This window comes from Eleutherodactylus coqui, chromosome 10 (genome assembly GCF_035609145.1).
Source record: "Eleutherodactylus coqui strain aEleCoq1 chromosome 10, aEleCoq1.hap1, whole genome shotgun sequence".
NCBI classification, from domain to species: domain Eukaryota; kingdom Metazoa; phylum Chordata; class Amphibia; order Anura; family Eleutherodactylidae; genus Eleutherodactylus; species Eleutherodactylus coqui.
Window position 1 is genome coordinate 133563004 of NC_089846.1, and position 67870 is coordinate 133630873.

Sequence of the window (67870 nt, forward strand, 5' to 3'; positions counted from 1 at the left end):
CCCACTGGTTTGTGTGCTAATACCCTCCGTAGCGGCGAACGTATTTGCATATGCACCAGTCTGTTTTATACAGTGTGTGAAGAACCTAAATAAAACAGGTAAATATTGCATTTAGAGCTTAAACAAACGAACATATGCGCAAATACACTCACCGCAACGGAGCATTATTGCGCAGGAACAAGCTATGAGTCTTCATATTTTTTACTGTTCACACCCAGCGCTCTTAAGCGTACAGGACCTATTTTTTCTCACACATAGATTTTGTGCATTTTTGTGTTAAAGACGCCTCGCATTACTTCAGGAAAGTAGCAATCCTCCATCCCAGCTATGAGTCTCGCATGTAGAAGGACTTACGGCGCGAGAATACCACAAGTGAAAACGAAACCATTGGAATCAAAGCTTTCATCTTCAGCCATGATTTTCACAGACTCAAAAGGGGACAAAATTCCGCCCATATTTTTCCGCCCTTACACACTATGGTGCTACATTATTATGCAAAGATATATTCTATAACAGATTATAAGTCATAGGACTCCTGAGAAAGATGTTCCACTCACTGCAAACAGTATAATAAACCGCACTCAGCAGCCTTCCTTTATAGTTCGCTTTTATATGCTACCTCTGCTCATGACCTGCGAGAGATGTCCCTTTTAGAAATAATGGCGTTCCTACATAGATTTATATAACAGGCCTCTTACACTGAATCCCTATGAGTGTGCACACCCGCTATCTCTATGGAGGTTAACCTCACTCACGGTTCATAGAATATAAGATGAAGAAACTATTTTCCAAATATTTCGTACTCAATCTTCGTTTACTCAATCCGCTTTCACAGGGCATGTTTGTTCCTGCATTTGTATCCCCTGTGGGAGAGCAGTATTAGAATGGCCTGTAGAGGGTGTTAATAAGGCATTCTGGCTGCATGTGACAGGAAACAATACAAAAGTCAGTTCCTGCCAAACTCAGGTGGGTAAAGTGATAGATCAGTGGAGCTGAAGGGCTGCTAGCCTGAGGTCCTGTGTGGACCAGTAAGAGGCAGTATGAGGGAGCCGCTTCAGAAACGCAGAGCCTGAGGTCCGGTGTGGACCAGTGTGGGATCTGTCACCTGGTCTGAAAGAGAAGGACACCCTCCAGACGGCCCATATGAGGCTAGTGATGGGGACCCTGTGGGTAGTGCACCCTGAATTGTTGTATGCTGTAAACACGATTGTGGTGCTATGAAATAAATACTAGCAGATGCCAGTTTTAAAAAAATACAAGTCTCCTGGAGCTTGTTTACATGCGTGGTGCCCATTCCAGTCCAAGAGATCGGCAATCCGGAAGCGAGAGATCCCCAGCAAGAAACGCCCTTGCCACACCCTGTTTACAGGCTGTGCCACCTTCAATGCTCCGTGACACCAGTAAGCTCCACACAGCACCCAAAGTTCCTATTTCACAAATGCTGGCTTGCTTAATCATCTAGGACTATGTCCGAAGCATTCTGCTTTGCTACAAAAATCAAGCCAAGCACAGAAATAACATTCCTTCTCAAACTCTGTATCAGCACCCCATACAGCAGTTCAAACTTTTTGGTATCTTCCTGTGATGCAGTTGTCAAGTCTCTTATGTCTTGCAGAGCTGCTAGAAACAGGGGGGTAGACAGTGTACATAGCGACCTGGGACCAAGAAATGAAAAGGGGGGTCGAGAAGGGGGTGGGGTCAATACAGCTTGAACTGACAGAGCAGCCAATAGTACCATCAGTAGCAAAATGAATATAAAGAACAACAACCACCGTATAAATTGTATGGCTACGAATGCAAGAAGTCTAATCGGTAAAGTGGGTGAGCTTGAAGCGAGAATGTCTGATAAAAATTAAGATATAGTAGGAATAACGGAAACATGGCTTGATGATAAGTGCGATTGGGTGGTGAATTTATAGGGTTACAATCTCTTCAGAAGAGACTGTGGAAACCAGAAAGGTGAAGGAGTATGTCTGTATGGTAAATCGTACTTAATTCTGAAGCTACGAGAAGACATAGGTGTAGGTGATGAACCTGTGGAATCTCTGTGGGTAGAAATACAGCAAGAAAAAAAATAACAAAATCCTGATAGGAGTTTTCTTTAAGGCACCAAAGGCAACAGAAAAAAAAACTGAAATCTTATTATTAAGGCAAATAGAATTGGTGTTAAACAGCAATGAAGTAATTATTATGGGGGACTTTAATTATCCAGATATAATATGGGAAGATGAAACCTGCAAATCTCACAAGGGTGATAAGTTCTTGAGAACAATCAAAGATAACTACTTTACCCAACTTGTGCGGGAGCCAAATAGAGGGAGGGCCACTCTGGACTTACTATTAACTAACAAACTGGACAGAATCATGAGGGTGCAGGTGCAGGGACACTTAGGAAATAGTGACCACAATATAACTAACTTCCAGCTGTCATTCAATAAGAAGCCTTATCAGGGAGCGACAAAAAAACTAAACTTTAGTAAAGCAAAATTTGATCAGCTCAGAACTACTATCGGTAACATTAATTGGGACAACATCCTCAAAAATATCAGTACAGAGGACAAGTGGGAAAAGTTTAAAAACATCCTAATGACCTCATTTGAGCTGTTCATACCCTTTAAAAAGAAAAGAACTACAAGTAGAAGAAAACCAATGTGGCTCGACAAGACTGTAAGGGGGACAATAAACGAAAAAGAAAGCGCTTAAACTACTAAACCAAGAAGGCAGCGAAGAAGCGCTAAAAACATACAGGGAAAACAACAAATCATGTAAAGAAAAGATCAAAACTGCTAAGGAGGAGGAAGAGAGACTGACTGCCAAAGAAAGCAAAAATAATCCTAAACTATGTTTTAATTATGTAAACAGTAAAAAGATTTGCACTGAAGGCACTGGCCCGCTAACAATGAATGCAGGAGAAACCATAGAAGACGATGGAGGGGAAAGCAAATCTATTAAATAGTTTTTTATCGAGTGTATTCACAAATGAAAAGGAAATGCCACACGAGATGCAGAGGAATAAAACAACCCCCTGCTAAATATCACATGCCTAACACAGGAGGAAGTGCAGAAGCGGTTAAAGAGGATCAAAATCGATAAATCGCTGGGCCCGGATGAAATACATCCAAGGATTCTAAAGGAACTAAGTGACGTGATATTTAGACCACATTGTCAATGTGGTTCCAATATACAAAAAGGGGCCTAAAAGTGAGCCTGGTAACTAGAGGCCGGTAAGTCTCACTTCAATAATTGGAAAAATATTCGAGGGTTTTCTGAGAAACGTCATCCTAGAATATTTCAAGGAAAACAACAGAATAACTCCTCACCTGCATGGGTTCATGAGGGGGAGATCATGTCAGACAAATCTGATCAGCTTCTACGATGAAGTAAGCTCTAGGCTGGACCTGGGAGAGTCTATTGATCTTGTATAGTTGGATTCCTCTAAAGCATTTGACACTGTGCCGCATAATAGGCTGATATATAAAATGAGAAGCTCAGACTGGGCAACAACGTGTGTAACTGGGTAAAGAATTGGCTCAATGATAGAAAGCAGAGGGTCGTAATAAACGGTTCATACTCTGATTGGGGCACCGTTGCTAGTGGGGGGCCACAGGGTTCAGTATTAGGCCCCAATCTATTCAATATATTTATCAACGGCCTCATAGAGGGGCTGCAGAGTAAAATATCAATATTTGCAGATGATACAAAATTATATAAGACAATTAATACAACGGAGGACAATGTGCGGCTACAAACGGACCGAGATAAGCTGGGGGCTTGGGGGGGGGAATGGCAAATGAAGCTCAATGTTGATTAATGTAAGGTTCTACACATGGGCAGGAGAAACGGATGTCACCAATATACATTAACTGGGGTACTGCTAGGGAAAAGTGATATGGAAAAAGACCTGGAGGTACTAGTGGACTGCAGACTAAACTGGAGTAACCAATGCCAGTCAGCTGCTGCAAAAGCTAATAAAGTCTTGGGATGCATTATAAGAGGTATAGGGGCGAAGGACGAGAACATTATCCTCCCACTATATAAGGCCTCACGTGGGTTTGTTGAACTGAAATGTTGATCGTCAGTAATATGTTGCTATTCTGCATGGTGCAGAATGGTCTGATACTTTCTATCTGCTCTGTGTATGAGTATACACCAAGCAGCCACCCCCTCTATATTAAGAGGCTGTGTGAGGCTGTCTCATCGGTGTCCTCCACAGGTGTAACTGGCTCCCTCATTTGGCAGTTTTAGATGCCCGCATGTTGAGGTGGGGCACATGTTTGCCCTTCTGTATTAGTAAGTATATGGCCGTTTCCAGTGAATGTTTGCTTTTAATTTCCCCCTTCTGTGATACAAATGTTGATCAGCGATTACTCTGACTGCCATATGAAGTCAGGAAGGACATTTTTCCTCCATAGGAGCTAATTGGTTTGCAGGTTGTTTTTTTTTTTTTGCCTTCCTCTGCACCAATAAGAGGGAGGTTAAACCAAGTTGAACTAGATGGGCATTGTCTTCATTTAGCCTAACATACTATGTTACTATGAAGATACCTGTGGAGGGGGTGGGCTTACTCTGGGCTGGTGACATCATAGATGCTGTGTTAACCCCTTGTGGCTAGCCCATTACAACAGCATGTGTGTAAGTATAGGTTTTTATTGCTGTTTTTTTAGACTCAGAAATACCTGTGGCAGGGTACTGAAGTCACCTCTGCACGGGGCCCACTAAAGTGTTAAATTGGCCCAGTGGTCACCACTCTATTCTGCATCTTTACCAGAAGAATCACTATCTCCTAAACTAGCCTTTAAAAAAACCTTTGATGTAATACATGTAGAAAGTTAGAAAAGTGGGAATAACGAAGGATAGCTCATTTTTTGTATCTGCCATAGGCATCAACTAACTCCCATTGAAAGACTAGCAGAACATTATCAGTTGGCCCACACAGTATTAATACTATAGTCGGGTACTGAGAGGGATAGTGGGGGTGGTTGCAGTATGGGGAGAGTATACAGAGACAATTCATAGATGGAGGAAGTCTTCATGGCAGTCCAGGCCCAAATAGTGAAGACAAACATGAGTTCATTCAGAGAAGACATTAACTGTGATCACTGGAAGTAACTGCACTGTAATCACTATCTCTGGGCAGAAATATTTAACTATTATTTGGGGACAGCATTATTTAGAGTTATACTACTATACGTAGAGTAGAGTTTAGCTGCTGTACCTAAGGGCTCACTCACATGGGTGTATGGGGAATCATAAAGCCCATTGATTTACATTGGGCCATTCAGACACATGGTTTTTTTACGTACATAAAAAAAACCCATCACGTCTTAATATGGTGCAAATTAAGCATGTGATGTACCTATTGTAGGCTAGAGGCGGCTAAAACACTCAGTAAATACACATGTTGCATATGTAATTAACTGTGTACTGCGTATTACGTTCTTGAAGAATACGTGTATAATACGCAACCCCCATATGCCTGTGGGAGTGGGCCCTTAGTTTGCAATGTTACTAAAGTTGTCTTAGCCTGGCTTCACACGGGCGTATTGCTCCTGCGCAAATTTATTGTGGGAATCACCCCACCTTGATTTAACCCTTTGCAATCCAATTTTGGATTCAGGGTTTCCTAGGGGGGATTTCTCTTTCTGCCATTATACAATGGCGCCATCTGCTGGCTAGAGCCAGTACTGCAGTATGTGACATGCCGGAGAGGCCCCCGAAAACAGAGCAGCCAGTAATATACAGTAAGAATACCCTGCCGGACGTCATCCAACATCGGAGCTGTACAGCCTTCAATCAGAATGTCTTCAGACATCAGACAGTGGATTGGAAAGGGTTAAATGGCTATTAAGCCAAATGGCCTGCGTGGGTATGCACAGCGTTTAGCGCACATATATGTGTTTTCACACATCTCCCATAGACATGTATGGTGCTCTTTGGTGTGCAAAACTGTGAGCGCAAAAAAAAAAAGAAGTGAGAATGAACTAATTGAAATCAATGGGTTGTATTCTATGCGAGTTTTCCACACGTAAAAACGTGCTAAAATACGGTCGTCTGGAGAAGCCCTCATAGGTATGCTTCCTCCAATGTAATTAATATATAAGAAAAATGGGGGAGGGGTTGTGGGAAGGGAGTGTTGCTGGGGGACTCCTTCAGTTCTCTGTACGCCTCTGGTGGGCACTGTAGGAATAAATATAGACACCTAAATAAATGTGTTGTGATTTAGTCCTATTGCACAATAATAGTCTGAATTCTTTTAATGTTTAACCACCATGCGGGACACAACCTGTTCTCCAACTATGAAACTGAGGAAAGACCAGGCATTGCTCATGTTAGATTAATGTAGTACGAGAATTGCCACCTAATTGTTTCCTCCTGGAGAGACATCGGGAATTCACCTGTTACACAGAAAGGAGTGTCTAATGGGCGCAGTACACTTAATAAAAGCAATGTACGACAAACACAAAGATGTACTCGGCAGAAGAAGAGGAAAGCATACAACAGTAAAGAAAGCAAAGGGACATCACAATGGGAAACTGGATTGTCAATCACTGGTTCTCAGTTGTAGTTCTGGTAAGGAATTGTATCTACTTGCTGCTTATGTATATCTGTCTGAGATGTCTTCTGTTCCTGTAAATACAATTGTTTGTAGTAGTAGATGTAATATAACCCAAAATGGATACAAAAATGCAACATTGATACATTGTAACTACAACTTTCCTTACATTTTCTTTTTACAATGTAAAGGAGTTGTGAACCTTTAATCATCTGATACTAATCTAAGCTACAAGCTGAGGAGCTGCACTGCTGATACAGTAATGTGTCCATGGCTACATTTTGAGGTCCATATTATGTCTCCAATACCATTAACCCCACAGTTATTCATATTACAGCTTCAACATCCAGACTTTCTGTCAATTCATACTCGGTTCAGTAGAACAATGGCGGTGTTGGCCATAATAGTGTATGAGTACTAAATGATAGATGTTTGTATTTGATGCTCCAACACTCATCCAGCCATCTTTTTGTTCCAGCTGCTTCAATTCAAGAAGCATAGCAGAATCCTGGGCAACCCAAGCTATAGTTTAGGTAAATAAGCAAATCTTCTATTCTCAGCGCCCTTTTCTAACATAAGATCTATTGGAAAGCTAGAACGCTATAAGCACTGGCGTAACTATAGGGGATGCAGGGGATGCGGTTGCACCCGGGCCCAGGAGCCTTAGGGGGCCTATAAGGCTTCTCCTCTCCATATAAGGAGCCCAGTACTATGAATAAAGCATTATAGTTGGGGGGTCTGTTACAGGTTTTGCATTGGGGCCCAGGAGCTTCAAGTTTCGCCTCTGGCTATGAGATATGTTTATAAGAACTTCAGACAGGATTTTGGATTGAATATGGGTACAGACTGGTACCCCTACTGCAGGTGCTCTACATTTATAATGTATCTGCTGTGATTGTTGAGCTACAATGACAGTGAGTCTTCCTTCACTAATAGCTTTCTTTTGGTGATTTTTCTAGTTTGCTAAAAACCCAATGAATTAATGGCTTTTTACCAGCCTTTAGGTCGTTTTTTTTATACTGCATTTTCTCTATGTGCGAACCCCCCTTCTAGAGAAAGCAGATTTAATATTTATTTTAACTTAACGAACACTTCAAGACTACTTCTACTTAGGAGGACCTTTTGATGATCCGTTATACGGAAAGATTATCATTAAAGAAAGAAATTGCTGGATCATTCAAATTTGAATGATAATCATCATTCAATGTCAGCCCAGCCAACGATCCTACGAGGCAGGATACATGGATGCTTAGCATTCATTTCATGCAGGCATAAAAGTCATTGTTGGCTCATTTGCTAATCGTTCAGTGATTGTTCAGTGATTCTCATTCACTGGTATGATTGGCTGAATCAGCGTAATAGGCTAACACTTTCTGTAGAGAAAACTTTTCTGCTGTCATATGTAATCACAGCCCACCTCCTCCCCATCTCTGCACAATAACCTCTGCACAGCTCACAGAACATGCCTGGAACTGTTTTACATAGAAGTCAATTGGTCATCTCATGTCCATCATGTGAATGGGCCATGAATTCTGATATAAAACATATTTCTAAAGGCTGGTAACTGCAGCTCAAACAAGATGGCAGACCCCATAGTCATGTACAGAAAATGGAATTAAAAAACCTACAATCAGAAAATAAATGAAAGAGTTACAAAAAGGGAGATGTAGTACTTCAAAACCAAGAGGATCATCGATGAAGATTAAAAGGGAGACTCATCCGGTGTATACATGGGGGCGAAGAGAACCCCCCTGCCACACCAAACAACCAAACAAGGCTGAAAGATAAAAAACACCACTTTGCCTCCAAATGTACATCCCTCATGGAAGAATGCTCATTGTCAGTTCAGGAACCAATGGGGACAAAGTATAATAAGCAGAAAAGCCAACAAAAAAGAGTAGCGCTCAGGGTAATGGACCGATGATTACAGGCACATACATGTACAGCCCAAAGGAAAACTTACTTCAAAGGAGGAATCTGATTACCGTCCCTCACCTCCCATATCCAGATCTGTAACAACACTTATGTCGTCAGGTTAGGAATTTCCACCAGATCAAGGAAGTAGCTCCATGATATTTATTCATAGCTCTACATAGTCAGACAGCCAGAAATGTATAATAAAGCTGCCAGGCAACATACTTCAGAGTCTTAATGACTCCTTCCTCAGTCCAGATACACAAGAAAACTGCAATCATGGTGTCTATAAAATCCAATAATTAAAACGCCAAGTAAAGAACCACCAGGGTGACTTCACTAGACATTAAAGGGGTGGTCTGAGTTGTAGCCCCTCTTTAAATTCTGTTTTCCATGCACTAACATAACAAATAGTCATATACTCACCTCTCCCCACACTCTCTGTGTCTCATGACAATGCTCAGTCCTCTGCTCCTTGTTTCTTTATAGGATAGGAGATAACTTCATAATGGATGGGGGTCTCATCCTAAAAAATCGGCCAATCCCGAGAATGAGGTTCCCATGTCTTCTCTTCTGTCACTTTGGGCTTGCTGTCCCCACTCACAATGATGTCGATTGAATGGATCAATGACCGAGCATGCGCAGCCACCACTTCATTCATTTCAATGGACTGATGGAAACAGCAGAGTACAAGAACTTGGTTATCTCTAGCAGTCCAATTGAAATTGCGTGTGGTGCCACCATGACTGTTGCTCTATTTAACCTACTCCGCACTGCAGGGGGTGCAATGACTCCAAGGGAGGGCAAGGCAGGGACACAGGATCCTTGTTCTCAGGATCGGTAGAGGTCTTAGCGATGAGACCTCTACTGATCATGAAGTTATCTCTTATCCTATAGATATGGGATAAGTTTAGATATTGGGATAACCCCTTTAATGACATCAGAAGGAACACCCATTTTAGAATAATGTAAAGAGCAACATTTGCCTTTTAATTGCTACTAACTTTTCAAACAATTTGTGCTAGGAGAGGATAACTTTCAATACTTTAAGATAGACCCTTTAAGAATGATTTGCCTTCTCCAGCCCTGCAATATCTATTTCCCGTTATCGGGGTCTTCTGGCTGTCTGGCCCATGCAGAAAAAAAAATTGTTAGGTGGAATAGGCAAGAGAACCTTCATCACACTGTTATAAAGAACCGATATTGAGATGTGACCAAGACTGGCGCTTAGTATTTTATCTACATTATTTTGGGTCACCTTATTAACTACATTTGTCAAGCACAACATAAGAAAAGTTTGACTTGGTCATGTTGTATGGTCTGAAGAGATTGTAATCCCAAGTGATTGTAATTGGCCAACATTTTGATTAGTTTATCCTTAGATAAGCATCAATATCAGGGGTGTAGCTATAGGGGGTGCAGCGTTAGCAGTCACTACGGGGCCATGGAGCCTTATGGGGCCCAAAGGTTCCTCCATCACATAAGAAGAAACCAGTATTATAAATAGCACATGATTGGTAAGGGGCCCGGATACGGATTTTCCATCAGGGCCCACGAGCTTCTGGAGAGCTTTATGCAGTTACTGGTAGACAGTGAGAATGCCCTTTATCCGCCATTCTTGAAAGAGCTTGCTCCTTTTGCTGCGCGGGAATTCCAGTTTTTTCATAGCGGTAAATATTTAGATACATGAGAGGGTCATATAATTTTTGATGTACCTCCTTCCATGCCTTAATGGTATCTCTGAGCACCAGCAATGTTTGACCTTAGGTGGTTACACTCTAAGTGAAGTATGTAACAAAGTGCAAAAGTTCCTTGTGTGATGGAAACTAAATTTTGGCTAAAACTATTCTTTTAATAGCCAATAAACTTTATTGTCAGCTGAAAGCACATATATTGTTGGAGTCATTGTGGAAAATACAAGCGTCTAACGAAGGATAAACATTGGTAACGTTTGTTCATGCAAGATAGAACATCTTATTAAAATGCATGAAAGACGGAAGCTTTAATTTCGCAGGGTGTGGAGTAGAACGTTTGTAGCGGATGTATACACAGCCACATATCTCATCTATAAAAGCAGTGTGGGTATAACATATAAGGCAGTTTATATAGGTGGAATGGCCTGTAAAGGGTGAGGAGGACAGGAGGTCCATATTAAGGAAGGGAGGTATCTGGACAATCTTCTATCAAAGAGGCTCCAGGTCTCTCAACCCCTGCCCGTCTGATGAAGAAGTATCAGTACTAATGGTATGAGGGGGATTTACACAGCAGTCCTAAATAATAGGAATAAATCATTTTTTAAAATGTGTCCAGTATGTGGCAAATGGGAGTGTCAGGGTAATATATTCTAAGTACAGCACCAATCAGGCCCACCCCACTTGCCCCGCTGCCGGCGATAAGAAGAAAACACCACACGGAGGTCTGGTATAGTTTCTCACACGGGACATGGCTCTCCGCCGTCCTTTATTACAGATTACATGAGATCTTATACCCTTTGTCCCATCACCAGCAAGGGGTGATGGGCTCATAACCATATATGGGCAGTCCGGATTTCCGGCCTGAGACAGTGAAAACAGCCGTTATATTGCTACGGTGCCTCTGGCTTATGTACAGAAAATCACGTATTCAATTAACTCCAGTGCAAAGAATCACCCACTCAATTCTAAGAAAGCGGCCAAGCATGCATTCTCCATACATGGGAAGTCCGGATTTCCGGCCTGGGACAGTGAAAGTTATGTACATTTGAACATCTTGATATTGCGCTTCTGGGAAAACAGCCAAGTACATGCGGCCTTGTGTCTGGTTCCGTATCTTCTCTGAATTTCTAGAACATCTCTCTCAGCCTTGCAAAGCCTTGGAATATCTGATGTAAGGCGACATATAAGTTTTTTCTCATTTGGAATTGAATAAAACTTGCATACAGGTATAAAGCATAAAAAAAACATATGGCAATATATATATATACCCTCACAGGAGGGACTGCAATTTCGGAAAGGATGGGTTGCCCTGAGGAAGGGGGGAGGGGGGGGGGGTTATTAGGGTCAAAGCCTAATCTATATCACAAGGATTTACACTCCAACCAGATCTCCCCAACCTTTGGTCAACACTGAGGGCATATGGTCTGATATTTTTTTTTAGCCCACGTAGGGAATTGTCCACTTATGCAGTATATTGAAATGCTATAGTACTGCATTACACTATATTCTTACAGACATCGTAATGAACCGTGCCAACAGCATGTCTAACTAGACAGACATTCGTGGTAGCCCTGGGAGCCTTCAGAAGGTCTTAGACTGCCACAACACTCAGACAGCACCCCACAATCTCTTCACAGGGTGGCATTTAAAGGGTTAACAGGTTAATATGATTGGAGTCAACAACACCTGAAGTTTCCTGTACTTGTATGGCACATATTGAGAAAAGGATAACCAGAGAGGACAGAAGAAACATAGCAGCTATCTAAAGAACAGGAGATTTTTTTTTTGTCTAGCCATGTCTAATAAACATTTAAAGCAGTTATCTTATTCAAGCATTATAGCATGAGGAAGTGATTGCCATAGCATTGCATTATACTGTATTCTTACAGGCATCCTAGTAAAACATGCCGCAGGCACGGCTTAATAGGTGAGCATTCATGGCAGCCCTGGGAGCTTTCAGAAGGTCCCAGACTGCTATGACACTGAGGCAGCATGCCATGATCTCACTATGAAAATATGTATAGGGAAGCACCAGAGATGAATAAAATGTATATTATCCAAATGGAAGAAAAAGGATTAGGACTCATCTGGCACCGAGCGGGAATCCCTCTGAATAAGGGATAAAACCGCTCAGTACCCACGATCCTGGCTGGCAGGATATAAATTAAGTCACTCCTGGTCCACGGTTCGAAGTTCAGGCGGCAGCATGAGGGAACCACATTACTACCAAGTAAAGGGTTAATGCCCAAGAAAGCAAGAATTGCCAATAAGGAAAAAAAAGTGATCTGGCATCAATTTTTTCCATTAGCTTGATCTACTGACTCATGACCATATCTTCATGACCATAGTTGATGTGATTCATTTCATCACATGTCGGAATCCATGTTGTATATGTCATTTGTATGTCTTCAAATAAAGCCCACTGTAGGATTTCCGGTCCGCAGGGGCAATTGTGCCCATAGTGTATATGTTTCTAAACAAATCAGACAATACATATGTTTTAATTCAATCTATTCTGTGAAGGGCAAATTTTCAATATAGACTTTTTCTGCCTCTGTGAAGCAATACAGAAGATCAGCCTCCATGGGAATCAGACATGAATAGGACCATACGGTCAACACCTAAAGCCATACAGAGCATATTATGCCAAATTAGAATCCTCTGATAGGTATTCTGGCTTTCGATGAGTCTGGCCAGCTTTTCTAATGCGTAATTGAACAAACAGGGTGATACAGAACACTCCTGGCATGTCCCCTTCTGAAAGGGTAAAGGGGCTGAGTTATACTGGGTTGTATAACCTTGTTTGTTGATTAGCATAAAGCTTACGTAAATAAGTACGAAAAAACACTCTGGTGGCATCCAGCACCTGTTCCAACCACCGTCATCTTACATGGTCAGATGCTTTTTCTGCATTAGTGGTGACCAGAGTTGCACCACACCTTTCCCCTCGCCCTTCCCTGGTAGAAGAGCACATCACGTCTAGAACTATCAGGACTGTTCTTCTGTTTGTAATCACTGACTTCCCTTATACAAACCGTGAAGAAGTGATCAAAGCAAAAAGAATGCCAACCAATCTATTGGCTGGGAGTTTAGAAAATATGGTCATTTTAAGTCTGCCTGCTCTGAGCCCTCGTCCGTTTAGGCCTTAGTTAGACGGGCGTTTTTTCGCGCGATTTGCGCATGCGCATGCGATTCGCGCATATATAGAACCAATGTTTCGCTATGGTATCGGTCACATGTCCGCTTTTTATGCGGATATGTGATAAATTATAGGACACGACGATTCGCAGATCACGCCTATCTGCGTTTGGCGTTTTATGTGTGCACCAAAATCATTTTTTTCGCCGGTCAGTCTAAGTTTCATGCGCATTTTGATGCGCACGGCGATTTTTCTCCGGTCAGACGGGTGTTTTGCTGCGACGATTAACATGGCTAGGTGCAGATTTTTCCCGTGATTTTTCGCCCCCGGTCACGCGATTTGCACATGCGACATGCGATGCACAAATCACGCGAAAAAACGCCTGTCTGACTAAGGCCTTAGGGAGCAATTTACTATAAGCAACATTAACCTTCTAAGGCCTTAGTCAGACGGGCGTTTTTTGCCGCGATTTGCGGATCGCATGACGGATGTGCATCCGCAAATCGCGTGACCGGTGCGCGCAAGTCGCCCGCAAATCGCCCGAAAGTCTGCTCCTAGCCGCGTTTCATTAGAAACGGGCCGGAGCTGTCCAGCGCATTGTATTCAATGGAGACGGCAATACAGCCGTCTCCATTGAAAGCAATGCGCTGCGGGCGAGCCCGGGATGAATTGTCGGTAAGGGCTTAAATATATAAGCCCTTACCTGCAATCCATCCTAAAATGTGTTAAAATAAAAAAAAATTGCATTCTCACCTTCTGCCTGCAGCTCCGGGCAGCTGTCCTGCAGTGGGTGTGAAGGGGGTGTGAGTCAGACCTGCCCCCTGATTGGCTCAGCGCTGAGAGGCAGCAGTCACTCACCCATTCATGAATTCATGAATGGGTGTGTGAGTGAAACCGGCCTCTGATTGGTCAGGCTGTGACCAATCAGAGCAGATCATTCAGCAGGCGGGGATTTTAAAGCCCCGCCGGCTGAATAGTGCCGAGAAGCAGTTCAGGAGAACTGACAGCGGCCGCGGCTGGACTCCGGCTGCAGCGGAAAGGTGAGTATACAATTTTTTTTTATTTTAACACATTTTAGCATGAATTGCAGGGAAGGGTTTATATATTTAACCCCTTCCCGACAATTAACCCCGCGCACGCCGGCAGCCCATTGCTTTCAATGGAGCGGCTGTAGTGCCGCTCCATTGAATTCAATGGGCAAACATCGTTCTTCTCTGCCACAGCTGTTACAGCTGTGGCAGAGAAGAATGATTTATCTTCTATATGTTCTCAATGGGGTCAGCGCTGCTGCCGCCGGCCCCATTGAGCGCATATACAGAAGCGAACAGGAATCGCAGATCGCAGATAGGTGCGATCTGCGATTTTTTGTTCTATAATTTTTCGGACGAGCGCATAAAAAGCGCTCATGTGTCCGATACCATTGCGAAGCAATGGTTTTAAAAAATCGCCGGACGCATGCGCATGCGCAAATCGCGGCAAAAAACGCCCGTCTGACTAAGCCCTAAGAGTCACATCAAACTTTGAAAAATACTCCCTAAAATTTAACTTTTTACATTTTTTTATCTTTGATTTTGTATTTATGTCTTATGTAAATATATTTGGTCGCCTTAAGTCCATTTTTAACTCTTTAGTGACATAACTAATTTTGGCCTCAAAAACTGGTAAAATGTATCCCTTATGTGTCCCAGCAGCCATAACTTTTTATTTTCTTGTCAATGTAACTGTTTGCCATCTTGCATTTTGCGGGACGCGTTCTAGTTCTGGAAACCAGTTTTGGGTACATATAATGCACTGAATAACTTTTATTAAAGCAATTTCCCCTTTGTTTTTTAGGGTTTCTTATTATGGTGTTCACCACGTGGTATTAAAAATATTGTGTTCACTTTATTCTGCGGATCATTACATTTACAATAATTACTACTTTTGCACAATATAAACACTTTCTTTTTTTTTTTACCAAAAAGACTTTTTGTTATCCCTGCATTCCAAGACCAGAACATTCCCCTTTATCTGATGTAGGAGCGATTATTTGTTACAGCATGACTTGTAGTTTTATTGGTAACTTTTTCAGTCATTTAATTTATAGTTTTTTCTTAAAGTTTTTAGTTCAGTTTTTGCAGAACAACATCTAACATGTTAACTCAGTAGGCAGCAGGGATGAAAGCCGCATGTAATGTCATAGAAGGCATAAGCTCCATGTTGTACATTTCTGGACTCTGTTCCAAAGCTGACAATAAAAGGCAAGCAAATATAAGGCTAAAAAAAGGCCAAATTAACTAATAAAAAGAAGAAAAATGTAAAAATACATAAAGATGAATTACCAGGTAAAGTTTAGATCAGCTGATACAGTTCTGAATGGTTCTTGTGGTTTTACATATTTAAGAATGTTATCCAAGCGTGAAGGTTTAGTTAATCTTTTACATTTTATCCAAGCAGATCAGATAGTATGTAATTTCGGTATTGACATTGTATCACATGCAGGCATTCTTTCATAAGTATATGTCTGGTTGATCAATACGGGTGTAGAGTATCACCTAAACGTAATCTTCGTTTGTGTTTCAATGTTTGTGCTACATTTACGTGTTTTGTCTGTTAAAATAATGGCCCGTTTCCATTCTTTATTCTTACATTTTTGATTGAACTTTGAACTTCTGATTCCGTTATTGTATGGCCGCCTGCAGACGAGCGGGTCAGATCCGGCAGCGAGAATTCTCGCCGCGGGACCCGACCTGAGAGCCTGCAGGGACGAGCGCGTACTCACCCGCGCCTGGCGGCCCCGGCTCTTTCATGTGCCGGCTGCCTCGCAGCCGGCGCATGCGCAGACCGGAGCCGGCGGCTGGGTGAGTGCGTGCCCCGCACAAAAATAGGTCATGCCGCGGTTTGTTTGCCGCACGAGATTTCGCGCGGCCAGACCGCGGCCGTCTGCATAGGAGTGCGTATTGTAATGCACTCCTATGCAAACTTTCAGTGGCGGAAATCCCGCCGCGGGATTTCTGCCCGTGTGCAGGCGGCCAAAATGTTTTCTAAAAGTATGAACGATTGTGAAGTAATGTGTGTGTATATATATTTTTCAATAATGTTCCCTGATAAAAATCCTGAATATGTGAGTATTTCCTTAAAGCAGGTTAATACCTTTGAAGAAAATGTTATATTTGTAGATATTTGTAATCAGCCCATTAGTAGCTAATTGGCTTCATTTGCATGCATTTAGAGAACAGCAGGTGGTCTGCTCTCTAAATACATCTGCTTTGTTCTGCCGCCAGCAGCAGCCTGCATACAATGCTATCAGTGCTGCCCAAAGAGAACACAGCATGCCATCCCTGTTATCAGAGACAAAGGCTTTTATGCTGTGCAGCACTCAGTGAGGCACACATTTACAGGCAATGGGTATAGCACAAAAGCCAACATTTGGATGGATTTTGAGTGATAATCGTTGCGTGTAAATCAGCCTTTAAGCATCGGTTCAAAATGGCACTGGTACGGCTTCTTATGGGAAGCAGTTATTGTTATACATATTTTAAACCATCGCATTACCAGTCAAAGGAATATTTCGTTTGCAGGTAATGTAGTGGATTTTTATGAATATTCATGAGCAGGATTCTACCATTCTATGATTTGAGATTTGTGTGTGCTGATTTTGTAGTAAGAAATCTACCTGGATTCTTTTATCACCTCCGATGCGTTATCTAGAGGAGATATGGGGTCTATTAACGTCAGGATAATACCACTGGCATATAATGACATCAAGTGATATCTCCAATCTGAATGCCTTTGATTAAAAAAAAATCCCTCTAAAGGCCCTTTTACACGAGACGATTATCGTTCTGGTTGTTCCACACCCTGCACCCCCACGGTGTTGTGAACGATAATCGTCCCATGTAAAAGCATGCAGAAACTGAACGACTGGACGAGAGTCATCCAGTCATCCAGTCATTCAGTCTTAAACATATTTAAAAAACGAACGGCACATCGTTCAGTGTAAACGTCAGCCGTTCAGTACTGAACGGCCGCTGCTTATGGTGAATGGAGAGGGGCAGGGGAGAGCGGGGAGAGAACTTTCCTCCATTCACTCCGCCTCCCTGCCGGCTTCACTGTGAGCAAACCAGCGATACTCGATTCTGTGTAACAGCACAGGACTGAGTATACATGGGGACAAGTGTCGGGCATTGTTGCTATGGAAAGCGCAGCCCCCCTGTCCACGAGCAGAGAATCATAGCGATTCTCTGCTCGTGGCTTGCAAATCGCAGCATGCTGCGAATTGCCGCGATTCTTCGTGGTGAGCCTATCTGTCAGATAGGCTCACAGCAGAGATCCGTTCTCTGGTTCCTGTTCCCGGGCGGCGGAGATCCGCTGTGGGATACCGCAACTCCTCTGGACAGGCAGCCTAAATCAAATCAGCGTTCATTTTTCTAGGTACGCTTGTACACAGTTCTAAAGGAACTCTGCAGGGAGATTGTTCCCAACATCTTGGAGAACCAAACACAGATCTTCTGTAGATGTTGGCTTGCTCAAATCCTTCTGTCTTTTCATGTAAGCCCAGACAGCCTGGATGATGTTGAGATCAGGCCATACCATCACTTCCAGGACTCCTTGTTCTTCTTTCCACTGGCTATAGTTCTTAGTGACATTGGCTGGATGTTTGGGGTGGTTGTCCTGCTGCACAATAAATCTGGAGTCAATAAGACGGTTCCTATTTTTGAAAATAAATCTCACCTTGCAGCACGTCCTCCGCACCGACTACAACGTTTACACCGTATTATTATTTTAAACTCTGACACTCTCCAAGGACGCCCGGCCCCCGCTGTGCTTTACAGTTCCATCCAATGCTGGTTTCCAACTGCACAACTACATTCCAAAATACATCATCTTAGTGAGCCTGAATGGGAATATGATATGTATTCTAGGTGTTCCATATTCTTAAGGTGATCATTACATCATTTTCATTGGAATGTGTGATTTTTATTTTATCTGTTTTTTTTTTGTCATTTTCACAGATTTGGGGTATTTCATCCCATTTAGCATAATTCAGATTTTCACCTTTTGCTCACCTTTTTCCTTATATTTGTGTTTTTGTCTTGCAGATTGCCTGGCTTGGACTAAACATTTTCATATTTATTTATTACTACATGGTATATGATAGGCAGGATCAATATGCATATACAAGAGTTATATTGGGAGTAAGTATTGACCGATACATCGTGTATCTAAGAAAATGTCAAGTCTAAATGTACATAATGGCTGTGCTGTATTTACTCTATAAACTAGTGACTCAATGCTACCCCATTATAGGGGAGCTACCTCCAGTAAGTGGCACTAGAAAGACCACTTTTTGCCTTAATGAAGGAGAGCTAATTTGCATACCTTCTCCCAGGGAGCATTGCCTGTAAGACTCCCTTAAAAAAAGCCAAACAGTAACCTGCACTGTATTGACAAGGGGCAAGAGCCACCCAAAAAACATGCCTCCAAGATGAAGGTGGTGAAGGACCACTACTGAAGACCTGATGCCGGTAGAGGAAGAGATGGAGCATATAGTGGTGGGACTGGTGTATGAACCAAAGTCTGAAGAACTGATTCATGAAATAGGGTTTGCTAGAGTTCCCCAAAGAGCTGCCTAAGGCCTTGCTCCCACAGGTCTAGACTTAAGACTTTTTCATCTTTTCACCCACCAGAGTTGTGTTGCTCACTTGCTGTAGGAATGTGCTTTTAGTTTTTTCATGTACCACAACTCACTGGCCTGGCAAGGGTCTCATGGCACTGCCTACTCGTCTGTTGGGGGCAGCGCAGTTATTGCAGTGGTTGCTATCCTTATCGGGTAGGATGGGGGGCGTTTTCACACTTGATTCCATCCGGGAATCCGTCCGTCATGTGTACCATTAATGCATGAGAATCCCGATAGTGGAAATGAAACCATTGAAAACAATGGTCTTGTTTCATCCCATCATGCAGCCATGATTTTGACGGCCGCACAGCGGGACTAAAACACGCCCATCTGCCTAAGCCCCAAAACTGGCAAATAACACACCAGTCTTAATAAATTCCCCCATTGTTTTCTGAAACTCTCCTTTTGATAATTTGCCCAAACTGAAGGTATTGGCTCATCCTGAGTCTCTTTGCTTCTGTTTTCTTTCAGCCGGCTCTTGCATGGGCTAGAGGAACTGCAGCGTGTCTGAACTTCAATTGTTTGCTCATTCTGTTACCGGTCTGCCGTAACCTACTCTCCTTTTTACGTGGAACCTGTTCAGTAAGTGCAACCATTAGCTTTACTTATTTTCTTAGATAGTTATCAAATCACAGTAGCATTTACACCTACAATAGAAGTAAGAGGGACCATCCAGGGATGTCATGTACTGTCCTGTGTCTCGGACAATCCCTTATGTTGGGTAATAATTCCGCTCTGCATTGGAGTTGAAGGATTTCCTTAAACCAATCAATGAACATTTTTTACAGTTTAATACAATTTAAACATTTTCCCTGGTATCTACTATGCTGTTGATACAGTAGCCATGAGACAGGCGTTTTCTTAAAGGGTTCTTCTGAGACTAAGATACTAGGTCGTCAATATGAGAGCAGTGGGGTCCATCAGTATTGACCTACACTTATCAGCTGTTTAAATTGGCTGTGGCACTCAGGTGAGTTTCAGTATTTAGCAGGCACAGCGCCGTAAATTGCATAGTGGCCGTGCTTGACATGGCAGCTGAATCCCATTCACTCAAATGGGACTTAAGGCCAATTTACATGTAACAATTGTTGCACATGAACACAACTCTGCGACATCTAAACACAAGCCATTGTGCACTTTTCATTCACTTTTCGTTTGTCGCTCAGTTTTGGCCTGCATAAAAATGATAGCCGGCTCGCTCACTTCTCATTATGTTGAACCACTCCTCGCTCGGTGTTTCACGGAGGAATGTGAAGCACTGAATGAGAATTGGACAATTAGCAGCAAAGATCTGCCTGTCTTAACATTCTGCACGAGCGCAAACAAATTAGCATGGATGTCACTCGCTTGTGTGCGCCTTCAAACCAGAATCGTCACATGTAAAAGGGCCGTAAGCTGTTCTCAGGCAATGTGACCGATGCAAGACCAGGCAATTAAAGCATGCATGTTGGAAGAATCAGGCAAGATAGACGCTTGTTCAGTTAATAGCGGTAGAACCTTTATCGAATGTCCTATGCTTGCGGTCTAGAATTGTGTCCTTATCTCTTATATTGCTTTCCTTTTGGTTTTCGCTGAAGTCCAGTGGCAAAACTGGATGTAGGCATTATATAGTTGTCGACTACAGATGAGCGAGCACGCTCGTTTAAGACTGATGCTCGATCGAGCACCATGCGGGGGACGGCAGGTGGCAGGGGGGAGGAGCATTAGCCTTAAACGAGCGTGCTCGCTCATCTCTATTGTCGACAGATCATTTCTACTGATTCCCCTCTCGACATGCAGCAGACACGGCCAAATGGACATGTTATGCGCTCATTGAAGTACAAACTGTTACAACTAATCTTGGTAAAAGAACATGTTTTTGTTTTGTGTGATTTTTTATGGGATTCTCTGATGCAAAAAAAGAAAAAAACAGTACAAAACACATAAATCTAATCGAATAAGGCTTGAAGTTGCTTGATCATTCAATGAAAGATATAAAAGGAGACAGTTGGTGAGTCCCCATGAACTCATCAGTAACTGCCCACAAAAGTCACATTAGTGGACAGCTCAAGGTGAAGGTCCCACTCTTAGGGCTCCCACCCACTGGCGATATTTCTTTCTTGCGCTGCGAGAGCACGGGAAAACTCTCGCCTCGCAGAGCAAGAAAGACGCCGAATTAGAACCAGCATATCGCTAGTGCTTTCTATGGGGCCCCATTGAAAACATAGGGAGAATGCCGCGGACTTCTGCCACAGCTGTCACAGCTGTGGCAGAAGTCCGCGGCATACTATCCCATTGCTTTCAATGGGATCAGCACTGCTGCCGATCACATTGAAAGCACTGCTTTCTGGCAAGCCCTGCAGTATGATTATCGGGGAAGGGCTTGAAATATAAGCCCTTCCCCGATAATCATCAATAAGTGGTAAAAAAAATTTTTTTTTAAATTACTCACCTCTCCACCGCTCAGACGTGTCCTCCGGCTGGCTCCCCTGCACTGCTGTTAAGCTCTCTCAGCAGGCGGGGATTTAAAAATCCCCGCCTCCTGAAAGGGCTGTGCTGATTAGCTGATGGCTCAGCCAATAGCAGCTAGTGCTTAGCTATTGGCTGAGCACTCAGCCAATGACAGATAGCCCTTAGCTAGTCATTCATGAATAGCACTATCTTACCGGAGGACACGTGTAAGCGGCGGAGAGGTAAGTAATTTTTTGTTTATTTTTTTTACCACTTATTGATGATTATCGGGGAATGGCTTATATTTCAAGCCCTTCCCCGATAATCATACTGCGGGGCTTGCCAGAAAGCAGTGCTTTCAATGGGATTGGCAGCAGTGCCGATCCCATTGAAAGCAATGGGATAGCATGGCATTCTCCATTTCTTTTCAATGGGGCTAGCACTGCTGCCATTGCCCCCATTGAAAAGACTGGCGTTATCCCCGCGTGATGCCGTTTTTTTTTCTCGCACTGCGCTGCAAGAGTTTTCCTTTACTCTCGCAGCACAGTGGAGAAAAAAACGCCAGTGGGTGTGAGCCCTTAATAATATGTCATTTTAGGTCCAAAATTCCAATTCTGATTAAGCAGGTAATATGCAGCTTACATAGATAATGCTTCACAAATGTAACCATACAATACGTTCTCTTCCAGTGTTGTCGACGGTCAGTGAGGAAACAACTCGATAACAATCTGACCTTCCACAAGATCCTGGGTTATACAATTGCCTTTCTAACAGGTAACATATTAGTCTTTTGATCTGTTTCTGCTTTTATTATATATTTGCCTAAAAAAAATGTACAATTTAATTCAAGCCTACTGAGACACGCCTTAAGAGTATTCGTAAGAGTGGCTTCACATCTGTGGCTCCGTGGCTGATTCAGCACAAAACACCGCTGTATGCAGCACTTTGTCTTCAAGTAAAATGACGAGGAGCTGAAAAAAATTGGACGGAATCCATTATAGTCAATAGGGTCCACTCGGAGCTGGGTCCAGTTCTGGGCACCCCACTATAAAAAAGACAAAGAAAAACTGGAGCAAGTTCAGAGAAGAGTTACCAAGATGGTGAGCGGTCTGCAAATCATGTCCCATGAGGAACGGTTAAGGGATCTGGGAATGTTTAGCTTGCAGAAGAGAAGGCTGAGAGAAGACTTAATAGCTGTCTACAAATATCTGAAGGGCCGTCACAGTGCAGAGGGATCAGCCCTATTCTCATCTGCACAAGGAAAGACTAGAAGCAATGGGATGAAACTGAAAGGGAGGAGACACAGATTAGATATCAGACAGTGAGAGTGATCAATGAGTGGAACAGGTTACCACGGGAGGTGGTGAGTTCTCCTTCAATGGAAGTGTTCAAACAAAGGCTGGGCAAATATCTGTCTGGGATGATTTAGTGATCCTACACTGAGCAGGGGGTCGGACCCGATGACCCTGGAGGTCCCTTCCAACTCTACCATTCTATGAATCTATGTTCGCTTTCATCATAAGACAGATCTGTTCGGCCAAGAGGTTTCCCTTTTTTGCTTCCAGAACAGAGCAGGAAAACAGAACCCCTGGCGCAGATGTGAAAGCACCCTAAAACTAGTCCAGGATATTAATTACCTCACATCCATTTTGTCCTCCAAAGTTATGGAATGGCAAGTAGGGGAAAATTACCCAAGTAGTGCAGCAGCCCTCACAAGGTGTCTGGCTGATGGTATAAAGGATGAAAATGGACTAACAAGTGGATAGTCTGAGGGCTTGTTCGCACAGGTGCTAAAGATTGCCTATTTTCTGTTCCGTTTTTCAAGCAGAGAAATGGAAATCAAATGCCATTAAATGTTTCCGTTTTGTTCCCCGTTGATTTCAATGCATTTCTTCCCAAACTGGAAATATTTCTGTTTATTTCCATTTAATTCCTTTCCGTTTCATTTCCTTTTTTCAAATGAAACAAACAGCGCAGAAGGCCCGGTGAGATCCGTAAACATGTCACATGGGCGGGTTTATGGGATGTCCGTGATGATGTCCCTGTATGGCCTCCTATTGGCTGCAGCGGTCAAATGAGTAAACAACTTATGTGACCGCTGCAATGTTTGCAGGCAGGAGACGTGACAGCGGCAGAGGAGCGGAAGGGGAGCATCGTGCAACGGGATTTGGGTTCATTTTTTAACATATCATATTTGTGTATGAACTCGGTTAGGAGTTGACAAGAAACAGGCTAATGGGCATGTGCCAGTCAACGGTACTGTAATCTTTGCGACCGAAGCGCCAGTTCACACTCTCGCATGTTCCACCATTCCCGTGGAATAGAATGGCAATTAAATGCCAAATTAGGGCCAGCTGTCGTTTTTTCCCTCCGTTGTAGGCAGGCTAACTCCCTCCCCCTCCCTTTTTTTAAGCTACCATAGACTTCTATTGCAGCTTTCTATGTAACACGGGCAAAGATAGGGCAGCTCCTAGCTTTTCTCGTACAAAGATTTTGCCATCTGAATAAAACCATTGAAATCAATACCTTTGCTTCATTGCATTATAGGAGCAATAGTCCGGTGATAGCCAACAGTTGTGCCATGTGGAGGCAGCTTGAGGGCTTCTAGGAAAACTCCTTAAACTTTCCCACAAACATGTTTACTATATTTATTTCCTGCACTTGTAAACTGGTCATATTTAATGTCACGCATTCTATTATGTATCTTTCAGCAATCCACACAATTGCGCACTTGTTCAACATTGAAAGATATTATGATAGTAGACAAGACTCCAATCAGACCCTTAAAGGAATGTTATCCAGCATTGGTAACGAGAATGGAGATTGGATCAACCCAATAAGATCCATGAATATGGTAATATATTATAATATACTTACAGTTTCTTTACTTTACAGCTCCTTCCTGGCCGGCGTTTTGTCTCTGAGCTCTACATTTCTGTGGACCCCAGAGATATACCGGATGGTTTCACTCTTTACCCCAGTTGTCGCCAAGACTGTTTAGTCTGCGGTCATGAGAACTTTTATTCATTTATACAACTATTGTCGGTATATTTACATGTCATGGTTACACTGATAGAAAAAAGGGAGAATTGTATCTGGCAGTTTTCAGTTTTGTAACTCCGTCTGCTGCATCCCGGAATCTGCAGCATGCAACATTCCAATTTTATATGAAACTAGGATCATAAACAAATAGTAGTTGTCTAACTACAGACCGAACCGTCTTTGCCCTGATATTGCATTTGTTCTTTTCATTTCTAGTATTACAAGGCCATCATTGTTGGGCTCCGGGGTTTAGGATGCGCATTTTAGTCATCACCAGTACTATATTTGTTACTACATACATTTACATATGTATAAACGCAGATAGATAGCCATATACATATAGTCATTTAGATTAAAGGGGTTGGTCAGTCGTAAACTATTGATGGCCTATTCTTAGGATAGGTCATTAATAGTAGATCAGCAGGGGTCCGCTGCCTGGGACCCTTGCTGATCAGCTGGGACTTTGTGCTCATGCACTGAGCTAATTTCAGCAGGAAGCAGACAGCTCTGTTCTCACAGCTGCGGCCAAGGTTGGTATTGCAGGCATTGCAATCAATGGCAACTTTCCTTGCAATACCAAATCTGGCCACTGCAGAGAGAATGGAGCTGTCTGCTTCCTGCAGGAATAGGAATGTTTCTAACGCTTTAACATGCGTTAGAAAATGCTGAGCTAAATTGCGGTAAAACGCTATGATTTCGGATGTGGCGTTTTGTGAAGGCATGTGTGAGAGCGGCCTAAGGCTATACTTCACTAAGGCTAACTTCTCGCCCCTATATTGGGGAGTGCGATATAGGGGCGAGAATCCCCTGTGAATTCCCCAGGAATGTGAGGTGCTTTCATAGGAAAAAAGCCTTGCATCACTTCGGGGATGAAGGGATCCTCCGGTGTGGATGTCACAGCCGCAGCAGAGGGTCGTGGAGTTTCTACCATTGCTTTCAGTGGGGCTGCGCTGCGAGAGCGTGCAGCAAAATAGAACATGCTGCGATCTGTTTCTTGAATAGCATCGCGGTGCTGTTTGGGAAAACTTTGCTGATTCAAAAGAAAGGGGTTCATATTGTGCGTCTTGCGACGTGCAAATTCCTTCATGTCAATTACACCGCAGACCTTTTCCATTCCATGTGAATGAGACCAAGGAGAGGGGGGGGATTGGCAACACCTACTGTATATTCATGAAGCCAGGGGCGTAACTATAGAGGGTGCAGGGGATGCGGATGCACCCGGGCCCAGGAGCCTTAGGGGGCCCATAAGGCCTCTCTTCTCCATATAGGGAGCCCAGGACTATGAATAAAGCATTATAGTTGGGGTCCTGTTACAGGTTTTGCATTGGGGCCCAGGAGCTTCAAGTTACGCCTCTGGGTGAAGCTCTGCAGATTCTGAAATATAACACAAGTTTACCGCATGGCGTGAATTGAAGACATGATCTCCTATATTTCCATTAATCTCTCCGGACTCCGTTGTGTAAATTCTACCCATAGAGCTTGAACTGTAAAAGCAGAAGATTTGGAAATTCTGCACAGAAAATCCGTAACATTTATGCCGCTGCTCATTATTACCGTACAGGTGACAGCAAAAGACGATTCCGTCTTTAAGTATTTTCCAAGTAGTCACAGTATATACCTCTTCTGTCTCCTTTCCCCACAGACGCCGTCTTTGTTTTGCTTCACCACCATTGCTGGTATAACCGGTGTTGTGATAACACTGGCGCTGATATTAATGATCACGTCCTCCATGGAGATGGTCCGCAGGAACTACTTTGAGGTTTTCTGGTACACTCACCACCTGTTTGTTATCTTCTTCGCTGGCCTACTGATTCATGGAGCTGGGTGAGTAGGCATTCAGTAATTATCCGACATCTCACAATATATAAGTACACTAGCTGATATACCCGTGATATATATCAGTTAATATATAGGTGATATACCCGTGATATATATCAGTTAATATATAGGTGATATACCCGTGTGTCACACAGCGCTAAAAGCGCAGAGATTGGTTATTGGAAATTGGGCTGAAAAAGTTATCTCCTTCTTCTACATAATAACTGATGTTACTGCACCATTTTGCAGGGGTCCCAAATCATTAGTTTGTCAAAAATTAGATTATGAGGCGCTGCGCATTTGGCACATCAACCTTACCCGCAGTCATCCTCAGTGATATTTGTGTGAGAAAAGAAAGAAATAGCAACCAATCACAGCACAGCTTTCATTTTACCTCTGCAGTGTAAGAAATAGCAACCAATCAAAGTGCAGCTTTCATTTTATCTCAGCAGTGTAAGAAATGACTAGTAATTATTAGGAAATTATAGCACCAGTGTTTCTGGTGGCGCAATGTGCCACACAGCTGTGCTACATGGTACATCCATTATGATGGAGGGGATTCTTTACTTCCCGCGGGAATTCCCCTTGTCACTGAACACTGTGACAGTGCTATCACAGTGTTCAGTGACAAGGGGACTCCCCGCTGGAGAATATTGACGTGCACTACAGACCTATGGTGCATGCATGACCTATGTTTTGCAAGTACGTGCGTTTGCATGCCTGTAAAACACAGACATGTGAACACACCATAGGGAATCTATGGTTAAAATAGGCGCGCATTTCTGTGCGCAGAATTGTATAATTTTAAAGATGTTATCCCACTAAGAATATTGTTTATTGTCAACAAGTTATGCAGCCCGTAATTATAAACATTTTTGTATCTAAACTTAATACAAAATAGTTTCCTTCCCCAGACATTCCAGGACTAATGTTAGAATAGCGCCACCTGCTGTCTCTGTTCTGTGCCCACTTCAGTAATTGTTCCAGGGTGGTCACACATGCTCGGTCTTGTTACTCTCTGCTCTGCTGAGTATGTGAGAGCAGAGGCGTAACCTAACGCTCCTGGGCCCCAATACAAAACCTGTAACAGGGCCCCCAACTATAATGCTTTATTCATAGTATTGGGCTCCCTGTATGGAGAAGAGAGGCCTTATGGGCCCTCTAAGGCTCCTGGGCCCGGGTGCAATCGTATCCCCTGCATCCTTTATAGTTGTGCCAGTGTGTGGGGGTCTCTGGTGTGCTGAGCGGCTGCTTCTGAAGTTGCTGTGTCTTCTTTCTGCTTGAGATGCTGAACAAAGGAGAAGAAAGTTAGTCAGCGTTACTGCAATAGCGCCGGCCCAGCATCTCTTCTCACAAGCAGGGAAGACTGTGCAGATTACATTGTAATATCTATTCTAAAGGAGAATGTAGTGCTTCTATGACTAATGCATTGTTTATTAGGAGTACCTTGGAGTTTGTAGGACGGACACACAGTTTACAAACAGTCAGACTAATAAGAACGCTACTTTATTACCTTGTTTTTTTATTTGCTACATCCTTTTTTCTCTAACATTTGCAGTCGCCTCGTCAGAGGTCAGACCTCCGATAGCCTTAGCAGTAACGATTATAAAGCTTGCAAAGATAAATTCACTCATTGGAGGGAAAGACATACAGATGATCATGGTGATGATGATGATGATGATGATGATGACGACAAATGTTACATGCCCAGCTTCCAAGGCAATGATCCAATGGTAAGTCATAGGGATGGATTTCACAATTCTGACCTATTTTTTCCATTCTAGATGGTTATCTCCTTAATCATTTTATGCCAAAAGTCTACAAATAATGTTAAGTTGTTCTCCAGGTTCATTCATTCTTGGTAATCTGGTCACTAGACTGAAAAAACAAGCAGGCTTATTCTTTTATTTTCACCTGATTCCCCACTGCTTATGTTCTTCCTATGCCAGGTACCTTTGTTCTCCCCTTACTGCAGCAGGGATGACATTACTGACACCACAGATATGTGCAGGGGTGCCCCACCACGAGGCAGCCTGAGTCTGCAGCCTCAAGTAGCAGTCTGCAGGACCTCAGAGGGATAACAAATTTCCACCCGGCCATTAAGCCATTGGCCCGGCCAGTGTTTAATCTTTAATAGCTGGTAAAAAATAATTGCCAGCTGGGCAGCAACCCAGCAAGCATTTAACTGACATGGTCTGTAGCTCCACCCCGGTCACCACTGCTGTATTTAGTCTGTCACCCCTGACCTCTCCCACCAGTGTCTGTGCTCCTGTAGACAGATGCCATCCTGTACGCAGTGCAGACACCGGGCAGAGAGGATAGGGGTCATACTCTGATTAAAGCACAGCGGCCACCTCCGGACGGACCGAGTGAGATAATGCTTGATGTCAGGTTGGTGCCCAACTGGAGGTCCAGTATGCGGCACTCTCTTGCTACTGGGACCACAATGGGGGCCACTGATATTTACTACTGGAGATACCATGGGTACCACTATTACTACTGCTAGCGCTACCAAGGGGGACACAATTTCTACTAGGGCCACTTTGGGAGTTACTATTACTTCTAAGAACACTAATGTTGGGCACTATTACTCATGGGGCAACTATGGGGTTCATTATTACTACTGGAGCCACTGAGGCGGTTTCTATTACTACTGAGGATCAGTATTAGTACTGGAGACACTATGCGGGATACTATTACTACTGGGGCCATTACAGGGGTCACTATTACTACTGGGGCCACTACAGGGGTCACTATTACTACTGGGGATCAGTATTAGTACTGGAGACACTATGCGGGATACTATTACTACTGGGGCCACTACAGGGGTCACTATTACTTCTGAGGATCAGTATTAGTACTGGAGACACTATGCAGGATACTATTACTACTGGGGCCATTACAGGGGTCACTATTACTACTGGGGATCAGTATTAGTACTGGAGACACTATGCGGGATACTCTTACTACTGGGGCCACTACAGGGGTCACTATTACTACTGGGGCCATTACAGGGGTCACTATTACTACTGGGGATCAGTATTAGTACTGGAGACACTATGCGGGATACTATTACTACTGGGGCCATTACAGGGGTCACGCAGCAAACGATCGAACAACGGATAATAATGGCTCACTTTTTGTTTGTGGTTCTCGTTGGCTCGTTCACTAATCGTTCACTTTAAATAGCGCTCTTCAGTCATTCTCATTTACTTATACGGGGAATGTGAAATACTGAACGACTCTAAATGATTTCTCATTCGAATGAGCCAACGATGTGTCTGCCTGTCTAAACAAGCCGCACAAGTGAACGAGCCATCAATGACGTCATTCGCTCGTTTGCTTATTCAAGCTAGGGATCGTCCCGTTCTAAAGGACCCTTAAGACTAAAATCAGAAATCACAAAATATGTAAGATTTAGCGCAAAACTCACGTTTTTTATCCTTTTTTTGTCTTTCTACTCTAGACATGGAAGTGGATTATAGCTCCCATTATAATATACTTACTGGAAAGGCTTATGCGGTTTATTCGCTCCCAGCAGAGAGTCGTTGTTATCAAGGTGGGTGTAACTGGATTGGCGCACATGGCTTGTAACCTCTTAACACGTCTTTTGTACCCGTATGCTTGAAGTTTATGTTCATCGCTTTAATACCATGTCTTTAATGGGTTGGACATATTAGTATGCTTAATGTTCTGATTTATCTTTCTGCTGGTCTGAGCTCTACTTTTCTGATCCAGAGCTCCAAATTCCCTGAATGTATATAGGGGACAATTAAAGGGGTTATACCAAAATTACAAGTTATCCCTAGCGACATGATAAGTGATAACTTGTGGATAGGTGGGGGCCTCACCGCTGAGACCCTCACTGATCTCAAGAATGGTGGTCCTGTGACTCTGTCCTCCTCACAGCACTGTCATTACTGTAACTCGCTCGGTGAGGAGGACACTGAATGGAGCACTAGTCAACTGGACTACAGCCCTATTGAAATGAATGAAGCACCGACCGTGCATGATCTTCCGCTGCTCCATTCACAGTGACGGCACTGCGGGGACAGGAGAGACCCCCGCAGTGACAGGCAGAGTGGGACACAGGAGTCCCATTCTCGGGATGGGCAGGGGTCTCCTCACTGATCAGAACGTTATCCCATATCCTGTGGAAAGAGGATAACTTGTACCATAATTGTGGTTCAACCCCTTTAACAGCTTTGTGCCTATTTGGGGCTGAACCCCCAGCACAAATAATGTCGCCTGCCATATTTGAACAAACCTTTGTGACTTTTTCTTAGCACTTACCAGTTTCGAAAAGTGTGAAGATAACTGTATGGGGCCTATCATGTGCGGTCGCCACCTTCTCAACATATGTATGAGGGTGCGTTCACATGGGCGAGCGCAAGATATGCCTGACGTTCTCGGGGTGCGGCTCGCATTGCAGAGGACACAGACACTCCGTCCATGTGTTGTGGGACGTGCAGCAGCCCCCGTATCTGCATGTTCTGTTCTCATACGAGACTCACACAACAATAGAACATGTTGCAACTTTTCTGTCTTGCAACATTACAGCAAGAGAAAAATCACCCATGTGAACAGACCCGTTATAAAAAAAACAGGTCCTATTTTTGTGTGCAATGCAAAAAACTAGCATGATTTAATCGCCTGTGTGAATGTATCCCAAGTACTAAAGTCATAAAATAGTGCAAATTTTAGTGCAAATCTACATCTGCTCACAGCAGGCATAGACTTAATTATCTGACTTTAGCAAAGTCCAAAATGGGCCAGTTAAGATGTGTGATTCATAACGACCTCTGTACAAGTCACAAAGCATGCCTAGAATAGTTTCCTACAGAAGTCAATGGGTCCCCTCTTGTCTATTGTGTCTATGGCCATGAGGCTGCTGTAAGGCCTCCTGTCCACGGGCGACGTGTCACTGCATAATCCACGACAATAACCCAGCTGCGGGTAACGCAGTGAATGCTTTCTATAGATTTAACTATAGAAAGTGCAGCCTGACGTCCATGAGTGGAGAATCATAGCGATTCTCCGCTCACGGGATCAAATCATGGCATGCTGCGATTTGCCGCGGCGATCTATCAGATAGGCTCACCGCGGAGACCTGTCAGTTCTTCTCCCTGCTCCCCTGCTAGCGATATTCCGCCTCGCCCATGGATGGGGGGCCTAAAGCAGATCATTGAATTCTGTTAACTGCAGCTTGGGCAAGACAGCAGCCCTCACAGTCATATACTAAAATATGGAAAATAGGGGGAAAAAATCTTCAATCAGAAACTAAAAACAGAACAGGAAACTGGAGCGGGTCCCTATCTGACTGTAATTAGTCCAAACAATATAGGTGATATATGTCAAATGTTTAGACTGTGAGGATCTGGATGCTAAGACTCCTACCCATAACTAGAATAGCGCAGAAGTACTCCTCCGAAAATGGGTGCTTGTACTTTCTTTTGAGCTTCTCTTTAGCTAAATAGCAGAGAGAGCGATCATCGCTTTTGTGGCTTCGTTCTAGCAATCGGTGAGGTTCTCACCCCCAAAGCCCCCACCTATCAAAATGTTTGACATGTCCCTATGGCATGAAAGTACATTTACTCCTTTAATTCAATGTATAAACAGTATGCAGTGAGGCCCCCTAGTGGTGTCTACAGGCAAATGGAATTTTATCACTCAACTTTATAGCTATGCAGGGATTTAAAATATCCCAAAACAATGCAAATCCAGCCCTTTACAGGTATATTGTAAGTGTTCGATAAAGGGTTGGCATTTCTCAATACATGCATCACTTGAGACTTAGGGCGCCCACCCACTGGCGTTTTTTTACCTGTGTTTTGCGTTTTTCCTGCACAGGCATAGAGATAACATGTGTTCCTGTCCACTGGCGTTTTTTTTGCGTTGCGTTTGCGTTTTTAACATAGGAACTGTCAGTTGCATATGTGTCCTTATTTTTCTCCTAATGCACCCATGAAAGTCAATGGAAATTACTGGAAAAGCCGCGAAAACGCCGCGAAAAACACGCGGAAAAATCGCGGTAAACGCGGCGAAAACGCAAACGCCAGTGGGTGGGCGCCCTTAAGGCCCATTTAGACACAACGATTATTGCTTAAAAATTGCTCAATGCCGTCTTTTGAGCGATAATCTTTGTGTCTATCTGCACTGACATCGTGCAGTTTTCGTTAAACCATCGCTGATCGCTGGTCTTTCAGCGTGCTGAAAGTTGACCATGAGTCTTATCAGGGATTCACAGCAGGATGCAGCTGATACTATTGTTTCAGCTGTATCCTGCTCCCTGATGACAGCTGGGGTATGAAGAACAGAGCGGTCCAGCCCTGTTCTCCATATCCCACTCGGAGCGCTCTACTGTATAACAGCCGGGATCTCCGTGCAGAAAACATCTGGATGGACAAGACAAGCGGGGACACACCGCTTGTCTTCTGCATCCTCCGCTGGGAGCGCAAGGTGATCGCTCAACGTTTGAGCGATCACCTTGTGCTTAAATGACACAACGATTATTGCTCAAAAGTCGCTCAAAAGATATCTATTGAGCGATAATCGTTGTGTCTAAATGGGCCTTTACTGCTAAAAAGTTTCCGCAAGAGTTATTGCCAAAAACAGTTTTTGAAAAGAGTTTGCTTTCCACATGTGGCATTAACATTCAGTGTATTTGCTGAGACTTGATTTGGAATCTTTCCATTTACTGTGCTGATAATGCCAGACTATTGGCATTTTGTTTTTTCCCAAGCCTCCTGTTATTGTTAGCCCATGACAGCATCATAGGGAAAAGCCTCTGTAATTCTACTAAACAAGATTTACACAACATTGTGCTCTGGAATAAAGTCCTGAAACCTTCAGTGAATTTATAAATCCAGTTTTTATGGTAAACGTACTTTTAAAGAATTTTTGATGATTTTTTAAAATGTTCAAGTGCAGCAGCCCCACGAACAACTGATCGGCAGGGGTCCCAAGCGACAGAGCCCAGCGGATCTACTACTGATGACCTATTGTAAGGATGGGCCATCTATTATAGTTTACAACCAGACAACCAATTTAAGTAACCATTTCTATGACTGTTACTTCTAGACTGTCAGCCATCCATCGAGGGTTCTCGAAATTCAAATGCAAAAAAAAGGATTCAAGATGGAAGTTGGTCAATATATCTTCATCAACTGTCCTGCGGTCTCTCGCTTGGAGTGGCACCCTTTCACTCTCACATCTGCCCCCGAAGAGGATAGATTTTCTGTGCACATTCGGTCAGCAGGTGACTGGACCGAGAGCCTCATTAGTCTATTCCAAGAGAAGACAGATAACTTACCGCGGTAAGATTAGTATATAAAGCCCGTTTATTGTTTTACTTTTGGGCGCCTCCAATGTGAAGTCAACGATTTGCATTCTTTTTCCAATCAGCATGGAGGTCGACGGGCCATTTGGAACAGCCAGTGAGGATGTTTTTAAGTATGAGATCAGTATGCTGGTCGGTGCTGGGATCGGTATTACACCGTTTGCCTCGATCTTAAAATCCATCTGGTACAAGTTTCAAAATGCAGATCACCGTTTGCGAACAAAAAAGGTAATTTTGTTCTATTTTCGGCTTCCGTTACATATATACGGATTTTTCAGATATTTAAGTATTACCAAATAGGATTGTGGTTGAGTTTAGTATTCAGATATAAGCAAGATGGCAAACAATGAATAATGTGGAGATGTTACCCTCTGGGTTTGGTAAGTCAACGAAATGAATTAAAGGCCCATTTAGACACAACGACTATCACTCAAAAGATGTGTTTTGAGTGACTTTTGAGTGATAATCGTTGTGTCCATTTACAGCGCAAGGTGATCGCTCAAACGTTGAGTGATCACCTTGCACTCCGAGCGGAGGAAGCAGAAGACAAGTGGGGCCACTTGTCTTCTGTATCCAGCTGTTCCCCGCTCAGGGCATCCAGCTGTTATACAGCCAAGCGCTCCGAGCGAAGGATGCAGAAGACAAGTGGGGCCGCTTGTTTTCTGTATCCAGCTGTTCCCCGCTCAGGGCGCCCAGGTTTTATACAGCCAAGCGCTCCGAGCGGAGGATGCAGAAGACAAGCGGGATGGCACTATATCATTGTGATAGGACGCACTGTGATTTTTTATTTTTTTTGTAAACCCATAGTTTTTTTACGTCCTGCAGCTACAGGATATGTATGTAGGGAGATCACGGCTGTCAGCTGTTTCTTACAGCTGACACTCAGCAGCAACAGCTCCGATAAGCCGTGCGGCTCATTGGAGCTGATAACCCTTTAAATGCTGTTGTCAATTCTGACAGCGGCATTTAAATCCCCCAAATGATGAGATTGTAGGGAGCCATGTGGGTGTCATGGCAGAGTGCCTATCAAGCTGTCCCCGTGGGGTGGCTTGATAGACTACCTGTCAGATCACAATCTGATGTAATGCTATGGTATTACATAATACTGCAGGAGTGATCGTCGTTAGAAAAATAAAATGCACATTTTAATCACCCGGTTTCCAAGAAAAAATGCAATACAAAGTGATCAAAAAGTTGTCTGTATTCCAAAATGGTACCAACGGAAACTACAGGACGTTCCGCAAAAAATGAGCCCTTGCACAACTATATTGTCGGAAAAATAAACGCTATTGCACGCAGAATATGTTATCATTACTGTACGTACCAATTGCTTAAAGCATTAGCTGAAGTTGCAAAGTTGCAGCATGGTACATATTTAGGCATGGGCTTCTGGGTTAGGGACATGGATGCAAGCTTCACGATGCAGGCCAAACTCCAGGCCTCAAGATACAGTACATGGCAAAATTCAAGGTACAAGATACAAGGATTCAAATTAGGATTCGGAGTTATGGAACTCAGGGTATGTATGCAGACTCAGGTCCAGAACGCAGTGTTCTGAGTTTCGGTTACAACTGGCCCAAAGCCTGAATATGAAGTCCTAAGTTCATGAGTGTTTCAGACAGCCAAAATGAACCGAATGGATCCTTCTGTAGTCAGTGTGATCTGTCCACTTTCATCACTTCATAAAACTGAACTATCTGGCCAGAGTTACATTTTCCTACTTTCATAGCTGAGCAGTAAAACAAAATCCTATACGCGGATGGGACCTAATGGGCAACTAGTGATGGGCACTGGGTGGAGGCTTCAGTGTGGTGACTGGACTGACAGAGGAGTCTGGTTTCTGCATTCTCAAGCTAGACCCGAAGAGTTAAGAGTTTTTGTGATATTGCTAGATACAAAGTTCACAGGGCAGTGATACAACCAAAGCCTCATTACTTAGGTGATATCGAACTATGTAGTTTATAGCACCAATAGCAATAAAAATGCAGTAGAGATGAAGGCAGCACTTGTAATGTAATATCGCTAGGGGGGTTTTAAACATGTGGAATTAATAAAACTGCTACTATGGGAGTGACAACTTAAATTTTACATTTTCAGATTTATTTCTACTGGATCTGTCGGGAAACGGGAGCTTTTGCCTGGTTTGCTGATCTGATGCGTTCTCTGGAACAGGAGATGGCCAGCTCGGAAAAAGATGGATTTCTTAATTATCGACTCTTTCTGACCAGCTGGGATAGCAATATAGTATGTACCATGTTAAATCTCATATCTATTACCAAACTGAGTCAATTGGGGCATATTTACTTGAAAGCATCCTAATGTGTTTCTGAATAGGGGGAAAAAGTCATGCCAAATCACTGAGTGGTACCGTAGTAGGCACAACCTTCTGAAGGCCATACGTATATTACCATAGGCACTGAAAATGTTGCCCTAATGAAACTTGGCTATTATTAAACAATTAAATGCACTTAATGACCACTGCATTAGGAACACCGGCTCAATAACAGGTTAGTCCTCCTTTTTGGGCAGTCATGGCTTTCAGACTTCAGGAAACAGATTCCATAAGGTGGTGGACATTCTCCATACTCAACCTGACCCATGGCCGTTGCATGAGCTGCACCAATTGGTGCATATTTTGCAGATAAGTGGGAACAGATCTTAACGCCCTTTCTAGCATATCCCAAACATGTTCAATGGGGTTACAGTCCACTGAGTCTGGGGGATACCAGACGTGCCATCTGATGGTCACTTCTAGGATCTTCTGCTGGATATCTGTCCATGATTCAACTAGTCATGGTATACCCTTCCTCCATTACCCAGTGCCTGAGCAATAAGGTCCTACAGGTTTCTTACAGAGCTAAGGTGTTTATCTGCTCTATGTATTCTTGGCATTGACCTGAGCATTTGCAGGTCTGACTTTGATTATTGTCTGCTGCCTTTGTACCACATATTGGAGTTCATCGTCCTCCGGCAGGTCAGCCACTGCTAATGAAGACTACTCCAGGGGTAGAAAATTGTGGATTCCCCGTGGAGAAGTCTACCCCCCCTTGTGATGGTTAAAGATGAAAAACTCAAAATCCCCTAGACTCCGACCCCTTGTTTAACACTAAGCCAAATCCATTAGTGACCTAGTGAATCCACAGCATGTCCAGTAGCCTTGTGTTGGGTCATGGTGGATCACCCCACTAGATATGAAATTCTGGTAGCAGGTAGGCCTTGTAAGGGTTCGTTGAGCTTGAACTAGTGGAATATATGCTTATGCATTTTACTGCTATGGTATATTAAGCTTACCACCTTGTATCTGAGCTACTGAGTAATATAGATGATGCTTATCTCCACAGGCTGGCCATGCAATTATTAACTTTGATGTAGCAACTGACGCAGTTACAGGATTGAAGCAAAAAACGATTTATGGGCGACCCGTCTGGGAGAATGAGTTTACTAAGGTGGCAGAGACACACCCCAGGTTTGTCAAGCAAAGTGAAATCGATAAAGTTAATGAAATAATGTATTTATTCACATATGGTCTTAAAGTGAAGTTCTGATTTTTCTTCAGTTTCGAAAAGTTCATCCACAATTTCAATTCTTCATTGTAATGAATTAACCCTTTCCAAACCAATTTTTCTACCACCCGCATACCCTTCTTCTGCGGAGGGGGCGGAGCTAAGTTCGGGGACCCTCCCATTGCAAATAGTGGCAAAGAGGGGGGTGGGAGCTCAGTGCACTGCTCCCAGCTCTTCCAGCCTCCTTTTCCCCCACTGCAGAGAGGGACACCGTATATCTTGAAAACCCAGCCGATATACGGCCGTCTGAATAAGCCCTCAAGAAGAAAGGCTATGAATTCAACTAGCACCTCACTGTTTGTTCCTGCCAGGAATGAGCACTGAGGTGTTGGGTTCCACCCCCTGCCTGTGGCTCCGCCCCTCTTTCTTCTCAGGTAGAAAGCCCTCCTACCATAGTTACCCTTTAAGACAAGTTCCTCACTGGCTGCAGACAGTGGCTATTTTGTTAACGTTCGAGACTGAACCTTTAAGGACGTAACTATTTTGTGACACAACAAGTTTCTCCATTCTCCAGAGCTACAGTATAACATTTCAATCTTTTTATCAGAGGTGTAACTTGAAGCTCCCGGGCCCCAATGCAAAACCTGGAATGGGGCCCCAACTATAATGCTTTATTCGTAGTACTGGGCTTCCTATATGGAGAAGAGAGGCTTTATGGGCCCCCTAAGGCTCCTGGGCCTGGGTGCAACCGCATCCCCTGCATCCCCTATAGTTACGTCCCTGCTTTTTATCAATATGGCCACATCAGGCTTTGTCTTTGCAGGATGAGTTGTATTTTTTGATGGGTTCCTTTTGGAGTAGAAACATTGTATGGAATAATTTTTATTAATTTGCGAAGGGGGGGGGGGGGTGATGATAATAAAAAGCAGTTCAGTCATTGTTTTGGGGGGGGTTTGCCTTTACAGAGCTCAGCATGTGGTATAAATGTCACCCTAAATGTATTCTACAAGTCGTTACAATTCCAATTATAACAAATTCGTGTTGTTTTTAATGTTTTACAACAAAAAAAGCATTAGTTTGAGTCACTGAACTCCGAAAACCTTTCTTTTTTACCATCAATGTAACTTTATGGGGACTTTTTAACAAGTCATAGTTTTCCTTTGGTACCTTTTTGGGATACATTGTCATTTTTTTCCCCTTTGTTTGTCATGCTGGGTAAATCACATGCCAAACTCCTATTTAGATTTGTTTTCGTTTTGACGATACCATCATATACACTTTATTTATATTTTTATTTTTTTTCTACAGTAAAACATTTTGTAAGGGCAAAAGGTCCCACTACTTACCTTTGATAGCTTACATCAATGGCAAATTAAGGGGACCATAGGCCTGGGGCTGTGCACACAACTTGGGTCCCCCCCCCCACACACAGCACTCCTGGTAGAAAATGATCCACATCCACATCACAATCCGCACTGATCTTGCTCCATAAACGGCTATGTTTGACAGCTAACACCCGTCCACAACAGCTGCAATCAGTGTTAACCCTTTAAATGTAGCTATCAATTCTGATGGCAGAATTTAAATGCCCCGATTGGTGTTTGGGGGTCCAAGACGACCACCTTGTGATGAGATTGCAAGGTGCCATTTGATTTCCATGGCAGCCTGGAGCTTCTGATGGCCCCCAGGGCTGCCATGACTGATTGCCTGTCAGAACGTGGTATAATGCAATACTATGGTATTGGATTACAGTGCATGAGCAATCAAATGATCACAAGTTTCTTATAATTGTAAGAAAAACAAAAAGAGAATAAAAATCTTCATATTTTGAATACAAATATTTAAAAAAAAAACAACCATATTTGATATTGCTGCATCCATACGAGTTTGATCTATCAAAGTGATGCATTATTTACTCCGCACGATGTCACAAATACGCAAGCCAGAATTGCACTTTTTTGGTCGCTCCATCTCCAAGAAAAAAATTAAGAAAAGGAAATAAAAAAGTCATATGTACTCCAAATCATACCAAAGAATCAACAAGATGTCCTGCAAAAAACAAGCCCTCCGACTACTATATTAACGGGAAAATAACGTTATGGCTTTCAGAAGATGGCGGTAGAAAAGAATTGTATTTTTTTTCCAAAGATATTTCATTTTTTTTAAGAGTAGTACAGAAAAAAAACTATATAAATTGTGTATTGCAGTAACCGTACTGACCCATAGAATACGGTCATCGTGTCATTTTTGTGGTGTCATTTTTGTGGCAGTGCGTATGCCATAAAAACAAGACCCACAAAAATGGTGGAATTGTGTTTTTTCCATTTCACTTCACTTACAAAGTTTTTCAGTACATTATATGGAACCATGGAAAAATGCAACTCGGCCCACAAATAACAAGCCCTCAGACGGCTGCGGCGATGGAGAAATAAAAGACAGGATTTTTTTTTAAGCTGGGGAGTATAAAACGAAAATAAAAACAAGGGCTGTGTTGTTAAGGAGTTCAGTCACAATTAGAGATGAGCGAACGTGCTCGGCCACGCCCCTTTTTCGCCCGAATACCGCGATTTCCGAGTACTTCCGTATTCGGGCGAAAAAATTCGGGGGGCGCTGTGGCGGCACGGGGGGTAGCAGTGGGGAGTGGGGGGGAGAGGGAGAGAGAGAGGGCTCCCCCCTGTTCCCCGCTGCTACCCCCCGCACCGCCACGCCTCTCCCCGCCCCCGGCGCCCCCCGAATCTTTTCACCCGAGTACTGAAGTACTCGAAAATGGCGGTACTCGGGCGCGTAAGTACTCGAAACGAGTACGTTCGCTCATCTCTAGTCACAATACATATGCAAGAAAATCGCAGCATGCCCTATCTTGGTGCGGGACACAGCCAGTATACAATGTCATTGAGTACTGCTGCATGTTGCGTACTGTACATCCCGCAGCCTGTGCAGGTGAGCCCAGCCTAACAATTGCCTGAAACTTAGGCTGGATTCAGACGACCGTATATTGGCTCGGTTTTCACACCCAGCCGATATACGTCGTCTCTCTCTTCAGGAGGGGGAACCTGGAAGAGCCAGAAGCAGGAACTGAGCTCCTGCCCCCTCTCTGCCTCCTCTCCGCCCCTCTGCACTATTTGCAATGGGGAGAGGCGGGACGCGGCGGGGCTAATTCGCGGAACTTAGCCCCACCTCCGTTTATTGCAAATAGTGTAGAGGGGCGGAGAGGGGGTGGAGAGTAGGCAGAGAGGGGGCGGGAGCTCAGTTCCTGCTCCTTTTTTTTCCATCCTACCCCCCTGCAGATGAGGACACCGTATATCGGCTCGGCGTGAAAACCCAGCCGATATACGGTCGTCTGAATCCAGCCTTAATGAAGTGATCTGATCACTTTGTATTATCAGTGTCGGTAAGATCTAAAGATTGTTCACTTGTTTCAAGATCCGTGATTTCTGTGTATTTTCCCAGGTCTACCGTGGGGGTTTTTCTTTGTGGTCCGGAAGCGCTTGCCAAGAACCTGGAACAATGCTGCAATCAGTTCTCCAGCCTGGACCCCCGGAAAGTTCAGTTCTACTTCAATAAGGAGAACTTCTGAGTGCAGCATGACGCACAGTGATATAATTCACGGCGGTGATCTCATAGCACGGACGACACTGCGGACTATTATGGTGCAATCTGCAAGCTGTAAAAGAGCTCAGGGAAGGACTGTTCATATAATCGTATTTATTAGCGTGATCGTTATCATATTTATGTTGGGACGGGTTTCCTGTTTCACCACCAGCGACACTGATGATAGTTCGCACTTATGAATGTTATTTCTTATTAAAGTCTATATAAAACATTTCTAGAATGACAGGAACCAGACAAGACTACAAACGTTTGCTGATATATTTGTCTTCTATGCTCTTTGAAGAAAGCCTTTCACCATGGGCAGAGATCTAAGGCTCCCATCTTACATTAAAACTTTTGTTGTTTCACCCCTGTAAATGACGTTTGACAGCCACTAGGGGTCTCCCTTCTCTGTCAAATCCACTCTCTGTCATTAGGTACGGAGCTTCTTCAGTAACAAGGACATTTCCTTAGCAACAGGTGAAGGACCTATCTTAACAGGCAGTTCCTGTGCATTCAGAAGCTGCAGGCTTACAGATCTGCAGACAGTAATAATGATCTCCACAATCTCTGCCTCTCCTGCTGTCTGTGTGTGTCCGTACATACATTATAATAGGTTTACTAACCATTTAGCCAGAATATCTCTGAATACCTGAATTATCCTGGCAAAGCAGAAGTGCGGACATTCAGGTACTGCCTCCCTGCTGACTGGATCAGAGAAAGCGCAATGCAGCATTGGAAGAAAAGGCAAGGAAGTGCAGGACAGTGAACTGCTGGCAGAATGCTAAGCTTTATTACACACACTCTCACTAAAACTGGATTGCAAACAGCAGAACCACAGAAAAATGGGGAAGACCACCGGAAAATCAGAACTTACAGATATGAAACAAGGCGTAAACAGCAGCAAATGAGAGGATAAGGAGAAACTGGTGGAGTTTAGAAAAGTTTATGAAATCTCAGGTACGCTTTCACAGGTTCAAAAGTATGCATTTTAGTAGCAGGTTTTATAGTATTTTGGGGTTTTCAATAAAGAATCCATGAAACACTGTGAAAATGTGGATCTTGTTTTACTGAATAACTTGATTTTGCTTATTGTCTCATTTGGTAAAACCGTTACCTGTAAAATATAGAGAAACAAAAACAGCAAAATGTCCCAGGAGATGTACAAGGTCAAAAAGACATGAAACAATGCAGAGAAAATGCACATTGGAGGGTTGATGAAATTCCCCCGCCTCGTATTCTGGGTTCACCTATGCACATTTCAATACCAAGCATGGACTTTTTTCAGGCCATTACAAACAGGGCTGCAAACAAGGGTGTCAATGAAACTGTAGGCCACTATTAATTAGGGGTATCTAGAATGTGTCACAGTGTAAGGCCTTAACGGCGCTGGATTGGGGCCAAGGTGTAGTAGCCAAGCTGGACTGGAGAGTAGTTAGGAGGAAGCCGGGTCGTTAGCAGGTGGTCACGGTTGCAGTACAGAGGATGAAGCAGGAATTGTAGTTAAGTGGAAGCCAAGTCGTTAGCAGGTGGTCATAGTTGTAGTAGCAGAGGAGCTGGTAGCAGTGGACTTGATTACACACAGCATTTAAAAGGAAAATAAGCTCATAAAAAAGTATATAAAACATATAAATTAAAATCAATAACAAAAGTATTGAAAAGGTGCATCTACAGGTTTAAGCATATATGTAAATATATGCAAATGTAGAACCCATGGCTAGAATGTCTGACTAACACACACACATATATATATATATATGTATATATATATATATATATATGTATATATATATATATATATAGACACACATACATACACACAGACGTGTGTATATATATATATATAAAAAAATTTTAGTCAAACATTCTACTCATGGGTTCTATATTTGCATATACTTATGCATAAAATATGCCGCTATAGATAGTAAAAGTGATAATAAACATGCATTGCTATAAAATCTAACCGGTAGCAGTGGTAAAAAAAATTGAGAAGAAAATGAAATGACCATAAAAAGGCTTTAGTCACTCGATCATATATTGCACCGCCGTTTTCACGGCCGGACGATATATCCTACCATCTGATGCTTTGGATTCCAATGCATCAGATCAGATGAGCGTATTCTTGCGTTGTAAAAGTGCCCGGCCGGCAAATAATGTAGCGCCAGGCGTTTTTTTTACGCTGGCCAGGAAAGATAGTCCTGGAACTATCTTTCTGGCTGGAGTACATCGGCCGCTATCATAGACTCCTATGGGAGCCAATGACAGCGGCCAGAGAAGGGAGGTGGGAGGGAGTTTAGCAGCATGACTGCTAAACTTCCTCTCCCTTCTCTCCCTACCTTGCCAGCTGTTTGCAATAGGAGGGGGCAGAGCTAGTTGCCTACGAGGGGTAGAGAGGGGGTGGGAACTTAGCACACAAGCTCCTGCCCTGTCCCGCCTCCTCCCCTTGCTGAGAGCTGGAGAGGGGTAGGGAAGGGAGAGACAGTTTAGCAAAGTCTTCCCCCGCCCAACGGCATTGCGGGCTCGGCGTATATACGTCGGGTCAGGGTCGTATGAACGGGCGCACCGACATTAGCTTTGTGTGCACATTTATGCGCTTTTACAGTGCTAAGGGGTGAATGTAAAAACACTGACGCCGTGCATAAGAGTCCTAAAACCTATGAAAGATAAATACTACCGTGTTTACCCGAAAATAAGACAGGGTCTTATATTAATTTTTGTTCAAAAAGGTTTAACTTTTTTACATGTATAGCCTTTTTTAATTAACTGTTAGTAGGGCTTATATTTCAAGCATCCTCAAAAAGCCTGAACAATCATTTTGCAACCTCAAAAATTCTGGAAAATCATGCTGTGTCTTATTTTTAGGGAATGTCTTATTTTCAGGGAAACAGGGTAGTACAGCTGAGAAGAATCAGGAGGAAAAAAAACCAAACATGTTTCAGTAATTTATTCAAGCTTTTCGGCATTAGCCTGTCCAGTTGATAAACCAAAAATATCTCCTTCAGTCGCAATATTGAGAATTCAGTACAGGTAATTTTTTCAAATGGCGTATCGAGAAATGCCAAGTCATTCCCACCAGGTGAGTCCCTTTTCATTACACTGGATATTTCCTTATCTAGCTCTCTACTATTTTTCATTGCATCACCTGTAAACCTCATGCAGCCATTACCAGTCATTTGAAGATCTACCAACTTGTGGTGAAACCTCCCGTCGGCTCGGTGATCGTCCACACTGTGGATCCTCCGGGTTTCCAAGCCTCTAGAGCTCTGCTTCCCAATGAGAAGTGCCCTTGTGCGTCTATGACTTGACCATGGACTGGGAGTAAACAGTGAATGCTCCTACTGAATGACAGCAAGCAGAGTTCTTGAACACTGACAGATTGCTACAGACTATTGGCAAATTGGATCACTTTTCATTACACTAAAAAAATATTTTCTGAAATAATACCCCTTTAAATGTCAGCAGAATGGATACCAAGAACATAGCGGAAGTATGAGGCCCCCTTCAGGTGCAATTGCGTATGCTTCTGCGTGCAGAAAGTCGGCCGGGGAACCGCAGCTATTAAAGCTGATAGGTTTCAATGGGTTCAGTCACAGGGGCCAATTTTCTGAATGCATTTTCACCGCCTGCAAAAATACGCCACATATTTTGGCAGGCATTTGCGCTCCTTAGGTTCCATAATAGTCTATGGTACACGCAAATGTGTCCTTGTCCCGAACAAAATTGCGCTATTCACAGTGCAATTTCGCGGAGTTAATCAAGAACACTGGGGACTAATTTATCTGGCCCGCCTACTCATTAGAATGCCCCGTCTGTTCGAACATAGCGCGGTGCCTCCCGCACCGATGTGAACTGGGCCAGCAGCGGGGCAAACATCAGGAGGAGCGTGTATCCACTCAGCAGAGGATCGGGCTTCATTCAGAGAGCAATCACCTTCTCCTCTTGTGAATGTGATTACACCTGCACACGTGTGAATGAGGCCCGAGTCAGATATTACGTTGTCTCTGGATGTAACTCACATGTGTGCGGATCATTGCACTATTCATTTCACAGAAATCTAAGTTTCCGGAGTGTTTCTACACGTGGTGCCATTGTGGATGCAGCATGGTTTAGGTATGGGTACGGGTACAGATACAGATAGGGGGGGGGGGGGCACCTCACCTTTTGCATCCGGGCCCCTGAGCCTTTAGTTACGCCCCTGCTGGATGGAGAGGTTGGCGATCCTCAACTTGCTACATATGGTGGAGGATGCGCAGGCCAATGTAATGGTGTACGAAGCTGCAGAGTGCAAGCCGCGTGTAAAGGGAATGTCTGCAGTGGATGGCGTGTACAGTAGGTAAAAGCCAACTATGCAGCAGGAAGCAGGTACAGACCGGCACAACCAACCAGTAGGGGGTGACAAGTACAACAATACAGCCAGATAAAGAGACCTCAACCAAATGCACCAACCAAAAACTACCCTGCAGAGTTCCTTAACCCCTTCCCACCCTATGACGTAAGGGTACGTCATGGCAGGCCGGTACTTCGCGCAACATGTCGTACCCTTACGTCATCGGGATAGCGCGAGATCATGACTGACCTCGCGCTACCCCGCAGCGGGAGCCGGCTGTGAGTCACAGCCGTCGTCCCGCTGCAGCAGCGGGGGGGCATCGGAGATGAGCCCCCCTCCCCCCCCCCCCCCCCCCCCCCGCTGTTAACCCCTTCCCTGCCACGATCTAAGTAGATCGTGGCAGGGAAAGAGTGCTTTTTCTAATATTAGCATAAAAAAAAGGTTAAAAAAAAATTTAAACCCCACATATTTGGTATTGACGCGTCCGTGACGACGTGTACAAAAAGTTGAACATACTTTTTATTTTGTACGGCAAAAAGCCTAAAAAAAACGCTAAAAAAAACAGAGGCAAAATGCAAATTTTTAGCATTTTGCCTTCCAAAAAATGCAATAAAAGTGATCAAAAAAGCCGTACATTCCCCAAAATGGTGCCAATAAAAACTACAGCTCATCTCGCAAAAAATAAGCCCTCATAGAGCTCCGTACATAGAAACAGGACTTTAAATGCAGCTATAGAGAAAAAAAAAAACATTTCCAAAAAAAAGGGTTTTTATATTTTATTGCAAAAAAGTGTAAAAACCTAAAAAAAAATATAAGAATTTTGGTATCGTTGTAACCGTAAAGACCCGCAGAAAAAATTTAGTGCGTCATCATGCTCCCTGATTAGCGCTGTAAAAAAAATCTATGGCAGAATTGATGCGTTTTCTCTCCCTGTTATCATAAAAAAAATAATAAAAGTTTTACGATATAGTCTATGTACCCAAAAGTGGCACCGATAAAAACTACAGCTCGCCACGCAAAAAACAAGCCCTTATAAGGCCGCGTCTACGGAAAAATAAAAAAGTTATGGCTTTTGAAAAAGGGAGATGGAAAAATACCAAAAATCGCTTGGTCCTCAACGCCAAAATAGGCCGTGTCATTAAGGGGTTAAAAAACTGTGTGCAAGTGCACCTAGAAGAATTGATGCTGTTTTGAAGGAAAAGGTCGGTGACACCAAATATTGATATCATTTAGATTTCTTTCTTCAGTCACTTTGCATTTTGTTAATTGATAAAAATAAACTTTAACCCTTCTGTTTTTGAAAGCATTCCTACTTCTGTAACCAAAACCCTTATGGATGGACGGGGATTATTGTGTTGTATGGCGATAGTTCCAGATTATAGGGATAGTAGGTGTAGCTGGCACTGCTGTGTGGGCAGCACATGGAGGTTGGTAGCCAAGAAGCCCGTTACACCCCGTCCACATGTTCAGGATAGGATGAGGATTTCATGAATTCTGCACTGAAATCCTCCACAAATCCACTAATGGTCCCACCCAATGCAGGGGGATGAGGGCTAGTGACCCCATTCACATTCTCCACACAGACAGGCGATGGATTAGCCCCATTCAATGAGGATATTAATTAATCATTTTGTAAATCCATGGGCACATTAGAAACAAATCAAAGGCAGAGACCGGAGTGTCATCCTAAGGCCTCGTGTCCACGGCATAAATGGATTTACAAAATCTGTGCGGGTCTCCCGCACGTGCGATCCGCGCCCATAGGGAAACATTAGGCACCCGAAGGTAATTAAATACCTGTTATTCTTCACTGGCGTGCAGAAAACAACCCAGCATGCTCCATTTTTATGCGGTTGTCCAGCATAGACGGCTCCCGCTGCTTCTGTTAAAGCCAATGGAAGCTGTCCGGATCCGCGGCACAGATGCAGCTGTTACTGTGTTCGTGCCGCGGACTGTGGGAGAGCAGAAGTTTAAAAAAAGGCACAGCGCCTGTGCGCAGCACATTGCCAACGCCCTGAGTACATCTGCCATGCAGATGAAAGAAGATCCGGCAGCCACAGAGCAGAGCCCCGCAGCGTCCGGACAGGGGAGCAAAATGTATTTTTTGGCCTCATGTCTGCGGAGCGGGTGAAATCCGCTGCAGGGTTCTGCACGGAGAAAGACCGTGCGGGCCCGTGGACATGAGGCCGAAGATATTGACGGTGGATCCTTCAGGCTTCTGTAGCCAATTGCGTGATGTGCGGGCATACTGTGAACATCCCCCCATTGTGTGTGGGAGGGCTACTATGCTATTGTGTAGTTGGCACTATTACCATTCAGACATTGCTTTATCGCTGGCACATCATTATCCGACTATCGGCCCCCGCCGGCAGCGTCTTCACTCTTTACATCAGCTCAGCCTGGTTTCTACATGCAAGCCCTGTATTATCTGTATCAGTATTGTATGGTATGGCAGTATTGTCTCATTCACCTGAGTAGGACATCGCTACAATATCCTGCATCGCTGTTACTAACAGTGCAGCATTTGCAGATACGGACCGGTCTAGAGACGGATTTGTTTCATAGAGACCAGATAACACAATGTGAGGAAAGCCTTACAGATCCGAGTATACATGTACCGACCAAATCAGTCATTACATAGCGACTAACTGAAACAGTGTGAATGAGGGTCCTGCTCACAAGAGCTTACAATCTAGGAGGAAATAGGGGTGACGATGTAAAAATGAATAGATTATTCTTTAGAATAACAGCGGTGATGAACTTTGTATTAGTAATGATGTAAAACGATCCACAGGGTCTCCCGGAATAGACAAAGTGGGAACCAGGATTTTCCAATATGTTTCAGTTCTGGTTACTGTTACTTGTTCTGTAGAAATGGCTTCTAAGTAACAATCTGATTTCAGATACAAGAGTTATTCCAGCTGCAGTCAAAGTTACAATCCTGCCCTTTAACCTTTGTCATTATGACATAATCATTGTGACATCATCAGCTGTACTATTGTGACATCATCAGCTGTACTATTGTGACATCATCAGCTGTACTATTGTGACATCATCGATGGAAGCCTATAAAACCGCAGGACACGGCCGCGCTGTTCACTTACTCTCTGAGATTTCAGTTAGTTTGATATTTGATTGCTGTAGTGATATTCTTTAAACACTCAGTATGCCGAGCCCAGGCCTAGCGATTGTACCATGTCTATGGGCAGGATGGACCTTCTTAGGTGTGATGATAACCTACACCATAGCCATCATTGAAGGTCATTATAACACTCCACTGCTAAGTATCAGGTAAGAGACAATTTAGGGCAGCAGATACATGGCTGTTATATAAGGAAGCAGTTATATCTACAGAATATCGAGGAGACTCGAGGACTGAAGGAATTTGGTCTATTTTTCTCTTCTCACATTCTGAAGATCATAACTTTTTTAGGTTGGGATAGCATTATGTGGGGTATATCGTTATTCAGGGGGCGCAGTGTGGGGCATGTTTTAGTCAAGAGGCACAGCTTGAGGCATGTTGGGGCATGTTTTATTTTCAATGGTGCTTTAGCCTCTGTCATCGTGACATCATCAGTTGATAGTCTGATGACATCATAAATGAGATCCTACATACCATACATACATTTCAGAGAGTGTGTAACTTCATTGCTATAGTGGTATTAATTAACCGCTATGTTGAGCCCAGGTTTGGCCGTTGTGCCATGTCTGTGGACAGTATGGACCTTCTTAGGTGTGATTATAATTTACACCAGGACCATCACTGGAGGTCATTATAACACTCCACTGCTATGTATCAGGTAAGAGACAATGTAGAGCTAAGGCTGCATTCACACTAACGTATATCGGCTCGGTTTTCACACCGAGCCGATATACGTCGTCCTTATCTGCAGAGGGGGGAGGATGGAAGAGCCAGGAGCAGGAACAGAGCTCCCGCCCCCTCTCTGCCTCCTCTCCGCCCCTCTGCACTATTTGCAATGGGGAGAGGCGGGACAAGGGCTGGGCTAATTATCGAAATGTAGCCCCGCCCCGTCCCACCTCTCCCCATTGCAAATAGTGCAGAGGGGCGGAGAGGAGGCAGAGAGGGGGTGGGAGCTCTTAGGGTGAATGCACCCTAAGACTGTATTTACACAGGCGATGCGAGTTGCTACCGAGATTCTTGAGCGTTGCACAGTCCATGGACACTCCGTCTGTGTGTTGGCAATGTGTTGGACACTGCAGATTACAAGTCCTATTCTCATGTGAGGCTTGTACAAATAAATGTTGGTTCTTTTCTGCGTGAGTTCCATTCATATCTCAATCTGATGGAACTCCAATGGGAATATCACCCGTGTAAATACAGCCTTAGGGCTCAGTCACACGGGCGCATTGGCGCCCCTGTTACTGCAGGTAGCAGACGGCCGTACCTGAAGACTAACGTCTCTCTGCAGCGCCGGAGGAAAGAACATTAGAGATGAGCGAACGTACTCGTTCAGGGCGATTTCGCAATCGAGCACCGCTTTTTTCGAGTAACTGACTACTCGGGCGAAGAGATTCAGGGGGGCGCCGGGGGGCGGCGTGGTGGAGCGGGGGGTAGCAGAGGGGAGTGGGGGGGGGGGGGGAGAGAGAGAGAGCTCCCCCTGTTCCCCACTGCTACTCCCCGCTCCACCACGCCGCCCCCGGCGCCCCCCGAATCTTTTCGCCCGAGTAGTCAGTTACTCGAAAAAAGCAGTGCTCGATTGCGAAATCGCCCTAAACAAGTACATTCGCTCATCTCTAAAGAACATGTGACCGGCAGTATGGACCTTGCTAGGTGTCATTGTAATGTACACCATACCCATGATTGGAGGTCATTATAACACCACTGCGAAGTATCAGGTAAGACCATTTAGGGTGTGTTTATAGGAGTGATTTTCATGCACGATTTTTATACGTTGCGAAATGCACAGAAATTGCATGTGAATAAAAGCCATTATTTTAAAAGGGCATATTTGCATGTAAGATCGCACCATATCCTACTTTTGGGCGATTTTTTTCAGGAATTTCTCAAATTATCATTAATAGGAATAATTTGCTGCGGGAGGCAAAACAAAACCAAAACAAAACCAACCAAAAAATAAATAAATAAATAATCGCATTGCACGCGCATGTAGATGGGATTTTCACGCGGGCGAAAGACAATTTTCTATTTTTACTTTTGAAACAATATTCAAATTTCACGCACATAAAAAAGGCACATAAAATCGCATGTGCAGTGATGATGCATTCGCAGGAACAATTGCAGATTGACCAGTGAGTTTCTCGAAACAATATCATACTTGGCCACGTAAATGCGGTCTTAGAAACAGTTTAGAGACAAATGCAGTGTTAGCTATGGATAGTCTTGGATATAGCCTCCAAGCGCCATAGCAACCCATTGGGACCTCGCGATCACATTGCAGGGGGCCGATGGGTGACAGAGGTTGAGGTCGCGTGTAAAGGGTTAAACACGGGGGATTTGTGTTTTTTTCAGTTCCCGGTGTTAGAGCAAGTACCTGTGTGTCATCTGACGACCGAGCACCCGCACCAAACTTCTAATGCAGTGCCGTCAAAAGACAGCGCTGTAGACTAAAGCCCGTTAACAGTAACTGTCAAAAGACATATGGGCGGCCGTTAAAGGGTTAAATGTGAGAGAAAAATAGGCACCAGAGATGAATGGTAATACTGATAATAATTATAATTAGTTAATTATTATTAGTTAATAGTTATAAAATCCTGCATTCCTTGACTTTCTCTATTTTTAGAGTTCTGTGGCAATGTAGACTCAGCTCCCCATAGATAGGAGTTATTCCCGCCTCATGTATACTTGCCTTGGCACAGAACTCTATACCAGCAAAGTGCCCCCCCTCCCCCCGTGAGAATAATGCATATACTCACCCAGTGAAAATGCTGCATATGCCATGTGAATGAGCCCTAATGACCACAGTCCATTAATAAGGAAATACCTGTCCATGGCTTATGGGAATCAAAACCAGTTTATATAAACTCTACTAATCCGGTCTCCGATATCCAGGATCTATTCTGGAGAATGTCCCCATAGTCGCTAGCACATAAGCCATCGAGCCCCAAAAATGTCACTACTGTTAGAATTAATAATGCTTCATTCCTCGCTAGACTCATGCAGGGGCGTACATAGAAATCATGGGGCCTTGTAGCAAGAATTAGAACGCCCCCCTCCCCCCCACCCCTAATAATATATATTTAGTAATCTAGTTAATTTGACATAATGTTTGTTAATATTATGTGTATTCTCTGGTTATCACAGGCCGTTTGTTTCCCCACTGAGGATTCCTGGCGGCCCGTCCACTGTGATGTGACTTCAGTACTGCAAAGCAACTGATCCACCATATTCACCAGAGAGAAGAAAGAGAAGAATAAACACAAAGAGAACATAAAAATGCCATATAGATGTGGTCTTTGGAAGATTTGAACCTAGAACCCCAGCCCTGTAAGGCGGCAGTGCTAACGCCTGAGCCAATAAACTCGTTCTGTCTCCTCTTGAGGTGGAGAATAATAAGAAATACAAACTGAACCTAAAAACTCCATTCAGATGTTGGCCTTGGACAGATATGAAATATGGAACAAGAAAGTTGCCCTAGGGCAATGATGGCGAACCTTTTAGAGACCAAGTGCCCAAACTGCAACCTAAAACCTGCTTATTTATCGCAAAGTGCCAACACGTCAGGGGGGCGGGGCTTATCGCGATGTAGGATTTTACCTCCGTCGTTATAAAAAGGACAGGGCCGCTTCAAAATAGACAGGCTGGGGATTTTGACTTCTTTTTGGATGTGGAAATGCTGTGGAATTTGCCATGGAAATTTCCGCTGAGGACATTCTGCAGCATTTCCACCACATGTAAACATACCCCAGTAGTAATAGTGACCTCCACCGTGGCCTCAGCAGAAATAGTGTCCCTTACAGAGGCCTCAGCAGTAATAGTGACCACCTCAGTAGTCATAGTAACCTTCACAGTGGCCTCAGTAATAATAGTGACCCCCACAGTGGCTTCATTAGTAATAGTGTCCCCTACAGTGGCCTCAGTAGCAATGGCGACCCTAACAGTGGCTCCAGTAGTTATAGTGTCTCCCACGGTGGCCTCAGTAGTAATAGTGACCCCCACAGCGGCCCCAGTAGTAATAGTGACCCACACAGGGGCTTTAATAGTAATAGTGATGCCCACAGTGGTCTCAGCAGTAATAGTGACCCCACAGCGGCCCCAGTAGTAATAGTGACCCCCACAGTGGCCTCAGCAGTAATAGTGACCACACAGCGGTCCCACTAGTAATAGTGACCCCCACAGCAACCCCAGTAGTATTAATGACTTCCACAGTGGCCCCAGTAGTAATAGTTACACCCACACTGGCCCCAGTAGTAGTTACACCCACAGTGGCCCCAGTAGTAATAGTATTACTACTGGGTCTGATATAGGGGACACTATTACTAATAGTATCCCCTATATCAGCCCCAGTAATAATAGTGCCCCCCTGAGACCCATATATTTACTTCCCCCTCCTTGTAAAAGCGCCCCTACTTGGCACTGCTGCTATCAGAATGTACATCCAGACGCTTCCTCCCCTCTGCTGTCGCAGAATTAAGGAGGAGAGGTCAGGTGAGAAGGATCCCAGCTGCACAGTGACATCATAGTGTGCACCTGGGAACAGTGGCACTAATAGCGCCATTGAGCGATTACCACTACTGTTGTGATCAGCTATTGGCACGCCTGCCAGCAGAGATGGATTCGCCACCACGGCCCTAGGGCAACAAAAAGTCTTAAAGATTATGACCCCATCTCATTAAAACTTAACCTTTATTTATAATAAAAACAGACTTGGAAAATTACAGAGTTATTGCATACCCAGTGATGAATAAATGGTAATAACACCCCAAATCAGCAACTGCCTATATATCCGTCTCACATTCCTTATATGAGCTGCATTTCCGCCATGTGTAAACATCTCCTAAGTTAGCTTGAGGTATGCTGCCACATGCAGAATGGCCTAATAATAATATAAATAGTGTCTCCTATATCAGCCACAGCAATAATAGTGAACCCCACAGCAGCCACAATAGCATTAGCACTCACCTATACCAGCCACAGCAATAATAATAACCCCCACAGTAATCCAATAGTATTAGCGTTCTCCCCCTTACCAGCCCCAACAATAATAGTTACCCCCACAGTGGTCCAATAGTATTAGTGCTCCCCTATCCGAGCCCCAGCATAATAGTGCCCCCACAGTAGCCTCAGTAATTAGTGCTCCCCTATACCAACCGCAGCAATAATAGTGACCCCCACAGTAGCCTCAGTAATTATAGTGCTCCCCTATACCAACCGCAGCAATAATAGTGACCCCCACAGTAGCCTCAGTAATTATAGTGCTCCCCTATACCAACCGCAGCAATAATAGTGACCCCCACAGTAGCCTCAGTAATTATAGTGCTCCCCTATACCAACCGCAGCAATAATAGTGACCCCCACAGTAGCCTCAGTAATTATAGTGCTCCCCTATACCAACCGCAGCAATAATAGTGTCCCCCACAGTGGCCTCCGTAGTGTTGACACTCCCCTATACCTACCCCAGCAATAACAGTAACTCCCCACAGCAGCCATAATTGCATTAGCACTCACCTATACCAGCCCCAGCAATAATAGTGACCCCCACAGTGGTCCAATAGTATTAGTGCTCCCCTATCTGAGTCCCAACATAATAGTGACCCCCACAGTGGCATCTATAGTATTAGTGCTCCTCTATACCAGCCCCAGCAATAATAGTGACCCCCCACAGTAGCCTCAGTAATTATAGTGCTCCCCTATACCAACCGCAGCAATAATAGTAACCCCCATGTGGCCTCCGTAGTGTTGACATTCCCCTATACCAGCCCAGCAATAAAAGTGACCCCCACAGTGCAGTGGTCCAATAGTATTAGTGCTCCCCTATCAGAGCCCCAGCATAATAGTGACCCCCACAGCGGCACCTCTACTATTAGTGCTCCCCTATATCCGCCCCAGCAATACCCCCACAATGGTCCAATAGCATTAGTGCTCCCCTATATGAGCCTCAGCATAATAGTGACCCCCACAGTAGCCTCAGTAATTATAGTGCTTACCTATACCAACCCAAGCAAAAATAGTGACCCCCCCCCCCCCCCACAGTGGCACCTGTTGTATTGGTGCTTCCCTATACCTGCCCCAGCCATAATAGTGACCCCCCCAGTGGCCTGAGTAGTATTAGTACTCCCCAATACTAGCCCCAGCATAATAGTCACCCCCACAGTGGACCAGCAGTAATAGCACTCCCCTATATCAGCCACAGCTATAATAGTGATCCCCACAGTATCCCCAATAGTAATAGCGGGTTCTTGAACACAGGATCCTGCACTAACACTTTCCCTATAGCAGCAGCAGCACCTTCCCTGATCTCTGCCAGCGTGTGTCTAAGGCGAGCCGCGGGCGGGACAGCTTTAAATACTCGGCGATCACTTGATCTCGCCAGCCACTCACTGCAAGGGGGGTGGGATAGGGCTGGCACGTCACAGGCGGAAGTGGTAATGCCTTCCCTGCATGTCTATTGGCTAGAAAATGGAGCTAAACATGCAGGGAAGGAAATGGAATTGAGTCGAGTACCGCGTGGTGTTTGTCTCGAGTAACGAGCATCTCGAGTACCCTAATACTCGAACGAGCATCAAGCTTGGATGAGTGTGCTCACTCATCTCTACCGTCTATGTATATTGTTATACGTGGCTGCAATGAGGGAGAAGTTGCAACCGCACAATTTTTTTTTTTCACCAGAAGCATTAATTAATCTCAATCCAGCCCTGAGTATAGACATAGAGGGACAGAGAATATTGTGTTGGGGGGCTTGTTGTCTGCCGTTAGTATTCCTTAATATTTGTAGACCTCCTGACATATTACCTGTGTTAGTTTGAGTTCTTGTGACCTGCACATACAGTGTAGCTTTACTAATGTTACATATGTGTTTTATATCTTCTCAGTGAGATCGGAGCAAAACAACCTGCATCCTTGGTATTCATTATAGTGTTCACCATCTCTCATTTACTCGGTAAGTGACATAAATTATACTTCTATTCATATATTAGCTATAATTTCTATCTAGCTATTTCTTATTATGTCTGTTTTTGTATTTCAGAGGCTGCCATCACTTATATCATCTACAAATTGATGGAGCTCAAAACAACGGATAAAGAACTGAGTAACCCAAACTGGAGGAGGATCCTGCTAGCACTCGGCTGGACATCATGCATAGGCAGCATAATAGCCCTTTACATTCAGGTTTGTACATATAGTAACTGCAAAAAGACTACAATATAGAATAAAGGCCCAAATGCAAACGTAACCCATCGTGGTGTAACTCCATCGCCGGCATTGCAGGGTCGTGTATTGTCAGACAATGCCTACAAATCCTGAGACAGAGGCAGGAGGGGTCTGCGCTCATCAATGTCCCCTCCACATGTGGAGCTTGAGAGTTGGCGTTAGACCGGATGCTTTGGGCCACAATGACACACAAGATCAAGTATCAGCATACAGAGAATATAATAACCTGATAGAGAATATGAGGAATAGTGATACATCTGCTGCTGGTTGATAAGGATATGGGGGCTTGTGTGATGTGTGATGATATCTAATACATTAATGATGTGTCTGCTTCATTCCAGGATAAATCAGTGTCTGACTACATGCATACAGCACTGTTTTTTGTTGCGGGGCTGAATAACATCTTCCAGGCCATTCCGTTTTATGAAGTGTCAACAGACAGTACACAGAACCGAGCAACTAAGATAGTTATATCTGTGATTTTGTTCATCATTGGCATTACAAGTATCCTTTTCAAGTGACAATTCAATATGGGGTTAAAGTAAAATTGAATTAAAAAGTTCTAGTAAAGAGGGCAAGGGAAGCCGTCTGCGTGAGAGAGAGAAGGCGCCACGGGGAGCCGTCTGCGTGAGAGAGAGAAGGCGCCACGGGGAGCCGTCTGCGTGAGAGAGAGAAGGCGCCACGGGGAGCCGTCTGCGTGAGAGAGAGAAGGCGCCACGGGGAGCCGTCTGCGTGAGAGAGAGAAGGCGCCACGGGGAGCCGTCTGCGTGAGAGAGAGAAGGCGCCACGGGGAGCCGTCTGCGTGAGAGAGAGAAGGTGACATGGAGAGTAGTCTGTAAGAGAGAGAAGGTGCCATGGCGAGCAGTCTCTGTGAGAGAGAGAAGGTGAAATAGTGAGCAGTCTGTGTGAGAGACAAGGTGAAATAGTGAGCAGTCTGTGTGAGAGACAAGGTGAAATAGTGAGCAGTCTGTGTGAGAGACAAGGTGAAATAGTGAGCAGTCTGTGTGAGAGACAAGGTGAAATAGTGAGCAGTCTGTGTGAGAGACAAGGTGACAGTGAGCAGTCTGTGTGAGAGACAAGGTGACAGTGAGCAGTCTGTGTGAGAGACAAGGTGACAGTGAGCAGTCTGTGTGAGAGACAAGGTGACAGTGAGCAGTCTGTGTGAGAGACAAGGTGACAGTGAGCAGTCTGTGTGAGAGACAAGGTGACAGTGAGCAGTCTGTGTGAGAGACAAGGTGACAGTGAGCAGTCTGTGTGAGAGACAAGGTGACAGTGAGCAGTCTGTGTGAGAGACAAGGTGACAGTGAGCAGTCTGTGTGAGAGACAAGGTGACAGTGAGCAGTCTGTGTGAGAGACAAGGTGACAGTGAGCAGTCTGTGTGAGAGACAAGGTGACAGTGAGCAGTCTGTGTGAGAGACAAGGTGACAGTGAGCAGTCTGTGTGAGAGACAAGGTGACAGTGAGCAGTCTGTGTGAGAGACAAGGTGACAGTGAGCAGTCTGTGTGAGAGACAAGGTGACAGTGAGCAGTCTGTGTGAGAGACAAGGTGACAGTGAGCAGTCTGTGTGAGAGACAAGGTGACAGTGAGCAGTCTGTGTGAGAGACAAGGTGACAGTGAGCAGTCTGTGTGAGAGACAAGGTGACAGTGAGCAGTCTGTGTGAGAGACAAGGTGACAGTGAGCAGTCTGTGTGAGAGACAAGGTGACAGTGAGCAGTCTGTGTGAGAGACAAGGTGACAGTGAGCAGTCTGTGTGAGAGACAAGGTGACAGTGAGCAGTCTGTGTGAGAGACAAGGTGACAGTGAGCAGTCTGTGTGAGAGACAAGGTGACAGTGAGCAGTCTGTGTGAGAGACAAGGTGACAGTGAGCAGTCTGTGTGAGAGACAAGGTGACAGTGAGCAGTCTGTGTGAGAGACAAGGTGACAGTGAGCAGTCTGTGTGAGAGACAAGGTGACAGTGAGCAGTCTGTGTGAGAGACAAGGTGACAGTGAGCAGTCTGTGTGAGAGACAAGGTGACAGTGAGCAGTCTGTGTGAGAGACAAGGTGACAGTGAGCAGTCTGTGTGAGAGACAAGGTGACAGTGAGCAGTCTGTGTGAGAGACAAGGTGACAGTGAGCAGTCTGTGTGAGAGACAAGGTGACAGTGAGCAGTCTGTGTGAGAGACAAGGTGACAGTGAGCAGTCTGTGTGAGAGACAAGGTGACAGAGTGAGCAGTCTGTGTGAGAGACAAGGTGACAGAGTGAGCAGTCTGTGTGAGAGACAAGGTGACAGAGTGAGCAGTCTGTGTGAGAGACAAGGTGACAGAGTGAGCAGTCTGTGTGAGAGACAAGGTGACAGAGTGAGCAGTCTGTGTGAGAGACAAGGTGACAGAGTGAGCAGTCTGTGTGAGAGACAAGGTGACAGAGTGAGCAGTCTGTGTGAGAGACAAGGTGACAGAGTGAGCAGTCTGTGTGAGAGACAAGGTGACAGAGTGAGCAGTCTGTGTGAGAGACAAGGTGACAGAGTGAGCAGTCTGTGTGAGAGACAAGGTGACAGAGTGAGCAGTCTGTGTGAGAGACAAGGTGACAGAGTGAGCAGTCTGTGTGAGAGACAAGGTGACAGTGAGCAGTCTGTGTGAGAGACAAGGTGACAGTGAGCAGTCTGTGTGAGAGACAAGGTGACAGTGAGCAGTCTGTGTGAGAGACAAGGTGACAGTGAGCAGTCTGTGTGAGAGACAAGGTGACAGTGAGCAGTCTGTGTGAGAGACAAGGTGACAGTGAGCAGTCTGTGTGAGAGACAAGGTGACAGTGAGCAGTCTGTGTGAGAGACAAGGTGACAGTGAGCAGTCTGTGTGAGAGACAAGGTGACAGTGAGCAGTCTGTGTGAGAGACAAGGTGACAGTGAGCAGTCTGTGTGAGAGACAAGGTGACAGTGAGCAGTCTGTGTGAGAGACAAGGTGACAGTGAGCAGTCTGTGTGAGAGACAAGGTGACAGTGAGCAGTCTGTGTGAGAGACAAGGTGACAGTGAGCAGTCTGTGTGAGAGACAAGGTGACAGTGAGCAGTCTGTGTGAGAGACAAGGTGACAGTGAGCAGTCTGTGTGAGAGACAAGGTGACAGTGAGCAGTCTGTGTGAGAGACAAGGTGACAGAGTGAGCAGTCTGTGTGAGAGACAAGGTGACAGTGAGCAGTCTGTGTGAGAGACAAGGTGACAGTGAGCAGTCTGTGTGAGAGACAAGGTGACAGTGAGCAGTCTGTGTGAGAGACAAGGTGACAGTGAGCAGTCTGTGTGAGAGACAAGGTGACAGTGAGCAGTCTGTGTGAGAGACAAGGTGACAGTGAGCTATATTGTTCAGTGTGAAACGAAAATATCACTCACTTGCTATGATGACTTTTCCTCATTAGCCCTCTCTGGCTTCCTGTCCTATGTGATGAGTGTCTATTAACTTCTAGATGTCATCAGCAAATTGTTATAAGGTCCATTGTATGAGTTTATTTTCCTATATATATACACACTATCAGCATCAACATTGAATGCAACGGTTATCACTTTGTGCACCACTGAGACGTGTACACAGGTATGTATGTTTTGCCATTTAATCTACACTCCTAGCACCCAACACCCCTCTTCACCCATATCCTGATGCACACTGTATAATAGCGATTCTCTGCTAGCAATGAATGGGAACATTAAAGGGATTGTCCAACTTCTATGTTGTTGCAGGAAGCAGACAGCTCTGTACTTTGTGCAGTGGCTCAGGTTGGTACTGCAGACTTTGTCCTATTGCAGCGAGTGGGACTCGCTGCAATAGTAGTACCACCCTGGTAGAATTTCCCTGCAGTGTCGGGTGTTATTAGAGGGGGAAGAATCCCACATCACACTATATGCAATATATATTCTTGTAGGGTTGTGTAGGGCAGATTTGTAAAGGTAAATCTGCCATGTACAACAGATTTGTCATCAGCCTTTGCTGCTCCATGTAAGGGCGGCGTATCACAGGGATAATAGTTTCCACTATTAGCCAAACTCTTGTGCTGTTTGGAAAGCGGAGTACAGACCTGTAACATGCTGCCCTCACAGGGAAGCAAAGGCTGCTGCCATATCCAAGCGGTGTGCCTCGTCCTCGGATGCCGTTTCTCAGAGGGATCTTATGGGAAATCATGTAATGTAATCTTCTCTATTTTTCTAGGTTTCCACAATAACATCAAACATATTGGAATATGTGTCCCTATTTGGTTCCATCGCGGAACACATGATGCTATATTGCGATTTCCAGGTCAGTAGATTATATCCAGAGCTCGTCTACATAATCCCAGTAAACATAAGATCTTCAGTCGTCCTCTTCTACATAATCGTAGTGCAGGATGAGATGGGAAAAAAAAGGTCTGGCTTTTCCAGAAATAGCGCCCCTCTTACCCATCTGGCCGTGTCTAGTATTGTTGCTTATGCCCATTTAAGTACTGTAAATGGGGCTGAGCTGCAATGCACAACATAGTCCATGGAAATGAGTGGCGCTGCTTTTTTTCTAATCTTGAAAAGCTTGTTTTAGTCTGTTTCTGGGAAAACTGAGTGCATTTTTAGCACAAGTGGAAAACTCAAGTGCTCATCTGAGCTGCATGTAAATGTAGATAACACAGGTTTTTCTTTCTCTTGCAACAGCTTCTAACAATAAAACTCCCAAACAACATCAAGGAGGACTGGATCATCATAAGGGAGGAACTAAATAATGATGACTGTAAGAACAACAAAGAGGCAGATCCAGAAAGAAATACGACCTAGGCTAACCTCCTTGGAAAACATCATCAGGGAAGATCTGTATGAAGAATGAAACAACCATGAAAAGCAACATCCTGAATAAATAAGACCTAGGCTGATCTCCCTGCAAAACATCATCAGGGAAGATCTATATGATGAAGCATGTAACAACAATGAAGAAGAGCCAGATCTGGAGAAAAATACAACCTAGGCTGACCTCCCTGCAAAACATCGTCAGGGAAGATCTGTATGAAGAAAGCAACCATGAAGAGCAACATCCTGAATAAATATAACCTAGGCTGATCTCCCTGCAAAACATCATTGGGGAAGATCTGTATGAAGAGTGCAACAATAACGAAGAGCCAGATCTGGAGAAAAATACAACCCTGGCTGACCTCCCTGCAAAACATCATCAGGAGAGATCTGTATGAAGAGTGCAACGATAATGCAGAGCCAACTCCTGAATAAATAGAACTTTAGGCTGCCCTTCCTGCAAATCATCATCAGGAAAGATCTGTATGAAGAGTGCAACAATAATGCAGAGCCAACTCCTGAATAAATGGAATCTAGGCTGACCTCCCTGCAAATCATCAGGGAAGCTCTGTATGAAGAGTGCAACGATAATGCAGAGCCACATCCTGAATAAATGGAACTTTAAGCTGACCTTCCTGCAAATCATCATCAGGAAAGATCTGTATGAAGAGTGCAACAATAATGCAGAGCCAACTCCTGAATAAATGGAATCTAGGCTGACCTCCCTGCAAATCATCAGGGAAGATCTGTATGAAGAGTGCAACGATAATGCAGAGCCACATCCTGAATAAATAGAACTTTAGGCTGCCCTTCCTGCAAATCATCATCAGGAAAGATCTGTATGAAGAGTGCAACAATAATGCAGAGCCAACTCCTGAATAAATGGAACTTTAAGCTGACCTTCCTGCAAATCATCATCAGGATAGATCTGTATGAAGAGTGCAACAATAATGCAGAGCCAACTCCTGAATAAATGGAATCTAGGCTGACCTCCCTGCAAATCATCAGGGAAGATCTGTATGAAGAGTGCAACGATAATGCAGAGCCACATCCTGAATAAATGGAACTTTAGGCTGACCTTCCTGCAAATCATCATCAGGAAAGATCTGTATGAAGAGTGCAACAATAATGCAGAGCCAACTCCTGAATAAATGGAATCTAGGCTGACCTCCCTGCAAATCATCAGGGAAGATCTATATAAAGAGCGTAACGATAATGCAGCGCCACATCCTGAATAAATGGAACTTTAGGCTGACCTCCCTGCAAAACATTTATGTCACATTCAACCTGGACTGCCGATACAAACTGGATACGGGGAGCAGCCAAGACGGACACGAGAAAGCGCAGCACGGACAGGGGGGCCCTCTGCAGGAAGGTGAAGGTGTCTATATCTACTGTAATGCGTGACGGTGGCACCAACTCCAGGGGAGGATGGAAACCTGGCCTTAACTAGCTGGAAAGCTGACAGAGCCCTACCTAAAGTGGGGACATCGCCTTGATAAAAGGCGGCACATCGATCTTCTTTTTGGGGCCTGAATGTCCCTATCAGGACCCCTGGAGAAATGCACCGACACGCAACAGAAAAGATAAAACAACTAATAACTGGTAAAGACGCAGCAGCTATCTGCGGTAGCAGAACACCCGGCACAAACAGGGAACTGATCAAACTACCAGAGCCAGACACTCAGCACGTCTGAGCAGCAGGACTGCTCAGGGATCACTGGAGAATAATCAGCAACTCCCAGGCAGCAAGAGCTGGATCTTATAGGGAGGTGGGAGAAGCTGATTGGCAGACAGACATGTCAATCACCAGCACACCTCTCAGACACTAGCAGGACTAATTAACCTAGACTAGAAAGCACAGGAGCTGTTAACCCTGGCTTGCTAGACAGAAACAAGGTGTGCTGGCAAATTATTAACTATGTGCTGACTGAGACATTACAATGTATTTATTACTTATATAATTATTTTGTATGAATGTATTCTATATTTTGAATATATATTGTATATAAAGTTTATATATTTGTTATAAAAATAAATTAAATATTATTTATTTCCTGTTTATATTGTATTACTAAAACTATTCTGTAGCGTATATATATGCAATGAAGTTGGACAAAAAGCTAATATTGCGCCACTCATGTCCACTTTTGACTGCTGGTTGCGCACTTTGACCATGTCTTAAAGAAGTGCTATATTGTCCGTCAAGAGCCCTGATGGGCGCACACAAACTGGCGCAACTAACTCACTTACTCTAAGGGCATTAGAACATGCTAGAGCAGAAGTATAAACACTTGTGACTTATATGCCAAATTACATTGATTCCATGTTGTTGTATAAATAACAAAGTAACCATAAGGCAAGTGGTCCTTGGGAGTCGAGAGCGGATGATTCTTTTTTCCATGTTATGATCAACTATGCAAACCCAGTAGACTCCTGACAACTGCTTTTTACTGTTGACACTGAGATGCCAGACTACAACCACCAGAACCAAGATCAGTACATAAATATAGCAGCAGAAGCAAGCTCATAACATAAATAAGGTAGCAGAACCAAGCTCAGTACATAAAAATAGCCAGGCCCAGATGGAATACACCCAAGGGTTCTAAGGGAACTAAGAGACGTGATAGCTAGACCGCTATTTCTTATTTTTATGCAGACTATCAAGACCGGGGTTGTACCACGGGATTGGCGCATTGCCAATGTGGTTCCATACAAAAAGAGGTCCAAAAGAGAGCCTGGTAACTACAGGCCGGTAAGTCTCACTTCAATAATTGGAAAAATATTCAAGGGGTTTCTGAGAGATGCCATCCTATAATACCTCAAGGAGAACAACGGTATAACTCCTCACGAGCATGGGTTCATGAGGGGGCGATCATGTCAGACCAATCTGATCAGTTTCTACGATGAAGTAAGTTCTAGGCTGGACCTGGGAGAGTCTATTGATCTCGTATATCTGGACTTCTCTAAAGCATTTGACACCGTACCGCATAATAGGCTGATATATAAAATGAGGCAGCTAGGTCTGGGTGAAAACGTGTGTATCTGGGTAAAGACCTGCCTCAGAGATAGAAAGCAGAGGGGGGTAATAAATGATTCGTACTCTGATTGGGCTCTCTCTGACAAGGATCTCTCACATGATCTGTTTATAGGACTATGATGGTAACAAGAGGGCATCCGGTATGTCTAGAAGAAAGCAGGTTTCATCGCCAACATAGAAGGGGATTCTTTACTGTAAGAGCAGTGAGACTGTGGAACTCTCTGCCTGAGGATTGTGGTGATGCCACAATCCATAGAGAAGTTTAAGAGGGGTATGATATTACAGGACATAGACATTAGGTGACCAGCGGGTTGTTGATACAGGTCTTACAGTTAGGTAGGAACTATCAATGGTTGATCCAGGGATTTTTTTGACTGCCGTTATGGAGCCGGGAAGGAAATTTTCCGCCGAATGGGCTAATTATCTTCTGCCTAATTGTTTTTTTTTTTGCCTTCCTCTGGATCAACAAGAAAGGGGGGTTGAAACAGGCTGAACTAGATGGACATTGTCTTCATTCAGCCTAACATACTATGTTACTATGAAATAGAACCAGGAGGAGGTTCATGTAGCTCCACAAGGTGCTGCAGTAGGAATGAAAAACATCATCTGGCCAGGCGGACCTAAGGGGAGTGACTGCCCCCAGCTTACACCCGTCTAGTGCCCCCTCCCTACAAGATTGTAGCCCGGACCTAAGGGGAGTGACTGCCCCCAGCTTACACCCGTCTAGTGCCCCCTCCCTACAAGATTGTAGCCCGGACCTAAGGGGAGTGACTGTTCCAGCTTACACCCTAGTGCCCCCTCCCTACAAGATTGTAGCCCTGTGAACCACGTAGGTTGTATGTAGCTAAGGCTGGCCTTGCTTCTACATAACCCTCTCAGGGGTCACAAGCTTCATGACACTGATTGTGTTGTTATTTAGACACTGTATGGGACTATTATTAAGTTATGGGCCAGCTTTATGTGTACTATTATGTTGTGCTATATGACAGCATTATTGTGTATTGCAGTATTGTTTAGGTTCTATACTGTACTGATACGTGGGCACTGTATAGCATTATGTAACTGGATCGGCAATGTGTACAGAATACATATAGGTTCTACGTGGCCCTGTTATACAAGCACAAATCAATGACTATAGCGGGGATAATCTAGAGGGACATATTGTACTCAGGTTATAAGGCTGGGTTCACATTGTGTTTATGTGAATCCAAAGCTGGTTCTGTCATGGTTTCCGTCCTCCATCCAGAAAATCACAAGTGGGTGAAAACCAGGATGGAAGCTGGATGACACCCCAGGGGTGACTATGTGAGAAGAAGACCTGTTTGATGACGGCGCTTTTCTATACATTTCTTCCTGGGAATCTATTGACAACTGGATGTTACCATTCTACTTGTCAGAGGAGTTTGTCCCTACATAGTCAGTACTGTTTGACAACTGGGAGTGACTACTTAGGGGCGTGTCACTACAGTCTGACTGTCACATTTATTTAATTTTTTCAGGGGAAAGTGCAAACGCAGTCCCCCACGACCACAGATTGTGCAGTCAAGTTTCTCGCATTTGGCAGCTGTCACATTTATTTATACGTTTCCAGGAGACATAACTGAGGAACAGCGCAGAATTCAAAGAACATTTTTTTGTTATTTTATAGGGAATACAAGTACGTACTAAAACAAACATATGAGGAGCGGTGATGGGTCCTATTTATACAACATGTATGCATGTAAATGGCCTTGATGGTGTCTTTCTGTATAACCTGGTAGATTTGTTATTCATCACTAGGGGAATAGCTGGATGAGAAGCTGTGATATCACTTTGATTTCTTTTCATCTAAGTTTCCCAGTGACAAATAAAACTTAGAATATGATATTCAGAAGTTGACGGAGACACACTGAGCTTTATATAATAACATGTGGAACCTTTAAAGGCATTGTCCAGTTGCAAAGTGTTACTTGAGATGGAGGAATGCCCCTGTTACACCCCTAGCTTACGAGTGGGTGGCGACCCAGCAGAGCTCAGAGGGCCGACAGCAGCATGGAAGGACTTTTGCCGTTGGATGGAGGGTTAGGGGTAGTTTCACTGTTAGGCTTACTAATAATGTAAGCCTAACTGTGAAACGACCCCTAACCCTAACCCTCCATCTCATGGCAAAAGTCCCCTCCCCTCCCCCCGGCGGCCTCCCCTCTGTGCTCCTGGCTGCAAGTCCTGCCCATCCATACCTTGCACCTCATCGCCCTATAGACAGCGCCTGTCTACATCTGCAGCCCTGGAGCGCGCGAGCGCGCGCGGGGGGGGGGGAGGGGGGATGCAGCCCCTGACGGCTACTCCGCTCCCCATGCTCCTCTTGGCAGTGCACCCTTGACAGCTGCTGAAGGCAGTGGAGGCAGGGGAGCGGAGTTGCCGTCAGCGGGCGCTTCTGCTGAAGCTGGGGACAACACGTGACAGGCTGTTCCGCAGCCCTGAGCACTGCTACTTCAGAGGGCAGGCCGCCACACTTCCCAGCCTTACCGCTGACGGGCCCCCTGCCAATCAGAAGCTGTGGGCATTACTACATTTTGACAGAGCTGTATTATGTCGCCACCCCTTAGTTCTAGTGGGGACATAATACACCAGTATCTTGCAAAGCATTGATGGCCTATCCTCAGGACATGTCATCATTAGCAGGTGAGCAAAGATCTGTCGCTCAGGAGCCTTGCTGATCAGCAATTCTCTGGGCCACTATGCTTATGTACTGAGCTGATTTCTGCAGGAAGTAGACAGCTCCATTCTCACTGTAGTGACTGGGCTTGGTATTGTAGGCCAAGTTCCCATTGAAATGAATGAAAACTTTGCCTGCAATGCCAAATTGGGCCACTGTAGTGTGTACAGAGCTGTCTAATTCCAAGCACATAATTATACCATTCCAGAGTACGGCTGAGCAGTGGAAATCTTGGGTGATGGCTCCCTGCCTCAAATTCCATATTATCGTAGTAGATGAACGAACAGAATCATACTCCGATCTATACATTGAAGAGACTGCAGCACTTGCAGGAGCTCCACAGCCCCTTCACTCAGTTGATGGGAAGGGGTCCCAGGCAATGGACCCACACTGTTCAGACATCGATGGACCATCCTGAGGATAGACAATCATTTTTTAAAGCCTGGATAACCCTTTTAACATGCATGCATGCTGACGTACAGGTCCTGGATAAATTACTACGGACCAATGTAGTAAATACACTATAGTAAGACTTGCTATGATATGAAATGTCTCCAGGCTAGAAATCAGTTAGTTTAAAGCTAAGAATTATACTTAAAAGGGATAAGCTTTATAAGAAAAAATGGCATGAAGTCTAAAAATGTTACAAAATGTTATCTGTACTCTGTAGGGACATAGCCTTATATCATAGCAGTGGATCTTGTTACTCTGTGCCTACATTTGGGGCCATATCCAGGGACAGCATTCAGTGTTTCTCAGTTTTCACCCTTTTACACCACCAGTTGGGATCTGCTCTTCACTGCAGGAATCCCCAGGACCGTTACCCTAGAAGTAGTCTCAGTTAAGAGGCAGGTTGGTTGGACCCGATGACCCTGGAGGTCCCTTCCCATCTCTACCATTCTATGATTCTAGGTTTTCTGTAATGCGGTATTGGAGGGTGCAGAAAGGGAAGCAGAATAGAGCAGGGGTCGGGGCAGGCAAAATGCTTTCCGAGGTAGATTAAGCCAAGGGTCATGGCATGCAGCGGAAAAGGAAAGCCTAGTCAAATACTGAGCCAAACTCAGGTTTAGAGAGGTCAGTAAAGCTGGCTGGGTCTGGCATGAATCAAAGAGCGGAAGATTAGACAGAAACAAGCTTACTTCTTCACACAGTACAAGGACTGATAGCTCAGGCACTTGCTGATGGGTGGAATTTATGGGGGTTTATGCCTCATGATAATCACCCTACTTTAGAAATCGTATATATTGCACCCATTTATTGAAGAAGAAGAAGCATGATGGCTCAGTGTTAGTGCATGTCTTATATAGTCACATGGGATTGCCCAATAAGATGAGGTCATTAAGCTCTCCCTAATTCTATGTTTACCTAATATCAAGGTGTCTATTTCTACCCAGAATTTTGAATTTATTGTAGTTGTTCCAAAATTGAACACGATAATATTGAATACTCTTTGGTAAACAGCCTTAGGCCTCGTGTCCACGGGGAAATTAATATTTAAAATCCTCAGCGTTCCTCCCGCACGCGGATCTGCGCCCCATAGGGATGCATTGGACACCCGCAGGTAATTAAATACCTGCGGATGTCATTTTTCCCTTCAGGCGCGGATCCGCGTGCGGGAAAAAATCCGGGCATGCTCCATTGTAGTGCGTGTCTCCCGCAAACTTCTATTAAAGTTTATGGAAGCCGCCCAGATCTGTGGGAAACCCGTACCATAATTAAAAAACTCACCTGTACTGGACGCTGCAGGTCTTCCTTCCTTCCTGGCCGGATCTTCCTTCTTCGGCCCGGCGGATGTGCCCGGCACATGTGCGTGGCACGCTACCGGCGTGCTGAGCACATTCGCCGGGCCAAAGAAAGAAGATCCGGCCAGGAAGGAAGGAAGAACTGCAGCATCCGGAGAGGTGAGTTTATTCTTATTTTTTGGCCTCATGTCCGCGGGGCAGGAGGGACCCGCTACGGATTCTTCCCTGCAATGCATCCTGAAAAGTGAAAAAAGAAAAAAAAATGTATG

The 67870-nt window shown here is 44.3% G+C and overlaps 2 protein-coding genes across 2 annotated transcripts; both read left to right on the forward strand.

Moving 5' to 3' along the window:
- Positions 1-6415: 6415 nt before the first annotated feature.
- NOX1 (NADPH oxidase 1) lies at positions 6416-41736 on the forward strand. The gene is made up of 13 exons (XM_066581871.1): positions 6416-6570; positions 18382-18477; positions 19431-19541; positions 22079-22163; positions 24101-24243; positions 26074-26255; positions 27808-27982; positions 29716-29808; positions 33330-33565; positions 33654-33816; positions 35686-35832; positions 36930-37054; positions 40542-41736. The coding sequence occupies exons 1-13, from the start codon at positions 6526-6528 to the stop codon at positions 40666-40668; spliced, it is 1728 nt and encodes a 575-aa protein (XP_066437968.1). The 5' UTR covers positions 6416-6525; the 3' UTR covers positions 40669-41736.
- Positions 41737-48238: 6502 nt separating this feature from the next.
- On the forward strand, positions 48239-60115 carry LOC136581135 (DNA damage-regulated autophagy modulator protein 1-like). Its single transcript, XM_066582118.1, has 6 exons — positions 48239-48300; positions 55021-55088; positions 55176-55318; positions 55702-55836; positions 59526-59612; positions 59996-60115. The coding sequence occupies exons 1-6, from the start codon at positions 48239-48241 to the stop codon at positions 60113-60115; spliced, it is 615 nt and encodes a 204-aa protein (XP_066438215.1).
- The last annotated feature ends 7755 nt before the right edge of the window (positions 60116-67870 follow it).

Bases quoted from the DNA above. Each gene is read 5' to 3' on its own strand.
- NOX1 (XM_066581871.1), top strand. From the start codon at position 6,526: ATGGGAAACTGGATTGTCAATCACTGGTTCTCAGTTGTAGTTCTG. The intron at 33,817-35,685 runs GTAATTTTGTTC...TTACATTTTCAG, and splicing joins ACCGTTTGCGAACAAAAAAG to ATTTATTTCTACTGGATCTG. The intron at 37,055-40,541 runs GTTTGTCAAGCA...GTATTTTCCCAG, and splicing joins GTGGCAGAGACACACCCCAG to GTCTACCGTGGGGGTTTTTC.
- LOC136581135 (XM_066582118.1), top strand. From the start codon at position 48,239: ATGATAACCTACACCATAGCCATCATTGAAGGTCATTATAACACTCCA. The intron at 48,301-55,020 runs GTAAGAGACAAT...ATATCTTCTCAG, and splicing joins ACTCCACTGCTAAGTATCAG to TGAGATCGGAGCAAAACAAC. The intron at 55,089-55,175 runs GTAAGTGACATA...TTTGTATTTCAG, and splicing joins CACCATCTCTCATTTACTCG to AGGCTGCCATCACTTATATC.